Source organism: Perognathus longimembris, chromosome 12 (genome assembly GCF_023159225.1).
Source record: "Perognathus longimembris pacificus isolate PPM17 chromosome 12, ASM2315922v1, whole genome shotgun sequence".
Lineage (NCBI taxonomy): Eukaryota > Metazoa > Chordata > Mammalia > Rodentia > Heteromyidae > Perognathus > Perognathus longimembris.
The window spans coordinates 28,475,361-28,540,682 of NC_063172.1; the positions used below are offsets into that span (position 1 = coordinate 28,475,361).

Genomic DNA, 65,322 nt, shown 5'->3' on the forward strand with positions numbered 1-65,322 from the left:
AGAGATGGAGACAGCAGTGAGTACCTGTGGCAGATGGAGAGATGCACTGGTCAAGCCCACTCCCAGGGAAGACTCCCTCCCCTCCCCCAACAGCTCTGAGGAGAGATGTTCACAAGCACACAGAATTGATTCCCTCAACAGTGCAAAGCCACATCACCCAAAGTGACACCCTGCTGAGGCAGCCTGCAGCTGTGACTTCCTGAGGTAAGGGTGTAAAGTCTTGGCCAGTTCTGCCTGATATGGATCACCAGATTGGCCTATCACTCCAGAAGTTTCTGTGGGGTTAGCCAGGACTTTGTTGAACCCACTGTTTGATTTCTTCCTCTGCCACAACTGCTTCCCCCTTCTTGGCCTAACAGGTGGTGATTTCTAAAAAGCCTCTTCACCCTTAAAAGTGCAACATCTATCTCATTGTCTTGTCTTCTTTCAGAGAACTCAGCCTGGGAGTGGTGGGCATGGGTTTCTGGCACAAGCAATCTGTGCATCATTGCAGGTTGTGAGAGGTGTTCACAGAAAATTCATCGCATGCAAGACTTCTCTGCTATCTCAGCTCCTTCCCTTCCCCATAACAATATTTGCATAGCCATGTCAAGCATTTGCTTCAGTGCCATTTGACCAGAATGGGCCTCCCACGGAAGCTCTTCCAAGTATAGCTCAGACACCAGCTCCTCTGGGAAGCAACTGCAGAGGTCCTCAGAGAGTAAGAATCAACATAGAATGGAGCCTTGAGGCTTGTCTGGTCTGAGTTCAAATTCCAGCTTTAGAGAGTGGAGCTATGGTTCAAGTAGTAGAGAGCTATTACCCAGGCCCTGCGTTCAAGCCTCAGGATCATCAAGAAAAACAAATCAAACTCCAGCTCTTTGATATAGCTCTGTGACAGGCAAAGAATTATGTAACTATATCTCATCTATTTTTTTTTTTAATGCCAGGAGTAGAGCTTGAACTCAGGGCCTCATACTTTTGCTTAGTATTTTTGCCAAAGCTAGTGTTCTGCTACATGAGCCACAGCTCCACTTCAGGCTTTTAGTTAGGTAATTGGAGATAAGAGTCTCAGAAGTTTTCTGCTTGGGCTGGTTTCAAACCATAATCCTCAGATCTCAGCTTCTTAAGTAGCTAGGATTACAGGTGTGAGCCACTGGCACTTGCTGGTCTTTAATATGGAGATACTAACATCTACCTCACTAGTGGGTGAATGAAATAAAATCCATAGATGACCAGGTCTAGCACTTCTCCAATTTTAATGAGCATAGAGAGGTCCTGAAGATCATAGTAAAGTGCAGATTCAGAATCAGTAAGTGGGGTCTGAGATACTACATTTCTAACCAGTTCCCAGGAGATGCAGCTGCTGGTAATCCACAGACCACCCAGCAAGGCCTTAAGCCCAGAATCTGAAGCAAGGTAGGCACTCAATGACATTCCCTTCATCCCACCCCATCCTTCACTCTGTTTTCTTACCACCCACAACATTTGACCCTTACTACTTGCATGATGCTCCCTTAGCACACTTTCCTTAGTTGCTATGTCTGTGCTTCCCATGAGACTCTGAAGGACAGAAAACACATTTCTTCCCCTCAGTTTCACTAGGACCCAGCAGAGAGCCAGGTCTACAAAGGGAGCTCAATAATTGATGAACTAAGCCTATAAACCCTTCCATTGTTGGAATGAGCACATGTGGTAATTGGGGAGAGTATGGAAGTATGTATTGGGTAAAGTTACATTCTCTATCCTTCTACTTTGCAGTAGCTGCATCAGCGATGCAGAATCTAACAAGCCAGAGTGCTTCTCTCACCCAGTTTGATAGCAGGCATGCTGTTTGAGTTCCGTGAGACTGTTTGGTATTGTGAGACTCAGGCGTATGGGAAACATATAGCCCTCTCAGCTGGGACATTGAAATTTTTCCTTTTGAGATAGGGATCCCGGTGGTGCCTGGGTAGGCCTTGAACTACTCAGCCCAAATGATCCAGGCTACAGGCTGGGAGTAGTTGGGAGTAACTACACTTCACCAAGCCTATAAAGATATGGTGTGTGTGTGTGTGTGTGTGTGTGTGTGTGTGTGTGTGTGTGTGTGTGTGTGTGAATACTAGGACTTGAATTCAAAGTCTAGGCACTCACTGTCCCTTCCATTTTGTTTTGGTGTGGCGGGGGGGGGGGGGTTGTGTGGAGGTGGGGTAGTTAATTGGAGATAAGTCTCTCAGACTTTCTAGCCTGGGCTGGCTTTAAACCTCAATCCACACATCTCAGCCTCCTGAGTAGCTAAGATTACAGATGTGAGCCACTTGCACCTAGCCTAAATATCCTTTTCCCCACATTTTATTGGTGCCTGACCTCTTTGACTCTTCTAGTCTTAGAATAGTTACCACAACAAGTCTTCTATGTTTTTATATAAGGTAAACCAGTGTCTAAGACTGCTCAGTACCAACCAAACCTGAGAGATTAAGACAGAATTAGCTGTCCATTCTGCATTAGTCACTAGAGATAAATTATGTGTCATCCAACAAATTACTGGTAGTCTAGGGCTAGGAAATGAAGTTAATCAAAGATTACTTTTCAATTTATTGCACAAAAGTTTATGTAAACCATGCCAAAATACAATAGCAGTCTCGTATTAAAAGCAGTGTTTTACAAACAATTCCTCATTCCTGTCAATCTCAAAGTTCTCTGAGTCCACCCTACCTGCAAGACAGTCTCTCCTCCCCAGAGAGCGCCTCGGCACCATCAGCAGGATAGCACATGGGCTGGTATTTGGCCCCCCAATGGAACTAGCTAAATGCCAGTCACAAACTTTTTAGCAACAGGTCACCATTGTTTGTCAAAATGGGGCTATAAAAAAGAAGAATGACACAGTCCTGGACCTGCCCTCTGTAGTTGATAGTACAAGCCAACCAGACCAGGACACATCTGGAAGATTGCAGACATGTTGTATGAGTCTGTAAATAGAAAAGAAGGAAAGACAGGGAAAGAAAAGGAAGAAAGAAGGCAGGCACTGGTGCTCATACCTGTAATCCTAGCTACTCAGGAGGCTGAGATCTGAGGATCTTGGTTCAAAGTCAACCCAGACAGGAAAGTCTGTAAGACTCTTATTTCCAATTCACCATCGGAAAAGTGGATGTGGTGCTGTAGCTCAAAGTGGTAGAGCTCTAAGCTTGAGTAAAAGATTTCAGGGACAGCACCCAGGCCCCAAGTACAAGCTATGACTGACAAAAGAAAGGGAGAAAGAAAGAGAGAAAGAAAGAAAGAAAGAGAGAAAGAAAGAAAGAAGAAAGAAAGAAAGAAAGAAAGAAAGAAAGAAAGAAAGAAGAGAGAGAGAGAGAAGAAAGAAAGAAAGAAAGAAAGAAAGAAAGAAAGAAAGAAAGAAAGAAAGAGAAAAGAGGGAAGGAAGGAAGGAAGGAAGGAAGGAAGGAAGGAAAAAAGGGAAGGGAAGAGAGGGAGGGAGGGAGAGGAGCAGAGGAGGAGAGGAGGAGAGGAGGAGAGGAGGGAAGAGGAAGGGAAGGGAGAGGAGGGGAGGGGAGGAAATATGCAGCCTGCTTAGCTGGGTAAGGAAAGGAAAAGAAAGGTTGGGAAGGAAAGGGAAAGGGGAAAAACAGAATTTTTTTTCTTAAAAGGAAGAGAAAAAAAGGAGAAAAAGAAAGAAAAAAGGAAGAGCTGAGTTCACATCTAATAAACAAAATGGATAAACAGTAAGAGTTGACATAGTGTTAATGACAATTCCAATCCCACAGGTAAGTACTATTATTATCTTCAGTCTATAAAAATACACAGGATGTTTCGAACTTGTCCATATTCACACAGCTGATAATGGGTCATGCCAGGATGTGCTCCCAAGCACATGTACTCATGCCAACAGTGACACTAGGGAGTCACCCCTTTTGTGTTAGTTTGAACACATGGATGTTCAAATCCATTATATAAAATTGTGTAGTCTTTGTGTGTAATCCCTTCCCACACTTTAAATCATACTTATAGTACCGAATACAATGTAAATGCTATGTCAATAGTTGTACTGTATTGTTTAGGGAATCCTGGCAAAACAAAAGCTTGTGTATGTTTAGTGGAAATGCAATGTTTTTTCTAAACATTCCATTGCCACCTAACATTGGTTGAATCTAAAGATATGGAAGACATACTTACTGACAGGAAGCTAAGGTTCAGACAGACATGTGAGTCAAGGCTCCATCACAATAGTCATGTGCCCTTGCAAAAACTCCTTGACCCTCTGAACCAGGGTTTCCTCATTATACAAGCGTGCACATCATCTCCTTTGAGTAGCCGTCCTAATGACTCAAGGACATGGATATGAGAAGACTAAAAGAACATGGCAGGAAGATTGGTCATTGGTAATTGGTTATGATTATGAATAGCTAATACTAAATAAGCTATAAAAGTACATATGTAACAAACTTCTTATAAACCTAATGAGGCCCCTGTAAGAATCTAAGTTTTGTGCCATGACAACAATTCTCACAGCACTGGACAAGTGTGGATAAAGCTCTTGCCCATGTCCTGTGTGACTTCAGGCTACAAGTCACATGTGCTAGTCTCTCTTCTGCTGTGTCATTCCAATCTAAATTAAGTACTGCAGATTAACCTCTGACCTCTGGGCCCTTAGATAGGCACTAAGAATAGAAGTTACCCTTCTCTTCCATGTGTGGTGTGTACATCCTGAAGTGCTGAAAGCAAAGAGAACACGGTGGGACAGTGGGAATGAGTTGCCAATCCTAAGTGTTTGGGCTACTGAGCTGGAGATGATAGGATTCTTAAGAGGACCAGAGAGAGACAGAGAGAGGGAGGCCAGGGCATTTAGCCTCCACATGGAAAGTTGCACCTGAGGGTTACATTTTTATCTGTGGTCTTATTCTCACTGATTTTAACTGGTCCAGTCAGGAGTTCTGCTCCCAGGGCATCTCCAGAATTTAAGATAACAGAGCTATATTGAGTCCAGAGAGATGTCCAGGTTCTGGAGAACAAGAATAGATGGTACAGAGTCAAGGTAGAAAGGCAAGGCCATGATGAAGGTAGGGAGGTGACTAGGGGAAGGGCACCATAAGCAGGTATGGTGAGAGTGGCCCAGAAAGTTCAGACCAGTTTTGGATATGAAACACGCGTGTTCCACTTGATGACAGGGCTCCAGCTCTGCCATTATGGGTGTCCACCTGTTTCCATGGAGCTTTGCCAAACTGGAAGCTGTTGTTGCTAGCTTAGAGGGATGAATGGATAACGCACTTGGAACTTGTTCCTGGAAGGTTTAGATAACAAAAGGCTTATGTCTGAGATAAGTCAGGATCTTCATCTGTTCTTTTTATCTGTAACAGAAGATAATGCCGAGCAGGTAAATACAAAAGCCTGTGGGCCTGACCTCTTCTTGGATGTGATAGGTGAGGTGGTAGATGCAGGCTTGAGGCAAAGGAGGAAGCTTGGGGCTGTGAAGGCAAGTCAAGGGAAGACCCTACTCAATGCTGAGGCCTCTGTGGACAAGGGGAATTCTGAATAAGCATTTTCCAACTGAGCAAGGGTGTGGACGGGAGGGGACAGGCTTAATGTGAAGAATAGGTTCTTAGAATCTAGCAAAAATCTGACAGGGAAGTTTCTTGGAGATGAAGAAAAAGTGCCTACAAACTAAAAAACAGGTAATAGTTTACAAAATGATTTGTCTAATAATGAGGCAACTTGAATGGAAATTTTTTTTTTTTTTTTTTTTTTTTTTTTTTTGGCCAGTCCTGGGCCTTGGACTCAGGGCCTGAGCACTGTCCCTGGCTTCTTCCCGCTCAAGGCTAGCACTCTGCCACTTGAGCCACAGCGCCGCTTCTGGCCGTTTTCTGTATATGTGGTGCTGGGGAATCGAACCTAGGGCCTCGTGTATCCGAGGCAGGCACTCTTGCCACTAGGCTATATCCCCAGCCCTGAATGGAAATTTTTAATTTTTCTCAAGATTACATACTAAGAATGTCCAGAGCTGGGTGTGGGTGGCTCCTGCTTAGAATCCTAGCTACTCAGGGGGCTGAGATCTGAGGATTGTGGTTTGAAGCCATCCTGGCAGAAAAGCCAATGAGACTCTTATCTCCAATAAACTACACAGAAAAAGCTGGAAGTAGCACTGTGGCTCAAGTGGTAGAGCACAAATAGGCTCAGAGACAGCACCCAGGCCCTGAGTTCAAGCCCCAGGACTAGAGTGGAAAAAAAAAAGAAAGAAAAGAAGGTCCAGGAATAAGGACATGATAGAGCAGCTTCCGAGTAAGTATAAGACACTGAGTTTAAATCCCAATACCACTAAAGAAAACAGACAACAACTGTCCAAAATGAGTTGAAAATATATGTATGTATCATTCATAAAAGTATTATAACTATAGCAGAGTAATTTTAATTTAGTGGGTTTTAGAAGATACTTTGTCGAGTTAATAATATTATATTGTCTCTGGGAGAGAGCAAGGGAAGGAGTGACATTGTCCAAAAAGAAATGCACTCTTTACCTGACTTATGTAACTGTAACCCTTCTGTATATCACCTTTATAACAATAATACAAAATTTTAAAAGCATTTTTAATTTAAATCTGTTTCTCTTAAAAAGATAGTGATTATAAGTAAATAAGCCCAAAGGTTAGAAGTTACCTGAGAAATATAAGCTCCAGAAGAGTTTATACTATTAAATTATTCTCTTTTTTTTCCAGTTATACTTGAAAGCAGGGCCTCTTGCTTTTGCTCAGCTTGCTTGCTCACGGCTTGGGATCTATCACTTGAGCCACACCTCCAGGCCAGCATTTTGCTGGCTAATTGGGACAGAGTCTAGCAGACTTTTCTATCCGAGGCTGGCTTTAAACTGGATCCTTCCAGTTTCAGCTTTCTGAATAGGGATGCTTAACTTGTCAGCATCTTCCTTAATTGTACTTTTTATATGGTCAGTATCTACACATTATTTTTAATGTAAAATGTTTAAGTTTTCATCAGGAATACAATAACAATAGAAAATAGAGTCCATAGACGCCTAGTTTCAAACCTAGAAACAATCTCTAGTTCCTTTCTCTCTTACTTCTCCTAGTTTATCTTTAAGCTCTATTGTCTCCACCTTCAAACCACCTCCAGTTCAGTCTCTCTTCTTCCATCTCTGCCCTGATATAAGCCTTTCACTCAGATTATACTAGAATAACTTCCTAACAGATCTTGCTGATTCCATTCTCTGCCTTATATAATCTCTTCTCCATATCCTACCTAAATAGAGATTTTTGACACATAAAGAGGGTCACTTTGGTCCCCTGTCTTAGAACTTCTAGTGGCCTTTATAATGAAATCTAAACTGTTTACCTACCTGGAGCCCATCTCTTTTACCTTGTGTGACACCTCTACCTTTCACTTGTCACCAGCCACACTGTCCTTTTTGTTCCTCAAAAGTGCCATGCTCTGCTCCATCATTCTTTACTCAGAGCTGGCATGCTCTCCTCCCGCAGCCTTAGAATGCTTGTCCTCAGAGCCTGTAACTGCCTGTTGCTTCTCTTTTGAGCCTCGGCACAAGTACCTCGTCTCTGCAGAGGCCTTTGCTGATCTTCTTATCTGAAGCAGCTTACCAGCTCTCTAGTTCAGCCCCTGGGTTTTTATTTCATTTTTTTGGCATGTGATATTTTCTAAATCGCACTGTGCACTGCTTGCATCACAAAGTAAAGAGGGAACAAGAGGCTGATGCTAAATTCACTAGACACTAAGTAGGAGAATCCATCCCTCCTCCCTTGTTGGCCGAAAAGGATGCATTTGGTCACCCCAGGAATTGTTGTCTGTTAAGAAGGCTGTAGCCAGGTGCTGGTAGCTCACAGCTGCAGTCCTAGCTACTCAGGAGCCTGAGATCTGAGGATTGCAGTTTGAAGCCAGCATGTGTGTGTGTGTGTGTGTGTGCACATGCATGCACGCGCGCGCACACACACGTGAAGAGATGCTACCTTGTCCTACTTATTCAATCCTATATTTCTAGAATCTAGATGAGCCCAGCATGAAGAGGCAACCTGGTATTTGAGATTACAGAAAGGGTGACTGATGGAATTTCAGGTCCAGACTCACCAGGAAAATGAAAGCTTAAATCCTTTTCTATTGCCAACTCAAAGGCTTCAAGAAGGTGGGAGATTTGGAAAGGGTATCAGTTCTCCCAAACAGGCTCCCGCTTACTGCCAGCCATCTTTCTACTCTGTCCACTTTCTTAAAGGTCTCTCACCATAGTATCCAGACATGCTCACTCTTTCCTACTTTCACATTTCTCATTCCCTCTGCCCTCAATCCTTTAATCCCTTGATCTTTTGCTCATCTAGAGCCCAGGAACCTGCTTTTCTCCTTCCAGCAGCAATTCTCAGAACCACTCATGGCTCTAGGGCAAAAGACTGCATTTCTTCTTTGTGCCACCTTTCCCTACTTTTTCCCCCTGGAAAAGCCACCACAGTGAGGGGTGAGGTATAATAGCAGATGTCCTGTGGGGAGCTCACCAACCCAGGGACTTTAAGCAATTTGGGCCTGAGAGCCCAGACAGCAGTGTCTGATTGTCCATCTAGTAACTATACACAGGAGAATTTCTGTGGGCAAAGTCCTATTTGTTGGTAGTGTTTTCTGAGGACTTTGCATTTCACAAGGAGATTTAATTCATCAAAGAGAGTTAAGATTTCCACTGCATTTGATCCTTATCTACGAAGATGTAGGGGATTGACCATGGTCTATTGACCTGGTCGACATTATTCAGAAACATAGTGATAAGTATGGTGACTATTGCAATATGGTCTTTGGAAAGAGAGGCTGGGCTTGAGCCCAAAGATTACTCTAAACCCAGCTTGGAAAGGTGGGAATTCATAGCGAAGAACATTGTAGGGTCAGTGGCTGCAAAGCATCAGAGGTAAGGGGTAAATTGATCTAACAGGATTCTAACTGAAAATGGACCAGGAGATCAGGTATCACCTGGGGAGTGGCATCTAATGAGGAATTTGATCAGACATTGAGAAGGTTGTGTAGATATCCTCGTAGCTCAGAATCCTGAGTAGCTAAGATTTCAGGCTAGGACATGTTGTCTAACTTATTGGAGCTCTTTCCTCTATTACAAAACTAGATTACTGTGTAACTCATAGAGTTGTTGTAAGGAATAGATGTAATATGTGCTAAAGGCTCTCATCAAGTAGTCATTCTGTTATGTCCCCACAGGTTTGTGTGTGTGTTGAAGATTTGGTTCCAAATGGTGAATCCAATCATTGAGTCTCTCTCTCTCTCTCTCTTTCTGTCTGACACTGGAATTCAAACTTGGTACCTGGCAATATTGCTTATTAGCTAGTGCTGTACCAACTTAGCCACCTCTCCAGCCCCCATACTTTTTCCCTTACTGTTCTGCCTTACCACATCCCCAAAACAATGTAGTAAAACAGCAATGGACTAAAACTTCTGAAACTATAAGCCCAAATCAGCCCTTCCTCCTCCAAACTGTTTTTCTCTGCATTTGTCACAGCAAGAAAAATCGGACTCACTCCTTAGTTTGTTAAATGACTTTTGGATATGTTGAAAATGTGGATGACCAAAAGCAATACTTACAAAACCATTTGGTGTAAACCTAATCAAGAAGAAAACAGAGAGAAAGAAAGACTCCTAGAAACAGCTGTGCCTACACATGCATCTCAGGCTGGATATGCATTTCAACAAGCATCTTGGTTTTGATGGAGGACAATACTAGGGTTTGAACTCAGGCCTTGTGCTTGCTAGGCCGACACCCTACCACTTGCACCATGCTCTAGACCCTTCTTGATTCGATTTTTGTTGTTATTTTGTTTGTTTGTTTTTTCAGATAAAGTCTCATGAGTTTGCTCTAGCCAGCTTGGATGTCAATCTGTTCTCAGCCTTCAGAATGCTCAATGAAAGCATGGTCCAGGGCTGGGAATGTGGCCTAGTGGTAGAGTGCTTGCCTACCATGCATGAAGCCCTGGGTTCAATTCCTCAGCACCACACAATACAGAAAAAGCCAGAAGTGGCGCTATGGCTCAAGTGGCAGAGTGCTAGTCTTGAGCAAAAAAGAAGCCAGGGACAGTGCTCAGGCCCTGAGTCCAAGCCCCAGGACTGGCAAAAAAAAAAAAAAAAAAAAAAAAAAAAAGAAAGCATGGTCCACACTTCTCTCTCCTCCACTTCTTAGGCCACTGTTTCCCATCAAAGCCCTAAAGCCACCATTACCAGGGTTGCCAGGGACTCCCTTTGGGCAGAAGCCAAAGGACATTAGGTCCTAGTATTCTCCTTGAATCCAGAGGTTCTCACAGCTCTTCCACTATGCCTCTCTTCTCTGGTACTAACACTTTTGTTTCTCTCTGTGAGTTCATCCTCTGTCTACTTCTTAGGAGATTCTGTCCGGAGAGTTTTCTTTGGACCATTGGACTTCTGTCTTGCTTGGACAGTCAGATTTTTAACTATGTACAGATAATTTACACACTTTTTTTTGGTCTAGCACTGACTTTCCCTCTGCACATGCAGTAACTGAATACTGAACACTTTCAAGATGTTAGATACTCATGGAAATTCCATAGACATCTAAAATTAACCTTTACAAAAATAACCTCATTATTTTTATTTCACTTAACTCCCTCACCCCAGACTATATGAAACAATCCGGGGGAAATTCATCCCTCTAGTCTGTCTGTGAGTTGTGGCACCTCCACATACTCAGACACCCAATCTAAACCCAGAGTGTTCTCTTAGATGTCTCTGTCTTCCTTATAATTTTTTTCAATGTCCAAATACTAAATTTGTTTCCTAAATTTGTCTTCTCCGTTGTCAAGTATTTCCCCTAGACTACTATCTCCTAACTGTACCTGGATTTGTTCCTTCTTAAAACCATATTATACCTTAGAGCTAGATGGATAATTCAAATTTTCTCTGTTATTCTCCTGACTAAGAAACTTGAAGGGCCCTGGCTTAACCACAAACCACCTACCTAGCTCACCTTGATTTGACCTTTATGTTTTTCTCAGCCATCTTCCATTTTCCAAGTTGTACCAAGTTGTTCCCACAATCCACCATGCTGATTCCCAGCTCCTTGTTTCAGAGTATGTTGGGAATCCCTGTCTACCCTTCTTGGTTAGAAACTCTTTCCTTTAAAGATATAATTATTCAAGATAAACTCTTTAAGATATAATCACATCTTATCATCTCCGAGAATTCTCTGAACCACTAGGGCAAGTTGTGGTTGCCCGTCATCCCGTGCAGTGATTACACAGCCTGGAAAATAACTGAGAAGATGAGCAATGAGTTGATAAGAAGATGGAAGAGGAAGGAAAAGTTTGGACTTGATCTTCAACTGGCAAGGGTTGTTTATTGAGATGCAACAGCAAGGGGCAAACAACCTTCCCACAGGATTGGAGGTTGTGCGAGGAGATGGGGTTGGACTTGGTCTTTTATGAGGTCTGAGCAAGGAGACAGATGTTATTAGAAAGGCTATTAGGGCTGGGGGAGGTGGGGACTTTCTACTGGGCCCACAATGGGATGTTGTTGGCCAGTCTTCGGTCAAATTGCCCTGCCTGCACATCAAGCCCCTCAGCACATACCTGAGGTTTTGCCTGACACATCTGTTGCTTGGGATAAAACAGTGGGGCTCAATCCTTCATATTACATCTTTGGCTATATAAAAAGATTGGGCCAAAGGGGAGAAGTAAGTCCTTCATCCATCTTTTAAGATATTAACAGTTCAGCGTCCAGTACAGTAGACTGACAGATTCAGGTTGATTTCATTAGCATAGTAAGAACAAGTCCGTTTCTTAGTGACAGACTCAAATTAACTACTTTCTTCAAAAATATATAAAGTGAGACAAATGCTGGAGGGGGTGCGGGGAAAGAGGAACCCTACTCCATTGTTGGTGGGAGTGCAAATTAGTACAACCACTTTGGAGAACAGTATGGAGGTTTCTCAAAAAGCTCAATATAGACCTACCCTATGACCCAGCCATACCACTTCTAGGCATCTATCCTGAACAAAAGGTCCCAAGATATCAAAAAGACATTTGTACTTCCATGTTTATCACTGCACAATTCACAATAGCCAAAATATGGAATCAACCCAGATGCCCCTCCACAGATGAATGGATCCAAAAAATATGGTACCTATACACAATGGAATACTACATAGCGATTAGGAATGGTGAAATATTGTTATTCGCAGGGAAATGGTCAGAACTTGAACAAATAATGTTGAGCGAGACAAGCCTAGAACACAGAAAACAAAGGGGCATGATCTCCCTGATATATGACTGTTAAGATGGGATGTTGGGGAGACAGTAGAGACCAGATCTGTGAAACCATAAACTTCTTGTCAAATGGTATTTCCCACAGGATTGGGTCAGCGACCCAACATTATGTAACTAAAACCAAACAACTACTCAACATATAAAGGTCAAAAATTGACCTCTCAGTGGAATACAATAGCTCAAAAGCTATGTATGTACGTTCATATAAGACTATTGCCGACATATTGTCTAATGTTGACATTACATTTAAAGCCCTAAGCAAATTTTCTTTGGTGTAGGCCACGTGGCTACTGTATATGTTCTTGGTACATTGTGTATTGTATATATATCTACCTGACCTAGGGAAGGGAAAGAAAAACAGGGTGTAAGATATCACAAGAAATGTACACACTGCCCTACTATGTAACAGTACCCTTTTTGCACACCTTGTCAAAAAATTTTTGTTTAATTAATAAATAACTTACAAAAATAGATGAAGTTAGAATATGGACAGTTTAATTTCAGTAAAAACTATAACTTTGCTAAAGACTGCTACTTAGATATGAGAGACTAATGTATTCTTATCTTACCTATAGACTCCCTATATAAGTGAGAGGAAACCAGAATAATGGATTCTAGGTAAATCAAACAACTAGTTGAATCAGGATTAAGCCCTCTATCTCCACACTAGTAAAGAACTTGTCGGGGCTGGGGATATGGTCTAGTGGCAAGAGTGCTTGCCTCTTATACATGAAGCCCTGGGTTCGATTCCCCAGCACCACATATACAGAAAATGGCCAGAGGTGGCGCTGTGGCTCAGGTGGCAGAGTGCTTGCTAGCCTTGAGCAAAAAGAAGCCAGGGACAGTGCTCAGGCCCTGAGTCCAAGGCCCAGGACTGGCAAAAAAAAAAAAAAGAACTTGTCAATGGAGTGAAACATCAGAACACTGCTCATTAGTATTTTCCCTAGGTAAAGCCTATGTATTACTGCCAATGGTCATTTCTTTGTTTATTTGTTTTGTTTTTGTTGCCAGTCCTGGGGCTTGGACTCAGGGCCTGAGCACTGTCTCTGGCTTCTTTTTGCTCAAGGCTAGCACTCTACCTCTTGAGCCACAGTGCCACTTCTGGTTTTTTTCTACATATGTGGTGCTGAGGAATTGAACCCAGAGCTTCATGTATACAAGGGGAGCACTTTACCACTAGGCCATATTCCCAGACCTGCCAATGGTCATTTCTATGATGCACTTTTTATGTTACCGACCAATCCTCTCTTCTGGCCTTGGTGTTGGCTCATTAATCTTTATAGTTATTCAAAGACATATTAGCAAAATTCATCCTTTTGACTCCTTTGCTCTTGTGAATAGATTTCATAATTTAGGAAGCAAACTTTGGAGCCTGCAGTACAGCTCAGTGTTAAGAGAACCTGGGGTTCAATACCTAGCACCCCTAATGCCTAAAAAAAGCTGAACCTTATTTTCAAATTTTTGTTGGGGGCCTTTGCAATAACCAAGTAGGAACTAGAGACTTCTATTCATCTTTATCAGAAGCAGTGGGTAGGGTTTGCAGGGAAGATGTAGTAAAGGGTAGAGAGATCTTAGAGGAGTTTAAGCCAAATTGAAAGGTTTAAGAAGGATAAAAGGCTGCAGCCTTTCAAATTGTTTTTAGGCTTAGTTGTTAAAATTGCGATGGAAAAGCTCTAGAGGAAGTAAAGGAATGTTAGTGATCAGAGGTTTGGATCTACAGACAGGAAAGGCAAAGGATACCACTGTTTTCCCACTCCAGCTCTGGCCCATCAACTATCCAACCCATCACAGTAGACATAAGAGTAGTTCCTAGAACAGCATCAGCACCAGCACCTAGAATCTTGGTAGAAATGCATGGTCCCGGGTCTGCTTCTGTCCTGATGTATCAAAAAATCTAGATGTGTTTTCACAAGTCCTTAGCATGAGTGATCCCAAGTTCAATCTGATTCCCAGTGAGTGACCTTGGGCATAGTGCATGACCCTCTAAGCAGTGCACACCCAGGCTGGTGAACTCCTAGATGAATTCCCCCTGAGGTTTCAAAGTGGCTTTACCCTAGTCAGCCTCGTGGACCTTCTTTTACCTAAATCTGAGTTCTTCTAGTCAAGCACATAGGAAAGTATTTAATAGTAGTTAAAGAACAAAACTGAATGACTTACTCCAAATATGCTTGAGTTAATTTTGCTCCTTAGATCTCTGATTTGGCAGTATCCAAGCCCTTATTCATATCTTTGTCTCCATTCTCCTGAAAGGTTTCTGTCTCCTGGCCTCACCTACTTAATAATCAAAACTGCTCAGAGCTCTCAAACCATCCTGTTATGCAGTCTCTTTTTCCTTCTTCAAATTCAGTTACTCAGAAATTTACCCACTCTGTCCCAAGTATGGCTGATATGATGTACAGATATTGATTCCAGTTGAGGTTCTCTGTATATTATGTTCCCAATGGACTTTGATTCTTCTCATCCTCCCTGAATCTCCACCCTGGTTATCTGACTTCATTCCTTTTGTGAATGTTTCCTCTTTTATCTCTCCTCCGACCCCAGTTTTCTCCCCAGTACAGTCAGGACTACAATCTGAGTTTTATCAGGTCCTCAGAATTAAAGTCTTCATTCCCGGTCATTTGAGATTGGCTCTACTCCTGAGTCTCTCCTAGGGCTGACCAACTGCATTATGCCTGGGTTAACATGCATCAGTGTGTTATGGACAGATAGAGGAGTATTGCAGAGAAAATTGTCAGACACAAACAGGCACCATACTGTCATCAGGGAACTGGCACATATCCCTCCCTACAGAGTTCTCCAACTTGCTTTTCCTAAGAGCCCAACTATTCTTCCTCCTGAAACACTTGGTCCTCCCTCTTTCCACTCGGACAGTCCCCTGGAACTCAAACTTGTGCAGCCACTACTCCTGATGAATTCCTGCCACTCTATCAGTATTCCCTCTTGTCAATCAAAATGGCCCAAAAAAGAGCTTTGCTAAGTTCTTCTGCTGAAGACAGTACTTTAAGAGAAGCTAAGTTGGGGCTGGAGATGTGGTTCAGGTGGTAGAGCGCCAGCCAATGAGTGAACGTTTCAGATACTGAGTTTGAATTAAGAAAAAGAGAAAGAAGCCAAGTTAACTGATTTTAATAACACACACACACACACACACACACACACACACACACACACACACACACACACACTTGGTCCAGTTGTTTTCAGGTTTAGATTTTTTTATTTGTTTTTTGAGAGGGTCTCTCTCTATGTGGGCTAGGCTTTCCTGAAAATTGCCATCCTCTTGACTCTGGTTCCTGAATGCTAGGATTACAGAAGTGCATGACCACACTCAGTTTATTTTACTTAATTTTTTTCTCTTTATTGTCTTTAATTAGTTGTATAAAGGAGTTGTCCTTTAACAAAGAAGTTTATGGATATACTATATCTTTTTTTTTAATTAAATTTTATTGACAAGGTGTTGTACAAAGGGGGTACAGTTACATAATAAGGCAGTGAATACATTTCTTGTGATATCTTACACCCTCATTTTTCTTTCCCTTCCCTAGATCAGGTAGGCATATATACAATATCCAGTGTACCAAAATCATATACAGTAACCACGTAGGGTACACCACAGGAAATTCACCTAGAACTTTAAAGATAACATCAACAGTAGAATCCTCCTGTGTCCTTCTCTTGGAGTTGTTTTTGCTTATCCTCATCTTATATGATCATGTGTACATAGCTGTTGAGCTATTGTGATCCACTGATAGGTTTATTCTAGACCTTTTTATGTTTAGTAGTTGATTGGTTTTAGATACATAATGAAAACATTATGGAACATAATGTAAACATGTGGAAATACCATTTGAAAAGAAGTTTGTTGTTTTGCAGAACTGTCTCTACTGTCCTCCCTTGATTACCCTTTCAACATTCTCACCCATCCCTCCCCAGCCAACCCTTTTGCTCATTCTTCTTAATTTTGTAGGATATACATTGGGTTATTGATTGTGCTTCTCCCACTCTTCTCTTCATTTGTGTATTCCTTTCCCCTTGGCCCTACATATTTCAGTTAATACGTTTGTATATACTTGAATGCCACACAATGTAGTTACTTAAAAGTTTATAAGCTCAATCTAGCCTCTACATATAAAGGAAACATATGCATCCATGTCTCTCTGGGCCTGACTTACTTCAGTTAATGTAATTTTTCCAGGCCTTCCCACTTCTTTACAAATGGTAGAATATCTGTCATTTGTTCTAATAGATGAGTAAAATTCCATTGTGTATATATAGCACATTTGTCCATTAAGGGATGTTGGGGCTGACTCCATACATTGGTTATGGTGAATAGTGCTGAAATAAACATGGTTGTGCTGGTGGATTTACTGTATCCTCATTTACCAAGCTCCAAATTCTATTACAGAGTCATGATACTGAAAACAGCTTGGTACTGGCACAAAACAGACCTGAAGACCAATGGAACAGAATAGAAAACCCAGAAAGAAATCTACAGACTTACAGCCATTTAATATTTAATTAGGAAGCCAAAAACATAGCCTGGAAGAAAGACAGCCTCTTCAACAAATGGTGCTGGCAAAACTGGATAACCACATGTAAAATAAACCTGCAACTACATCTTTATATATCCCTTTGTACCAGCATCAATTCAAAATGAATCAAAGACTTCAATGTAAGACCTGAAACCATGAAACTATTACAGGAAAGATCAGGGAAAACACTGGGACTCCCAAGCACAGGTAGAAACTTTATGAGTAAAGATTCAGTATATTGGAAACCGTGTTTACTGGTATTGGAAGTAGGAAATTCAAAGGGAATACCAAATTCGAGAGACACAGGGTAAAAAAAGAGAAATAACTACAAAAGCAATACTTGCAAAACTGTTTGGTGTAAGTGAACTGAACACCTGGGGGGGGGGAGGGAAAGGGGGGGAGGGAGGGGGGCATGAGGGACAAGGCAACAAACAGTATAAGAAATGTATCCAATGCCTAACGTATGATACTGTAACCTCTCTGTACGTCAGTTTGATAATAAAAATTTGAGAAAAAAAAAAAGAATAGCAAATCAAAGAAAAACTTGACAAATGGGACTGAATCAAACTAAAAAGTTTTGCACAGCAAAGGACATATTTTACTTAATCTTAAGAAAATATTACTCTCTTCCCAGTAACTGATAACAAAAGATAGAATATATTCGGGCTATCAGAGGTCATCAAACAGAGCTTGCATAGATCAGGCCCTTGGCAGGAGGTAAGAGGCTCCAGAGGCTTCTAGAATATGGTGGAATCCTGACAAAAGGAAGGAACTAGCGCTGAAAGAGGTGTTAGGAAAGGATGTAGAACTGAAGTTCAGCCAATTCTACTCATGGAGAGAAGGATGAACTCTTTTCTTTGGAAACACCAAGAGAGAGAAGGTAAGAACTATAGACATTGAGGCTCAGGGACCCTTTGGCCACAGGGAAAAGAAACCCAAACATTTCTTGGGAAGATGTTCTCAGATTTTTGTGGGATAACATAATGGTTTTCTTAGTGGATATGCATCTCTTATTCCTTGGAAGATTTAGAATTAGAGGTATAATAAAGGAAATCAAATCTCATGATATTTTTTAAATTAAAAAATCTATATATTTGATACATAGTTGATATTTTAAGTGCTTCTAGGGTTTGATATTTTAAATACTTCTCTTCACTAGCATTTACAAGAAAAACTTTTAATGTTTAATAAGGCATCTAGAAATTAACTTTGATCTGAGGACTGTGGTCTGAGCCACTCCAAATAGACAAATCTGAGAGGTCCTTGTCTCCAATTAGCCAGCAAAAAGCCAAAAGTAGAGATGTAGCTCACATGGAAGAGAAGAAAGCCAAGTGGAGAGTGTGAGGTCCTGAGTTCAAGCCGCAGTTACCAGCACACTATGGTCCATAGTTAATTGCCAAGAAAAGAGTATTTGAGGCAGTGTTCAAAGGGTGCAGAGTTTGGAAAAGAGAGTCAGAGATTAATATAAAATGACATAACATAAACTCTCACCTTCTTACTAAGTTTGTTTCCCTAGCCACCTCCAAGTCTGCAACTGAACATCCTTGCACCATCTTCAACTTTGGATTTCAAAGAGTTAGCTCATCATTTCATTATCCCTACCTCTCCACTCTTGGTTTTAGGCCAGAGGCTTCCCTTCAGAAACAATGTGCATACTGTACCACAATCACTCAACCCATCAGGTTGGGACCCTTACAGTCATGTTTCACTCTTTCTTCTTCTTCTCCCCTGATTTAAGTCCATTGTCCAGTTCTGATTGTATAGCGGCTTGATAGTTGCTTTTGTCAAGGAACACTGACTCTTTACTTAGGTCCACAAATTAACAGAAAGCAAGATATAAGCTAGGCACTCTAGCCTCCATTTTGTACGTATGTCCTTTACACTGAATTATTCCCTCTTGCAATCACTTGACAACCACCTAGAAATCCAGACGGGACTAGACCACCTGCCAGGCATCAATGATTTGTTTTTCCTCACCAGACTGCTCCCCTCAAGTGATAAAGTGATAACAGCTTCATCAGTACCTTCTCTAATATAGAATAATCATGAGAACAAATCTGTGTTTATTCACATGTCCTCTTCACCTAATTCTTTGCCTACTTAAACCTATAGCTCATGTCTACATCCTGAAGATGGCTGAAGAGGAACTGAAGTAACTGTCTTTCTATGGTTGCCTATGCCACGTAATAAATCTTTCTCTGCCCTCACTATGTCTCCTTATTTGGCATTTAAGGATGAGTGGCCAGCTGAGACCTAGAATGCTAGGAGCTTGTACCCAAGGCCTAAAAGTCCAGATTCCTGATAGCCTCTCTATGTTAGGACCACTTTCTCCCAAGTTCCTGGGTCACTACTATTGTGTATGACCAGATTGCCTTCTACCAGACACACTGTGGAATATTACTGTAGTAGTTACTTGTCAGCCTCACCTGCTATACTTCATTGATCTTTGTTTCCAAATCTAACATTAAATTTGTTTGAACCTCTACTGACTTCCTAATGTGTGTCAAATAAACCTAAGCTTTCCCTGCTATCCATGGCTAGGAGTCCGCCTACTAATGTTAGCATTCTCCTTTTTCATTATTTCTTGGTGATAACATTCTATTTTTGTCAGGCCCCATTCTCCATCTGACACTATGTTTGTAAATCATCTTTTCATAGCCCAGTTCCTCTGGACAGTTCAATTCCTTTTGCTTTCGGCCCTTATATCTGATTTCTTCCTTCTCCCAAATACTGTCAAATACTTACTCCTTCTTAAGCTTCAGTACAAATTTAATTTGCCAATATACAATTCACAGTCTCTTGGCATTTGTATACATTTCTGTAACTAATATTATTGTGTATACATTATTCTGTAATATCCTGGGTTTTGCATGTGTATTGTTTCCTTAAAGAGATTATATGAACTTTTTAGAAAAGAGTTTTAGCCACCTTGCCAAACTCAATGGTCATGAGTCAAATGAGGTAGCTTATTTGGAAGTACTTGGTAAGCTACAAGGCTTTGTTCATATACAATATGAGGGCAGCTATGGTATACCTGCACACCAAGAATTTGGACTTGGGAGCTGGACCTGGAAGAGTTTTCATTTATTTATGTTGTTTTAAACAAAATTTAATCTCTCTGGAGCTCCAGGAACATCACCAATAAAATGGTCATCATGCTTTACAGAATAGAGGGGTTAGGAAGATCCAACAAACTGGCATCAATAAACACTCTTTATAAACTTCAAGGCATCCATAAATATATTTTCTTCAGCAATGATGAGGTAAGCATTTGACACATAAATGCTGACACAGATACCAATTCATGGTGGCTTTGTGACTCAAAAAGATTACAAGATGCAGAGCACATTCCATTAGGGCTCATAAAGCATCACTTCCAAAATGGCAAATCAGAGCAGAGACAAGTAACTCCAGTGACTCATGCATACTGAATACCTCACACTCAAGAAGTAAACAGAACTCCAGATGTGAATGAAATGGAAAACCTCATAGAAATCATTCAATTAGAAGGGATTATTTGAAGACATTTGTCCAAGTTATCTCAAGTTTTAGGCCCTATATTTGAAATACATTGCTCATTGAACACTTTTTATTGTAACAAATGTTAATTATTCACCAACTGTCTCCTCAAGCATTGTTTTCGGGTCTGGAGATACACTAGTGAAGATGATTCAAACTCCAGTTCTAGGAGATCTTATATTCCAATAGGAGAGTGATACGTGTAAGTACTTACAGGTTACACTAAGTACTATGGGAAAGTGGCAGCACTGTGGAGATGGATGGTATTGGGTAGAGGAGCTCTACAGATGGCATATGCAAGGAAAGTATCAAGCATTTAAGCTGGGGGTGGAGAATGAAGTAAACAGACTCAGATATTATGTTAGCATAGTATCTTATAATATCTTAAGTCATTTCACAAAAATTAGATTTGACTAAAATATAAGTTTAATTATTTTGAAATTTGGGCCTCCTTATGAATGGGGTACATACAGTATGAGCTGTCATAGGTCATTACCTCTTTCTGCCATCACTTGCTTATGAAATTAGTCTTTTTTTTGGTGGGGGGGGGGCACATCAGGAGGATGTTTTGTCAAGGCTTCTTGCTTGCTAGTCTGGCACTCTGCTCTGAGCCATGCCTCCAGCCCTCATTTTTGCTTGCTATTTTCGAGTCTAGTGAGTTTTTTGGCTCTGGCTAACCTCAAACCATAGTCTTCCATATCTCAGCTTCCTGAGTACCTAGGGTTACCAGAGTGAGCCAACTAGTACACAGCTCTGTCACTTTCATGTTTTAAATAAATACAGATGTATTACCTATTCAAAACGGGAGAGAGGGGCTGGGAATATGGCCTAGTGGCAAGAGTGCTTGTCTCCTATACATTAAGCCCTAGGTTCGATTCCTCATCACCACATATATACAAAATGGCCAGAAGTGGCGCTGTGGCTCAAGTGGCAGAGTGCTAGCCTTGAGCAAAAGGAAGCCAGAGACAGTGCTTAGGCCCTGAGTTCAAGGCCCAGCACTGGCAAAAAAACAAAACAAACAAACAAAAAAAAAAAACGGGAGAGAAAGAATTTGCATCACTAGGTATACTGGAAGTCATTCTAAAGTCTACTGTTCAATACAGTAGACCCTAGTTCTATGTGTCTATTTTACTTTATATTTTAGGTAAAGTAAAATTTTCTTTCCTTTTTTGGGGGGAAGGGGAGAACAAGACTTGAACTTAGTACTGCTTTCACTCATTGGCTAGTACTCTACCAACTGAGCCATGTCTCCAACCTCAGTTAATGAAAAATTGAGTTCATTGATCTCTTTAGCCATGTTCCTTAGTGCTCAATAGCCATACTCCTGTGTGGCTACTATATTGGACAATACATATGGAGAACTTTCCATCATTACACAAAGTTGTATCAAACAGCCTGATATAGACTTAGGCAAAATACCATTGGGATTAGGAACTAACTTTGAAAACTTAGCTAACCAATGCATAGATGCTCAGGATACTCATAGAAACTCAGGAGTACAATAATTCAAATATATTACAACATTAGAATAACATTTTCATTTGCAATAAAAACTCCCAGTATTAGATTTCTATGGCCAGGCAGGGATATTTTGGATGGGTGGCTATACAAATAATTTTGTCACTACCAAAAATCACACATAAGCAGTGATAGCCTATTGTTTAAAAAAAATGGTTAATGTAAATTTAGATTAAGTAAAGCAAACATATTTGATATTGACTGAATTTGGTCTTCTGCTCTGATATCTGAGTCAACAGCACTGACATGATGAAAGGGAAATGAGATTTAATTATATTCAAATTCTTTAGTGTCATTTGTCAACTTATCTCATTTTTTGCTATCATTATGGACTTAGCATTTTATAAATTAATGCATCTCAATCAAACACAGTTATCATTTTCCTACTAATATTCTGACTGACAGAATTTAGTCAATAGGCATCCCTTTACACTGCAGTCTGTATTCTTTTATCCAGCCCTGTTGTTCTTTTTTTTTTTTTTTAAATCATCCTTGCTTTTTGGCCCAACAAGACTCATCTATACCTTCTCAGACTCAGATAAGAAATCAGTCATATTTCTAAGGCATGTTGGTTAATGTAAGTCAAAAGTATCTGGGCATGGTGGTACACACCTGTAATCCCAGGTCACCTGGGATGTATAAAAAGACACTGTGTCAATGCTGGTACATCCACATTCAGTGCTATGCTATCCACAATAGCCAAGTTGTGAAAACTGCCCAGCAAATGAATGGATAAAAAAAAAAGTGGTACATACACACAATGGGATTTTACTCATCCATTAGAAAGAATAATATTATGTCATTTACTAGGAACTGGATGGACCTAGAACAAAATTTGGTAAGCCAAGCTTAGAGACATGAATGGTGCCTGTTTTCTCTCACATGTAAAAGCTAAATCTAAAATTGATAATTTAATGATAATTTATATAGTATCCTCCTCTAGTCAGGCTAAAGGAGGATACTCTTAGAAAAGGAACCCAAAGGCATAACTCCTCTGAACACTTAAAATGCTATTTATCAAAACAAATTCCAGGAAATTAAAACATGGGGTTTGTTGTTGGTGGTGGTATGTTTTTCCTTTTTTTTTTTTTTTGGTGGGGATAAGAAGAGTCACAGAAATGGAGGAAGGGTAAATAAATGCAGTCATGGTATTCAATATGTACTATGGAAAATGAACTATGCAACTATGGGTAGGGATGAGAGTGGGAAATTGGGTGGGAGCAAAGAAAGGGGTGACATTGTCCAAAAAGAATTGTGCCCATTACTTGGCTTCTGAAATGGTAACCCCTCCCAGTACAATGCCTTAATAACAACAATAAAATTATGTGAGAAAAGACACTGTCCCAAAATACTGAAAGTAAAAAGTGGTATTAAGCACCAAAATTTATAGAAGGCTCATGATGCTGAAGGAATACTGTCCCTTGGCCATCAGATAGAATGGATCTAGAAAACATGTATTTTACCAAATGTTATTAGTTTATATTAGTATTTCCAACGTATTTCTCACATTTCTGAATGACTATTTCAATGTTCGTTTGTAGTTAATTTTACTGGGATTTGGTAGGCAACCCCAGTACTTGGTAGGCAGATATTCTACCACTTGAGTCATGCATCCATTCCCAATTTTCTTTTTCTTCAAAATTCGAATTGTTTTTCCCTTTCTTTATAATTCAATGGAACATTCAATTATTACTCTAAATTAAAAGTTAGGTTTTTAATAGTACAATAATATTTGTTTTTACTGACAATACAAAAAGTATAAATACTAACACAAATATTATTATCAACAGCAAAATTTCTGAATGACAGTCATATTTTTCTGCTTTTTCTTGGAGTGAATCACTAAGGATATCCATGCCAATTATTTTTCTACTCACAGTAAGTCTTCATTTTGTGTATTTATGTACACTTACAAATGTGTGGTTTAGTCTGGTCTTAGCTTTGTGGACATTCTGAGGTCTTGGATGATAGTGGCTTTCAGCTTTTTTTTTTTTTTTTTTTTTTTTGGTCATGGGGCTTGAACTTGGGACCTGGGTGCTGTCCCTGAGCTCTTTTTGCTCAAGGCTAGCACTCTACCATTTTGAGCCACAGTGCCACTTCCGGCTTTTCTGGTGGTTAATTGGAGATATGAGTGTCCCAGACTGTCCTGCCCAGGCTGGCTTTGATCTGAAATCCTCAAATCTCAACCTCTTGAGTAGCTGGGATTACAGGCATGAGCTACTGATGCCCAGCTCAGCTTCTCATTTTTATCTCCTCAGAAATTAGTATTTATTTTTTCAAATGCAAATTATCTTGTTAAAATTAAATGGCAGATATGTTTGCATTATCTTTTAAATTAGATTTTCATATGGAATGAAATTTAGATATTCCAAAATTTTTAGCAAACAGGAATGGTATCCCTAAGTAGGTATCCTAAAGTAACAGTAACTCTATGAAAGGAGGTATAAAATCCAGACTATATACTTCCAAGAAAGTATATACTGCCAAGTAACTATATACTTCCAAGAAGGAGACACACCAGATAAGTACCTCTACATGTAATTCTGTCACTGTAATAATGCAACGTACACTTGAAGGACATAGGTACAGAAGGTATCCACCATTTAGCATGGATATATTTTCTTATAGTATATGAATGAACCAAAAAAACCTAAAAGATGTCTAGGTAGAATTTGTTCATACTTTCTTGGTTTTCTAGAAGAAGAAGAAAAAATAAGGCAATGAAGCATAGCTACAAGAGCTGCCTAATAAATTCCACAGAACTGAAACTGACTTCATTTACTCTTTCTGGCAGGTAGATACAGGAAGTTACACTCAGATGTCCCTTCACATGAGCTGTCTTGATACTCTACCAGGAACAAATTCAGGGAAGGCAGGACTAAGTGTGCTTGGAACTGAGTACATCTATGCCTTCACCTGCCTTGGGCCTCATTTGGCTCCCCTGAGCTGTTTTTTTTCAGTAGGAGAGTTGTTTAATGGTAGCTTTTATTAAACCAGGGCAACTCAGTTCATGTCTTCTCTTGTGCTCCCAACCACGAACACTCCAATGCTGATCTAAGTGTACCTGCCTATATACCCAGAGGACCTTGTTCTCAACTACACTGTAATTGTTGGCAATAACGTCTGTTACTTGTTAAACTATGGCATCCTCCATACAAAAACCATATAATAATGTGCCATTGTAGAGAGCTACTGAAAGTGAACCTCTTCAGTTGGGAATTATAGTCTCTCACTATGTCAAATAGGCCTCTTGATGTTAGATTTGAAACAGGTCAACTCTGATTTATATTATATAATGAAATGTCTGTCCTGTGTGTGTATCCTAGAGAACTCTATCACAAAAATCATCTATAAAGCTCTAAAGATGTTCCAGTAGTGAACTTTTTTTTTTAGAGAAACTAATTATCAAAGATAGCAAGCAGACAGGACAAAAGGAAGGAAGAAAGAAGGGAGGGAGGGTGGGTGGAAAAAAGGGAGGGTAGGAGGAAGGAAGAGTGGGTGAGAAGGAGGGAGGGAAGGAAGGAGGCAGGGTGGGTAGGAAGAAGAGAGGGAAGGAGAGAGGCAGGGTAGGTGGGAAGGCGGGAGGGAAGGAGGAAGGCAGGGTGGGTGGGAAGAAGGGAGGAAAGGAGGGAGGCAGGGTGGGGTGGGTGGGAAGAAGGGAGGGAAGGAGAGAGGGCAGGCAGGCAGGCCAGGTGTGGCAGCACCAGCTTGTAATCCCATCACCACTCAGGTTAAGGCTAGAGGCTGTGGATCCAGGACATCCTGAGCTACTTAAGTTCTGTATTAAAAAATAATAATAATTATAGCCCATCTGCAGCCAGCCGCCACCATGATCATCCCAGTGTGCTGCTTCACCTGTGGTAAGATCGTGGGCAACAAGTGGGAGGCCTACCTACAGTCTGCTGCAAGCCGAGAACACCGAGGGGGATGCCCTGGACGCCCTGGGCCTGAAGCGCTACTGCTGCTGCCGCATGCTGCTAGCACGCGTGGACCTGATTGAGAAACTGCTCAACTATGCTCCTCTGGAGAAGTGACCAAGGGATCGAGGGATCCTGGCCTCCTCCTCTGCTGACTGTGGGCAGACTGCGCTGAGTTCAAGTTAAGATCCTGCGGGTCGAGAGCAAGGCCTGCCTGCAATACCATGACAACACAGCTCCCATTCTGGAAAAAAAAAAAAAAAAAACACACACCCATTAAAGGTCTTTAGAAAGGAAGCTGTATAGTGGCAGAAATCTTATCAGTTTCAACATTTTGTAACTAATGCCTCAAATACATGACTCTAGGTATCAGTAAATATTTGATTTGTAATGGATTAATTATATTACCTAATACATTTTATATAAAGAGCAACATAATTATTTTTCTAATTTTACTATAGGAAAAAGCATTTGTCTTCCCAAATAAACCCAGTGTGCTTCTTTTCCTCAGACAGTAAGAATGTGTTTTCTTTGCCTTCCCTTCCAGGAAGATGAAAGTGATACTGTTCCAAGAATATCTTAATTGGTTTCCTTTTTTCTCATCTTTCAAATCCAGTACCGTTATCCTATGACCTGAATTACATTATGGAAAAAAAAAACACCATCTGGGCACTGGTGGCTTACATCTGTAATCTTAGCTATTTGGGAGGCTGAGATCTGAGCCTCACAGTCCAAAGACAGCTTGGGCAGAAAAGTCTATTGACTGTTATCCTCAATTAACTACCAGAAAGCCAGAAGTGGAGTTGGGGCTCAAGTGGTATAGAGCTATGCTTGAGCAAAAAGCACAAGGGACAACACCCAGGTACTCAGTACAAGTCCCAGGACTGGCACTAAAACAACACACACACACACACACACACACACACACACACACACACACACACACAGAACAACAACAACAAAAAAAAAACTACCATGACAGAGGATTTGGTCCTGTGTTCCTTTTTCATTCTGGCACCAAACTATTTCTCCCATTTTTCAAACCCGATCTGTTTTATCTTATTTTTGTCCTCCTTTCCCAATTGTGTTAACCCTTTCTGTCCACTATATTCTAGCAGATAGCACATTTTGCTATCTCTCAACACAAACACCTCCTCTGCATTACAATCTCTTTTATTCTCATTAGTCCCAATATTAGTCCCCTTCTCAATTCCCGCATCAAAGATTTCATCCTATTAAATTTACACTTGTCTTATTTGCATCAAAGTGATTCTACTTCTTAGTTATCATTGTCCCTGTGGTAGTCTTCTGCCTATATTAGGGGTGTGTAAGGAAGCTATAAAATTACCATGCATAATATTGTCTATACTCAGTAATGATTAGCTCTTAAATTTCTATTTACATGAAATATTCTTGTATTAATTCACCTAAGAGTATTCTCACACTGACCACCACTTCACATAGCAAGAAATAAGTTAGGTTTTTGATGTGTACCAACTATTTAATACTGTTTCAAGGGCATTGCAACTGTTGTTCTCCAAATTGGTTTGTGACACAATTGTATCTTTTGTATGTATCACATATATGTCTCCATTCAATATATCTGCCAAATCAATTGATGTGTGCTTATATTTAGAGAAATGAGGGGTAATCAAGGATAGACTCATACAATTACAATTATACAATCATGAAATAGTCAATAATAATAATAATGCTAGCACAGTGGTAGTAGTATCCTGGTTATATTAAATAATATCATAAAGAGTACCCTGGTTTAACACAGATGGCAATGACCTTAGAAGAGTACTTCGTAAGAAACCTTAGTAATTTTACATTTCTCTGAGTTTCTTATTCTTTTACAAGAAAACTATTAATTTTTCCTTTCTCCCAACATTGTTTTTGTGTTTATGAATCTGGGCTTAGGGGCCTAAGTGGGTCTCTGTTTCAGGATTTACATCTGCTTGTCACCCATTTTCTTAGAACTAAGATCTGGTTATATCAATTGACATAAAATTCAAGAACAGAACCCAATTTCATATGCTTTTATGAATCTCTTTATTCTAGATTGGTATGAGGAACATATGTAATGCATATGGAAGAATACATAAAATTTGAATGAAGCTCGTGATCCTTCTGATATTGGTATGACAATTTATAAATTTTATAACCTAAGGGAAAAAATCAGGTAGTTGATCTTCTCAAATGCTAATTTGGATCTTAGATATCATATATTTCTATTTCAAGGATCAACAAAATGTATAACTTTCAGTTGGGAGGGAGCCACTACATTCATTTATTATCCATCTCAAGTGTATCTCTCAGCACTAACCTGAAGATCTTACTCAACCAGCTAACTCTGTCTTACAATTACACAAGATACTATAGAGTCATCTGCATATATTCTAACAATATTCTTTTTTTTCTCCCGCCAGTCCTGGGGCTTTAACTCAGGGTCTGGGCACTGTTCCTGAGCTTCTTTGCTCCAGGCTAGCACTCTATCTACCATTTGAGCCACAGCACTACTTCTGACCTTTTCTGTATGTGGTTCTGAGGAATCGAATCCAGGGCTTCGTGCATGCTAAGCAAGCAGTCTACCACTAAGCCACATTCCCAGCCCTCTAATGATATTCTGAAATTTATTTGTAAATCAAGTTCAAGTGAATAAGTTCTCTGGGGAACCTTAGAAATTATCCATTAAATAAAAACAAGTTAATTGAATGATGGTGCACGTATAAAGACACCACTTTATCTCACAATTTGCAACTAAAACTAGATAATACAGACAAGCCAGATAAATATTATAAGACCAAAAAGAAATGATGGGAGAAAAAATTGATAGCATATCAAAAAGGCAAAAGGAATCAGCAAATGTTTCATGTACTGTCTTTTACTTATAACCTTTATTAATTCTAGCATTAAGAAATCACAGTTGTCAGAAGGAAGTTGTTTACTCCTGAAAGGAGTGAAAGAATAGGCTGATTGTCATTGTACAGGTGCTTTAGTTTTATGTCTAGAAGGTCCTTTTGTCCAGTAGCTCTTACTTGTCTCTCCTTGATGTACTAAGAGACTGCTATCTCTAGTCTTCGCACCAGAAATGAGAGTCCAACCAGTATGTTGTGTTCCCAGTGGAACTGGATGTGTCTCAAGAGATAGAGTACTAGTCATGAGCAAAAAGACCAAGCAAAAAGCATGATGTCCTGAGTTTAAGCCCCAGTAACAGCACAAAAATAAAGTGTTTCCTGAAATAACTAGTAGCATTGGCAGGAAATGCTAGAGAAGCCCAAGGGTTGGGGAGCACACAACTCTAGTTCCACATGTGAACAACAGGTTTAAGACTTTCCTGTGAGTCCATTTTGCATGAAGTGTTTAGCCTTGAGATTAGGTAAAGTAACAAAAAAACCAACAACTTCCAATTTTCCAGGCTTCATGCTAGGTGGTAGGGATATAGATATACATGCCAGCTCTCCTTTGGAGTTTACAATTTATTTTGAGAGACAGCTCATGAGCATCCTATTTTAATATAATGGAGTAAATATTGTCTCTGCTTGCCTGAGCACTTAAAAGTATACCCTCTCTAGGCTTAACCTTTATGTTAAGAAATGCTTCCTATCAAAGTGTGGAATGGCTCAAACTTGTAATCCTAGCTACTCAGGAAAATGAGATCTAAGGAAAGTAGTTTGAAGCCAGCCCAGGCAAGAAAGTCTTTGAGACTATCTCCAATTAACCATCAAAAAGCTAGAAGCAGCCAGAATTGCCAGTGGCTCACACCTCTAATCCTAGCTACTTTGCCTGCCCAGGTAGAAAAGGTAGAAAAGTCCATTAGATTCTTAATTGCCAATGAACTACTCAGAAAAAGCTGGTCATAGCCCCATGGCCCAAGTGGTAGAGTGCTAGCCTTGAGCACAAAGAGGCTAAGGGACACTGCCCAGGCCTAGAATTCAAGACCCAGAAATGCCCCCCCACACACACACACAAAAGCTGGAAGAAAAGCTGTAGCTCAAGTGGTAGAACTCTTCTAGCCTTGAGCAAAAAGCTAAGGGAGAGTGCTATGCCTTGGGTTCCAGACCCCATTTGAGTACAGAAAAAAGTATTCTCTACAAAAGATAGTGGAGATTGGAAGTAGAGGTGACTAGGCTAAAGGCCAAAGAAAAGAAAGTACACAGCCTGATCTGGCAGTCAGGGAAGTTACTAAAAAAAATATTTTATGAGAAAGAATTAGGGTAGACCAGAAACCAAAATAATGTGTTTAACAGGGAAGAAAACACACATTTTCAAATAGTGAGAAACTCCACTAAGAAATTCCACTGATTTTGTCAACAGATGTGTAATCACTGACAACTGTTGATAGGGCAGTTTGAGTGAAGATAAAAAGGAAATTACACTGTAGTAGATTGAGGAATCAAAGATGGCAAAGTAGAAATTTAAAAAACTGAACAGTGAATACTGTAAAAGGAGTTGGTTTCCATTTTGATCAGAACAGTTCTAAGGGAAGTGAGAAATTGGTGATTCATGGATCATGAGAACCAACCTCAGGTTCTTGGTTCCAGTTCCAAAGGCCTCTCCTGTTTTCCTGAAATGGGCTCTGACCCCTCTGCCTATTGGAGTAGTTTCCTTTTCTCAAGGATAGACTCTGCTGGCTGCCCTAAAATATGACAATGGCATCTACAAATGTCAAGAACCACAATGGCTTAGAAGGTCTGATAATTAGCTCCATCTCCAAAGTATCAATCTATAAACAACACATGTATGCTTCCAGTAACTAGAATGTCTCTATCATCCAGGACATCCATTTCCTGGGTCAAGCTGCCCTGGAAGCTGAATTATTAATTGGATTTATCAGTTGGAAGTTTGTTTGTATAAAAGGGATTGGATTTGTAACAAAGAAGTCTTTTCAGTTATTTAATCCAGGCTCTGGTGAAACCTGATGGTAAGACAGCAGCAGTGACTAAAATAACCCATCCTCTAACAGTTGCTTGCCAAACTCTTGCTCTCTGACCAAAATTATCAGGCTCCAAGGAGACATGCTTTTCACCTTTTGAAAAATGTTTTAGTGAAAGGCACCCTCTGTTAGACAACAGAGTATATGAAAAGCAATCAATGTATGGTTGTAATTGTTTTTATGTAATTGTTTTGATGTAATCTTTCCAAATTATTGCAACTTCCTCTTCTTCCACCTTTTCTTTACTATGTTGGCCCTTCTTTTAAGCATTTGGTTTTCCAAATCACCTATGTTCAGCAATTTAATAAAAATATCAAAAATTAAATTGTGTTTTCTTTAAAGTACAATAATGGAACTTTCACCCTCTTATTTGGAAGGGAACCAATTTAAAATCTAATAGAAAATTGTCACAGTCTGATAAAATGTTAAGATTGGGTGCTCCTGGTGTTGATCTTAATAATTACAGGATTACCAAAGACCTCATCATGAGCCTCCTGAGGGCAGGAATTAGTCTTTGTCATGAGTCCTTCTTCCAGATACAGTATGATCCACTTGGTAGGTCATGCATAAATATATTAACGGATTGAATTTTAATCAGAATTCTAATAGATGGTCACTTATTGTTTAATAATAAATGTCTTTCTAATGAACAGTCCTTGCCTGATAAAGAACACGAAGCAACATTTTTCAAAAATAGTACCCTCTTCCTACAGCATAGGAGAAAAATAGTACTTGTGTAGGTTTGTTGGTTTAAATTCTCATTAAATGAGGACATATAATGAGACAATGTAACAGGGATGCCTTGAAGTTCACCGAATTAGAATTGGGCAATCATTTGAGACTGCTTCCTTAATAGTAAAATAAAATTATTACTACCTGCCCCCATCTCTCACACGATTGCTGCTAACCCATGGGATGTTTAAGGCTTTAAAAACTGTAAAAAGTACATTACTGCTTTACAGTGGAATTTATATGTTAACTTAATGTCAATTCTTACAGCCGGCACTTTTATGGCTATCGGCCTCATTAAAGCCCACATTTCTACTAAAGCCCACAACATACAACAAAAAAAATGATTTAAACTAAGATTGTGTTCTCCTAATTGTGTCTGGAGGCCATCAACGAGTGACTGGGAAACTCTGTCCTTCTCAGCGGGGGTCGATGTGTCCCCCCCAAGCCCTGTCTTCCCGCACCAAGGCGTGTGAGAGAGGAAAATGTCCCAACTTAACATCTTAGGGTGCTCCACCCACCCACTTAACATCTTAGGGTGCCACACCCACCCAACACTTTCAAGCAGTAAGTGACCCAAGACAGCGTCTCCCCCGTCCCTTCCAGCGACCCCCAAATCCCAGTCACTTGGACCCAGCGACTCCCCTCCCCCATCCTCCCGGGAGCGCGGCGGACGGCAGGGAGGTCCGCGCCCCGGACGGTTGCGGGGGAGGGGGGTGTCCCCGAGCGGGTGGCGGGACCTGCAGCCGGTTAGGGTCCGCGGGCGGCGCGGCCGTTGGGAAGGGAAGGTGGGAGGGGAAGACTCCAGCTCCCGGCAGCCATCGCTCCCACAGCCGACGCGCGTGGCGGCGCTGCCCGCTGGGACTCGTAGTGCGGTTCGGGTAGGAGAAAGGGGCAGCCACGGCGGCTCCCTCCACGCATCTTTCGGAAACCGCGGCCGCAGGGGGAGGGGGTGTCCATGCCAGCACCCCCTCCCCCAGGGGTCCGGCGTCCCTCAGGGCGAGAACTAGCGGATTAGGGAGAGCCCCACCGCGGATCCAGCACGTGGGGGGGATGGGGGTTGGCACTGTGGAACCCGGAAGCCGTGTGCGCCGCCCACCGCCGCGGTGACGGGTTAACGCTCGTCCGGGTGGAGGTGGGGGCGGGACTCGCCCGAGGACAGCCCGCGAGCCGCCGTCAGCCCTCCGCCGCCGCCACCACCACCACCACCGCCGCCACCGCTGCCGCGCCGCGCTGCGCTGAGCTGCGCAACGCGGACCCCGCCCCCGGCCGTGGCGCGTGCGCAGAAGTCCCGCCCCTCCCTAGTCCCACCCCCCACACCCGCAACTGCGGCCGCCACCACCTCTCCCTTCCTCTCTGCTCTTTCCTCCTCCTGCTTTCTCTTCCCTCCGCCTCCTCCGGCGCTGACGCTCGCGTAGGGCCCTGGCGTCAGACGCGCGGGGCGGGGCGAGTGCGGCGGGGGGTATAAGTAGAGGGTGCAGGAGGCGGTGCTTCCCCTTCTCCCCGGCGGTTAGTGCTGAGAGTGCGGAGTGTGTGCTCCGGGCTCGGAACACACATTTATTATTAAAAAATCCAAAAAAAATCTAAAAAAATCCTTTAAAAAACCCAAAAAAAAATTTACAAAAAATCCGCGTCTCCCCCGCCGGAGACTTTTATTTTTTTTCCTTCCTCCTCTTTTATAAAATAACCCGGTGAAGCAGCCGAGACCGACCCGCCCGCCCGCGGCCCCGCAGCAGCTCCAAGAAGAAACCCAGAGACCAAGGCCTTCCCGCCCGTCCGCCCGCCCGGCACCGCCAGCCTCTCTCCCAGCCAGCAGCCGGCCACCCCGCGGCAGCAGCGAAAGCGACCCGGCTCTGCGGCCGTTGAGTAGTCGTCGATTCCGGTTGATTTTTGTCCCTCTGCGCTCGCCCCCGCTCCCCTCCCCCCGGCTCCGGCCCCGGGCCCCAGCACTCGCTCTCCTCTCACGGAAAGGTCGCGGCCTGTGGCCCTGCGGGCAGCCGTGCCGAGATGAACCCCAGCGCCCCCAGCTACCCCATGGCCTCGCTCTACGTGGGGGATCTACACCCCGACGTGACCGAGGCGATGCTCTACGAGAAGTTCAGCCCGGCCGGGCCCATCCTCTCCATCCGGGTCTGCAGGGACATGATCACCCGCCGCTCCTTGGGCTACGCGTATGTGAACTTCCAGCAGCCGGCGGACGGTGAGAGGCAGGCCCGGAGGCCGGCGAGCGAGCGGGAGGGCGGCCATAAGGCGCGGGCGGCACGGAAGGGCCGCTAGGCCGGCGGGCCCGGGGCGGGGGGGCGGCAGGGCATGTCAGCGCCCCCCCCCACACCCGGCCGGGACCGGCAGGGAGAGGATCGGGCTCTGGGACCTCCGGCCGGGTCGCCAGAAACTGCGATCTCTGGGGCCAGCGGGGACCGCGCAGCCGGCAGTCGCATGCTGCCCAGCCACTTCCTCCTTTGCGACCATTTTCTCGTCCTCAGTCGCTCTCAAACTTTAGGGGTGACGACGCGTGGGGAGGGTGGGTGAGATTCGCTCCTTCCACTGCGCTCCCGCCAGAAGCTGCGGCGTTGCGGGGCGCCGAGGCCCCCTGCCCGGGTAGTAGGTGGCGGCACTCCCCACCGTCCAGGGCTCTCTGGCCGGCGCCCCGGCCTCGGGAGGAAGTGCGATGCGGTGCTCGGAAAACACCACGTGTTGAACCCTGTAACCTCACAGGCCCGAGGCCTGCTCCTGCGAAATGGCCCGATCCTCCTGGGTCAGGGAGCCACAAGGCCTTCGGATAAAGTTTTAGGGTGCCGTGTGGTGTGGGGAGACCTCGGTCCCGCGACCCCATTTTTTAGTAACGCATCATGCTGGCTGACGGACTCGGGAAGGCAGACTAGACCAATGACACGTGCGTGCCGGGGTTTTCCCCCGCGTGAGCCTTTGCTCTGCCGGCGCCAGCAGGGTGATGGGAGGAAGGGATGTGGATGAAGACCCCCTTTGAAGGCGAGTGTGCTCGGGCAACTTAGACCATATAGTAAAGACCTTTTAAAGATGAAGTTAGAACTTAGTGTGATGATGCTGACAGTTCAGTCTATTATGTATGTATGTATGTATTACACGTACAGACACTTTTTAAAAGTCACGCCTGTGGTTTTCAGAGGTTTTTCTTTAAAAAAATACGTTAGCTAATTTTGGCCCTAACTGTTCCTTAGTGTAGCTACTTTGGACTGTGCCATTATATACTTAATCTGTACATTCAGGTGACTAAAGGTTCTCTTATTTTAAAAGTGGTTCAGAATATCCATGAAATCTTGAATGATTTCAGTACAAGAGCACATTTACATTTTCGTTTGAAACAGTTCCACAGAAAACAAGATTCGAGAAACAGGTCTATGGCCTGATGAGTTGCCAGGATCAATTGACTTAGGAAGACAGCTTCAGTTTTCACTTTTTGCCCTTCAAGTATTCTAAAATATGAGTTGACCAATTTTTCGGTGACTAAAGTTGATATTAAGATTTTAGTTGGGCAGGATATGCTGAGCAGTACTAACCAAAAGTTACAAAACTACACTGCAGGTTTTTTGCCCTGTAAACATTCACTTCAGATATCATTTCTTAACAATTCTCAACTCTGGGCAGTGTCACTTGGTAGAACTAGGAAAGATGACTTTAGGTGAAGTAATCACAACCTGAAGAGTTGGTAGGAATTGTAGAGGCTGTAAAGTGGTAACTTTTGAAGGTTTTATTCTAAATAAGTTTAACATCTTTAAGTCTGTCCCCTTAAGCAGTCTTTTAATTCCTTAGAATCAGAAAGGTTGAACTTCATGTTGCCATGGTTACAGTACACTAAATATTGCCATTTTATGCCAGTAAGAAATACTACAACTTTTCAAAATAACTTTTTTTTCCTTTACTTGGTTTATATTTAGTAGGCAATCTACTTTTTGCTGGTTTAATTTTTCATTTTATTTTTTGCTGGTACTGGCCTTGAACTCAGCCTGGGCCTCCCCCTGAGCATTTTTGCCCAAGGTTAGTGCTTTACCACAGCTCTGGCTTTTTTGGTTCCTAATTGGAGATGAGAGTTTCAAGGACTCCTGCCCATGCTGGCTTTTGATCCTCAGATCTTATAGACTCTTTAAGTAGCAATCCTTAACTGCATGAGCCACTGGCTGCTGCCATGAAAAATATTTTTAATTTATTTCTACATCATTGGATTTGGAATAGCTTTCAGAAGTGAACAGTATTCAGGTTAATAGGAAAAGGTGACTCATTCAAAAGAAACTCAAGCATAGTCAGCTTAAAAAACACCAGGGGAGCTGAGTAGGTGTGGCCACTGTGGTGGTTAATTGATAGTAAGCTGACACCTGATTATCACTATATTCTAGAAACTGGAATTTTCATTTATAAAAAGAATTGGCTAGAAATTTTGTCTTGTTGATAACTTTACCAGTTGCATTAGTGTGGAATATGTTGAAATTGTTTCAGGAATTGAAATAGATGGCTTTTCCCTTTTGAGACATATAAAAGTATTACTTTTTTCAGTTTTAGTAACTTGTTAAACCAGTGATCTAAGCTAATATTAGTTTGTCAGAGCATTAAAAGTGAACTTACTGGTACACCTAGTTTTTTAGTTCAGTGTTTACTTCACAGCTAAATATGTCCATTCTTAACATTAACTTTATTATGTGATATTAGGAAGTTATACCATGAAAATTTCCCCTAATAATTCACGAACTTTGTTAGTGAAGTGAACTAGTTTTTATATGATGTTAGCAGTGATAAACAATGAAGTGACCTTGGTCAAATGGCCAGGAAGCTGCTTTCAGCTTGCCAATAATCTGTTAGTCTTTTGTTATTGCTCATTAAACAGGCTGTATGTGAAGGAACTTGGGGTGTCTGTAGACTAGAACACAAAGATACTTTTAACTTTGGCAATTAAGGGAGACATACTGTTTGAGAAAATACAAGCAATATGCATCCTTATGGGGCTTCATTATAGAGTAAGTTGTCAGTTAAGATTTCGAAGTAGTATTCACCCAAACTCTGAAAAATGTCTTTTTTTTTTTTCTTTAAACAGCGGAGCGTGCTTTGGACACCATGAATTTTGATGTTATAAAGGGCAAGCCAGTACGCATCATGTGGTCTCAGCGTGATCCATCACTTCGTAAAAGTGGAGTGGGCAACATATTCATTAAAAATTTGGACAAATCCATTGATAATAAAGCACTGTATGATACATTTTCTGCTTTTGGTAACATCCTTTCATGTAAGGTAAGCAAAAATGTGGCAGGTATATATTTGTATTGTTTAGCTGCTTTTAGTTTAGTCTTTAAAATGACAACTATGCAGTAAGTGCCTATCTTTTTTTTCCCAAATATTCAGGGCCAGGTAGTTAATAAATTGGTGCCAGCCACTGGAAGAATGCTAAATCTATAGCAAATAATGAGTGGGTATGTTTGTCTTCTCCTTTAGGTGGTTTGTGATGAAAATGGTTCCAAGGGCTATGGATTTGTACATTTTGAGACACAAGAAGCAGCTGAAAGAGCTATTGAAAAAATGAATGGGATGCTTCTAAATGATCGCAAAGTGTAAGTATAATTCCAAATCCATTCATTATAAATTATTATACTTGTGTTCCTAATGGATACAGCTAGAAAATTAATAAGCCACAATGGATAGGCTTCATAATTATATTTTCTCCATATTCATTTTTACATACATATTAAACTTAATCTAATTCAAATTAAACATTGTTCAACATTCAGAGCAAAGAAGAAAACAAGGTTAAGCAGGGCTATAGACAACCTTTTTCAAAGTAAATGAATCAAAGAACCACGGATAAACTTTGCTAAGCAAAATTAAATTCACCCATTATATTTTTCATGAATCTGGGTGAATTCGACTTTTACATGTTATGATAAATGTGCTGGCTAAAACCTAATGTTCCAAATTCAGAGACTACACCTACATGGCTGTACTGGTGGTAGTGCTGCAATTTATTTATTGAGAGGACATAAAAATGAAACAGATTTCCTGAGATAACATACTTTGTTCGTCATGGGGCTTGAACTCCCTAAGCTCTTCAGCTCAAGTCTGGCTCTCTACCACATGAGCCATAGTGCCACTTCCAGTTTTCTGGTGGTTAATTGGAGATAAGAGCCTCAGACGTTCCTGCCCGGGATGGCTTTGAACCGCAATCCTCAGATCTCAGCCTCCCGAGTATCTAAGATTACAGGCAGGAGCCACTGGTACCTGCTTGACCAAAATTATCAGTGGATTTCTCTTTACTAGGCAAATTTCACACCTGGTCATTTTATACAGATTAGATTTAGTTTTTTTTATAAGGTACCTGTGTTATTCTTCATACTGTTCCCATAAATCACTATATCATGTATTAGAATTCTGTCATTTTTGTGATGAAGCAAAGGCTTTAAATATGTAAGAAGAGTCATACTAGTGTACAAGAAAATTAGTAACTTCAGTAATGGATAATCTTGCATGGCAGACATGGTATACATAAATCTGTTATCCTACTAACATGAGCATGTGGGAGATTGAAGTAGGATCTCAGATTGGGTCAGCCTGTAGCTAGGCTGCATAGCCAGAGTATCTCAGATAGTTCATCTTCAAAATAAGGGAAATGATGCAGATCATTCAGTTTGAGCTCCTAACCTGAAACTCTTGAGTACCACCAGTGATTAAAGTAGATTAAGGAGCATGTTTCAGATTAAGACTGTGTGTGCAACCAATGTAATCTCTGTTCAAGCATTTTGGGTAGGAATTATTTCACCTGTAATTCACAGTTGAAATGCTTACTACCATTTTTAAAAACAAAACAAAACACCCAACACTTGGAAAATACACTCATAAAAACTGATTTATTGCATAATGATGGTGGTGATCTTGAAAATAGTTTTGACTGTAATCTTAAAATCATCTATATTCTTTTTGAAGGGTGAATTTTTTGCAACAAAGTTGCAGCATTATAAGAGCAAAACGTATCTGCAGCAAAATATACTCCCATTGAGAGGATTTACAAAACTAATAGCATGAAGGGTGGAAAAAGAAAGCAAAACCATAGTTATCTTAATGTTTCTGAACAGATAGAGATATAAGTCAATTATGATATGTGTGGGATTGTGGAAGACACATCAATTTCCTTTGTATATTGCAGTGTTCTATGACATTACTGTTATATTAGGGGGGAATTAAGTTTTTTTTCAAGTTATGATGTTAATACTGTAGTTATGCCAAGCCTTTTATATGCTGGAGTACAGAAGAATAAGGAAGTTTGAATTCCTGTTTTAGGAAATGGCAAGTAAAGTGAAAGCCACAGCAGTGATGAAACTTATATTTAGTAAAAAATACTCTTGCACTGTGATTGTGCTTAAGAGGTTTACTATTTATCTGGTTGGTATTTTCATATCTTAAAGGAAAGCCCTATTTCTATTTTACTGTATTCTTTTAAATGTACTAAAAATTTCTCAATTATGAAATCATATCACTTCAACCAATATGAACCTTATAGGATATAGCCTAATGTTATGGTCCTTACATATTTCTATTTATTAGATTTGTTGGACGATTTAAGTCTCGTAAGGAACGAGAAGCAGAACTTGGAGCTAGGGCAAAAGAATTCACCAATGTTTACATCAAGAATTTTGGAGAAGACATGGATGATGAGCGCCTTAAGGAACTCTTTGGCAAGTTTGGTAATGTGTCTGAATTAAATTTCTACAATTGAAGTTCTGAATTAATTGCTCATAGTTTAATTTTGGCTAGTACTTCATACTTTAAAAAAAGATGAGATGAGAATTACATGATACTTAATGCTTGAATTAAGCTAAACTGCAAAGTATCATGTAAATAGAACCCCTCATACTAGGGCATGAAAATTTGTTTTGCTACATTAAGATACTCATAGATCCCATTTCATCAGAAGCATGAATCTGACTCAGCAAGGTAGCCAACTTCATGGTAATTGTCCAGTCTTACTAGCATCATATTAGGCAATTTAAAATCAGGACTTTGAAAGAAGCCAAAGATCCTGATTTTCCAGTGCTAGTTCCTTGGAATGATCTTTTTTAAAAATCCATGGGCTTTAAAATGTTTTTCCCTTTTTTTCCAAAGTAACTTTTATTAAACCTGAATGAAGCTAACCTCTAGAGGTGAAAGATTAACAGATCAAAAGTAAACTACATTTATTGGGGATTTTGCCTTACCTTGCCCTTCCTTTGCTTTTCCTCTAACAAAAGTGGCTTTTTCTTTTGTGAGAACTTTAAATAATTGAATTTTTTTCACTATGATATTATGCCATTTTGAACCTTAAAGCAAGCAAAACAAAAAACAACCACAATTTGCACAAAGATAATGTTAGGAAAATGAGCGAGGTCATGTTTCGGTGTTCTAATGCCAAATTCTCTTGACTGCAGCCTTCTAAAGTTGTATTTTGTTAACTCATTAATCCTACATGCTGAGTTGATCACACCAGTATGTGATTCTGTCTGATACTTTATTTCCGTTACTTATGGTAGTGTTTTGAAATATTGCATTAGGCATATTAAAAAAATTATCTGCCCACATACCTTCTACATTTTCTTTAGTGTAACCATTTTTCTGCCACTTGGATGAGATAAATGTTTTACCTCCTCTTTGAGGGTGGTTTTTATTTTGCAGGAGGTCCAGCCTCCAGTCCCTATTCAAAAGCAATATAGGCCAAGGAAGGCTTTAGAGATTATTTTTTAATTCTTACATCAAGAAAATCCAACTGTTGGTTACAAAAACAACTCTTAAAAGCTAAGAATAAAACTTCCGTATAGCATTTTAAAATGGTAGAGAGTCTCCTAGGGAGTATGAAGTGTTTGCTTTCTTAGTGTAAAAGAACCTTGAAAGAGAAAAAGCCTAAAGCCTGGGAGGCTTGCAGAATTCTCTGGAGGCTTGGAATTGTTTCATACCATTTACTCCTCCCTGCCCCCCCCCCAGCTTTGTTTTTATATGTTGAAATGTGCAAACTAAATGTCTGGAATAACTGAATTTAAATATGTTTTAGGACCTGCCTTAAGTGTGAAAGTAATGACTGATGAAAGTGGGAAATCCAAAGGATTTGGATTTGTAAGCTTTGAAAGGCATGAAGATGCACAGAAAGTAAGCCTTAAATAAAAGCAATTCGATGTGGTGCAGTCTTTATTCTTCAATAAGGGGGAGGGGCAGAAAATTGAACTGAGATTTATTTATATATGTACCAGTGGATATTGGACATACTGATCTATTTCACTAGTTTATATTTTATGTATTAGATTTAAAGTATAAAATGGGATCCTATGTTGTTACCAGATTCATGGATTTTGAAATGACTTTTAGCTCTTGTAATTTAACAAAGTTTCCTTACTGTTGAAGAAATTAACTTATATTTATTATTGCAAGTTACTAATGAAATTTTTGTGATTTCTATAAAGGCTGTGGATGAGATGAACGGAAAGGAGCTCAATGGAAAACAAATTTACGTTGGTCGAGCTCAGAAAAAAGTGGAGCGACAGACAGAACTGAAGCGCAAATTTGAGCAGATGAAGCAAGATAGGATCACCAGATACCAGGTTCCTTTTTAATTGAACAAGTAAATTAGGCAGGGATGTGGAGACCTATTTTACATTTTTTTCAGTTACTGCCAGGTAACTGAGGATTTGAAAGTGGGAAAGAAGAAACATAGGAGGTATACTCAGGTACCACTGATTTTCTTTTTTCCTTTTCAATAGCTTTTCTTTATTCTTCTTAGGGTGTTAACCTTTATGTGAAAAATCTTGATGATGGTATTGATGATGAACGTCTCCGGAAAGAGTTTTCTCCATTTGGTACAATCACTAGTGCAAAGGTAAAAGCATGATTTTGTATGGTTTTTGTTAGTGTTTTCGTTTGGACAGGTTTTGAACTTGCTAAGAATGTGCTCTACCACCACTTCAGCCACATTTCTAGCCTTTTTGGCTTGAACTTTTTCAAATACAGATTTGTGTCCAGGCCAAGCCAGCCTCAAAGCACAGTCTTAATTATTATTACTCTTCCCACATAATGGAGTTGATGTACATGTTCCACCATGCCCAACTTTTATTCGTTGAGATGAGGTCTGTCTTTAATAGTTTTCTCTTCCAGAGTACCAATTCTATTCAGTTATTTTTCAGAAGTCAAAATTTTGCCTCTTTTGAAGTAGATATTGCAGCCTAATGGTTTGCTTTTGTGCAAATGTTTTAACTCTTTTAATCTTACCTACAGTAGGCTGCATTCGTGTTTTAAAAAATTTAGGCAGTGCTTGCCTCCTATACATGAGGCCCTGGGATCAATTCCCCAGCACCACATATACAGAAAATGGCCAGAAGTGGCGCTGTGGCTCAAGTGGCAGAGTGCTAGCCTTGAGCAAAAAGAAGCCAGGGACAGTGCTCAGGCCCTGAGTCCAAGCCCCAGGACTGGCAAAAAAAGAAAAAAAAATTTTAGTTGGAGGCACCTTATTGGAGAGCTATAGTTTTTATTACTATAATCCGAATTTGGTTTTTTGTTGTTATGGTTATTGTTTTCTTTGTTTGTTCTGCCAGTCCTGGGGCTTGAACTCTGGCCTGGCCACTGTCCCTGAGTTTCTTTTGCTCAAGGTTAGCACCCTTACTCAGTCACAGCGCCCCTTCTGGCTTTTCTGTTTATGTGGTACTGAGGAATGGAACCCAGGGTTTTTAATGCATGCTAAGCAAGCATTCTACTATTAAGCCACATTCCCAGCTCAATTTCTCTCATCGTGAATCTAGATTTCTAGAGTTTGGATTGCTGGTAGTGGTATATTTAAAATGAAAGTTAACAATTAAAATTGTCCCAAAAGGGTTAGACAAATCTCCATTGGTCTTAAGGGATTTGTCAATTGAGAAGGTGATATCCCATCTCTAATTTTTTTAATGTAATGATGTATTACTATTGCATTTTCTCTGCATATTTTTGTATGTATTGGTTTAGGAGAGCATTTGATCTTTTGTTTTATTTTGCAAATATTTTTTCTGACATTACCACAAATGAGTACTGCAAATCTAGGATTGAGTTAAATACATAAAATATTGATGCTGAAGGAATCTTGAGCCTTTACTTGTAGCTCTCTTGTTTGGCTAAGAAAATGTACGCTTGTATTTTGACCTTAGTACTTGAACATAAGGGAAGAATTGATGAACTCAAGAGGTTGGTACAAAAATGAGTCTTAAGAATTTAGTAGTTGATTCTGGGGCTTTGGCTACAAATGGAGTAATGCCCTCCCCTTTAAAAAAATATTTAAGTAGTTGTACAGAGGAGTTGCTTTTCAGCAGAGCAGATTGTGAATACAGTGCCTCTAGATAAATGTCACCCCTTTTAACAACAGTCTCACCGACATGCCCTCTCTTTGTTACTGTTTCTTCCTTGCATTTATTTTTCTTTTAATAGGTTATGATGGAAGGTGGTCGAAGCAAAGGGTTTGGGTTTGTATGTTTCTCCTCTCCAGAAGAAGCCACTAAAGCAGTTACAGAAATGAATGGTAGAATTGTGGCCACAAAGCCACTCTATGTAGCTTTAGCTCAGCGCAAAGAAGAGCGCCAAGCTCACCTCACTAACCAGTATATGCAGAGAATGGCAAGTGTACGAGCTGTGCCCAACCCTGTAATCAACCCCTACCAGCCAGCACCTCCTTCAGGTTACTTCATGGCAGCTATCCCACAGGTACATTTATTTTTCTGTATTGCTGATATATTTTATGCATTACAAGTGAGTTAGGATAGATTGGAAAACAATGCTTCAGGGTTAGGAGGGTTTGGTAATTGTTTTGTGGAGATTAGAGCATATAACTAGTTGTTAGGTTTTGTTGTTGTTGTTTTATTTTTTAATCTAAGGCTAACAGATTTTCTATTTGCTTTCTTTCTTCAGACTCAGAACCGTGCTGCATACTATCCTCCTAGCCAAATTGCTCAACTAAGACCAAGTCCTCGCTGGACTGCTCAGGGTGCCAGACCTCATCGTAAGCCTTTGAATTAAAATTGTAAATTAGATAGAAAGTGTGCATACAGAAAATGAGCTGCTTATTTCCATGCTGTGTTAGTTGTTAGTCTTCTAAATTTGTGGTTTTGAATTGTGGTGTTTTTGGTTTCTGAGCTAGAATATATACTTGTCTGGCTTTAAACTTCTGCCTTACCCTCCCCAGTGCTGGGACCCCAGGTGTGCATCAATTACCACACTCTCCTTGTTTTGCTTCAAGTGTTTTTTCCATTTTTAATGAGGTAGTCGTGTCTGTCTTGGTTTGATTTTGATTTATGAAGATTTTGGCAGTGAATCTAACCCTTTGTATTGCTTTCGGCAGTAGTTTTTAAAAGATACTGCATTCAGTCACTCACACAGTTTAGGTCTTAGGTTCATGGCTTTTTTGTTTGTGGCACTAAGGTTTGAATCCCTCCTTGTATTTGCAACTCAAGCACTATTGCTTGACCAAAGTAGTGCCCAGCCTTTTCATCATTTTTGTTTTGTTCAATTCTTTTTCAGCTAGCATCTTAAGAGTTTTGCCTGGGGCCAGCCTCAGTCATTCTGTTCACATCTGGAGGCTTGCTACCACCATGCCTGCCTTGTATTGGTATGGGAGCTCAATAAGTTTTCCCCTGGTCTGGCCTGGGCAAACCACTGTACTCAACCAGGGTCCCATTTTAGGACTGGAACTCTGCTGGATTATGGGAGCACTTGAGATTTCATTGTTTCATATCTCAGCTATTAAGTATTGTCATTGTATGAGTTAGTGTTTTTATTTAGTAAGGCTTTTAGCTGATTAATGTGAGAAAGCAGCAGGCTTGAAATGCAGCTTTAAGTTTTATGTTTGGTTCCTTTTAACCTGCTGTGCAAATGTGAGCTCTGGAAAAGGAAGGAGTATGATGTTTTCACTCAGACTCTGGTTAATGTTCGTATCTTTAAATATAGCATTCCAAAATATGCCCGGTGCTATCCGCCCAGCCGCTCCTAGACCACCATTTAGTACTATGAGACCAGCTTCTTCACAGGTTCCACGAGTCATGTCCACACAGCGTGTTGGTGAGTCTTTTACCCTTTCTGCATATATGATCTTCAGTTTGAAATAGCCCGATAAGCATTTTTAAATGTCTTTTTTTTTAAGCTAACACATCAACACAAACAATGGGTCCACGTCCTGCAGCTGCTGCTGCAGCAGCCACTCCTGCTGTCCGCACCGTTCCCCAGTATAAATATGCTGCAGGAGTCCGCAATCCTCAGCAACATCTTAATGCACAGCCACAAGTTACCATGCAACAGGTAGTGTGCTCATTTCTTTATAAAAACGGTAGCTTGGGGCTGGGAATATGGCCTAGTGGTAAAGTGCTCGCCTCATATACATGAAGCCCTGTGTGCAATTCCTCAGCACCACATACATAGAAAAGGCTGGAAGTGGTGCTGTGGCTCAAGTGGCAGAGTGCTGGCCTTGAGCAAAAAGAAGCCAGGGACAGTGCTCAGGCCCTGAGTTCAAGCCCCAGGACTGGCAAAAAAAAAAAAACCCAAAAGCTTGAAATTTAAAGGGTATTTCTTGTTATAGGAGCTTGATATTATCTGCAACAATTTGGTAGTTGATAAGCATGTGTAAAAATGTTTCATTTCTTACATACTCTAAGAAATTAGACATTGAGCAGTCCCTATCCTTGTGTAATGTCTTGAGGATTTTGTTGTTCAGCATAGGTATATAGGAAAATGTTAGAAAATAATTGATAATATCAGAATGATTAATACTCTGGGTGTAAAACATGGAATCTATTAAATGTGGTTATACATACTTGAACATGTATTAATAGATACCTTATTCTGTATGTGTACTTCTCAGCTTGAAATCATCTTTGGGTGGTATTTTTTATTAGATCTTTGATTGTCCACTGGTGGCTATTTGCATATGATACTACTTTTCCTGTTTTATATCTAGCCTGCTGTTCATGTACAAGGTCAGGAACCTTTGACTGCTTCCATGTTGGCATCTGCCCCCCCTCAAGAGCAAAAGCAAATGTTGGGTAGGTATCTTTTTTACCACCTTGTCAGCTACAGAGGCTAGAAAGTACAAAGATCATTTAGACTCTGAACCTAAATGTGATAGGCTAGGGCACAGCCCAGAAAAACCAGTTAGAAAATGTGTTGATGGTAGATTAAGGTAGTAGTGGGCATTACTTTATGGGCTTTGCTCCATGTTTTGAACAAGGAAGTTGAAGATAACTTTTGACTTTGTTTGGGGTAAAGATTTACCAATTAACTGATATTGACAAACTGCCAGGATATAATTTCATTGTAGCAGATTTTTCCCATTAAAAGTGAGGAAAACAATGGTAGGATTATGGGCTAACACAAATACTATACTAGATGAAAAAGTAAAAACCTTTGTTTAATATGGTTAAGTGCTATGCATAATTTTTTGCTTGAAGGAGTTTTTTAATGTCTTGTTCATAGGTGAAAGGCTATTTCCTCTTATCCAAGCCATGCACCCTACTCTTGCTGGTAAAATCACTGGCATGTTGTTGGAGATAGATAATTCAGAATTACTTCATATGCTTGAGTCTCCAGAGTCTCTGCGTTCTAAGGTAGTATAAGTTTGTTACTTGTCTACTTGCCTCTTAATCTGTTTCTTATGCTTGCCTTTTTTATTGTGTTTCTTTTTTTGTGATGATGGGGATTGAACCCAAGGGCTGTGAGTATATCAGACAAGCTTTCTGTGTTCTTTCTGCATTACATCCCTAGTCAACCAGTTTTTATATCCTGAGTTTATCTCAAGCCAATAAGCTTCTTACAGGAGTTTGTCTATAAAGCACTTATAATGCTATGTACAAAGCACTAGGAGCTTTATAAAGATTATAAGTAAATTTTCACAACAAGTTGTACTTAGACCCAGTTTTGTAGATAGGAATCTGAAGCATCACTTGTAGATGGCAGAGACCTGTATTGAAATCTATTGAGTTTGGCTTTGCACCTTGATGGAAGGATGAGAGTTCGTCTTGGGTGGAAATTGGAACTTTGTCATTGAAAACAATTTTTGATCACTCCTTTTCTAAGCTGGTTTGTTACTTGCCTCCTATAGGTTGATGAAGCTGTAGCTGTACTACAAGCCCACCAAGCTAAAGAGGCTGCCCAGAAAGCAGTCAACAGTGCCACTGGTGTTCCAACTGTTTAAAAAGTGAGTTTCCTTCTTTGGATCATCGCTTTCAACTTGCTTCTCCATCTTTTTAAGTTTGCTCAAGATGCTTTGAAACATAAGAAAGCAATAATTCAATTTGAAAGTAATTTAAATACATCGCTACTACAGAGTGGTAGACATAAGGATAAACCACTTACTACCTTTGTATTGACTAGCATATTTAAATAACAGCACTTTCAGATTTTATATAATAGTTCTTTTTTGTGGGCATTGGCTTAAAGTATACTGCCTTTCTTGGTTGAATAGCAGCTTCCTCAGTTGCCCTTAGGCCCCTGCCTCACTGTCTTTATTCCAAGAAACAAGATAATATAGCTGTACAGTCAGGTAGAGACAGGAATCAGAATCAGGAATGAATTTTAGAGGACAAGGTAGGAAATAAAATGGGTTTTGTGGGCCATGTATCAGTTGGGCTTATTCTGCCCTGATGTCACAGTGCAGAAGCAGCCATAGATACATATGAAGAAATAAGTGTTAACCAGATGCTCGTGGCTCACTCCTATAATCCTAGCTACTTCAAGGGCTGAGATCTGAAGATCCCATTTCCAAGCCAGCACAGGTAGAAAAGTTTGAGATTCTCTATCACTAATTTACCAGCAAAAAAATGGAGGGTGGAGCAATTGTTCACTAGAAGATGAAAACATGAGGTCCCGAGCTAAGCCCCCAGTATTACCATATAAAGAAAAAAGTCAAAGAAGTATGGCCCTGTTGGAGTAAAACTTGCCAAAAATATTAAGCAAACTGCTAAGGATCTTAATCTTCAATTGATAAGTGCCCGTATTGATCTTAACTCTTTTCCTCTTCTTTTTTTTTTTTTTTACATCTACAGATTGATCAGGGACCATGAAAAGAAACTCGTGCTTCACCGAAGAAAAATATCTAAACATCGAAAAACTTAAATATTATGAAAAAAACATTGCAAAATATAAAATAAATAAAAAAAGGAAAGGAAACTTTGAACCTTATGTACCGAGCAAATGCCAGGTCTAGCAAACAGTGCTAGTCCTAGATTACTTGATTTAAAAACAACAAAAAAACCTACAAAAAAATAGTAAAATATAAAAACAAATTAATGTTTTATAGACCCTGGGAAAAAGAATTTTCAGCAAAGTACAAAAATTTAAAGCATTCCTTTCTTTAATTTTGTAATTCTTTACTGTGGAATAGCTCAGGATGTCAGTTCTAAGTAACAGAATTGATAACTGTGCGAGGAAACGTAATTTGGATTATAAAATTCTTGCTTTAATAAAATTCCTTAAACAGTGCATGGTTATGCTTTTATTTTTTAAATGCTTTTGGTAATGGGCATGTCCAAAGATGTAATATCTTAACATTCCGTGTAGGTGCCTTATGCCATTCTGTTTGAAGTTAAGCCAGTATTGACTGTTGAGGTGTATGTGTGTACACCATGGGCCAGTACCAGGGCGTGACCTCTGCCTCCTGGGTTTTTTTGTTGTATGGTTTTGCTGATTCATTGGAGATAGAGGCTTGAGTTTTCTTCCCTGGCTAGGTTGGAATGGTCTTCAGAACACAGTGTGCTGAGTAATAGATTTATGGGCATGAGCACTGAAGGTTATATCACAGAAGATGTGGAGCTTCAGCCCTTACTTGGCTGTGATTTTTTTTTTTGGGGGGGGGGGGCAGTCCTGGAGCTTAGACTCAGGGCCTGAGCACTGTCCCTGGCTTCTTTTTGCTCATTATGTAGTGTTGAGGAATTAACCCAGGGCTTTGTGTATGCTAGGCAAGCATCTTACCCCTAAGCCACATTCCCAGCCTATTGGCTGCAATTTTTTTTAAAGCAGTAGTTTTTAAATATTAGAGAAAAAGCTGCAGATAATTAATGTCAGAAAGCCAGCAGTAGTTAACCAAAGGGGGCTGATAATGTGGTTTGGGCGTTTTTTGTTGAGGTACTCTGCAGTTAACCTAAATTGCAGACCTCTGCCTTACTGAAATGTCATTAGTTGAATAGTTGGTCATAATTGAACATTAGTGCCCAAATATTGTTACAAGTAAAGATGTAAAGGTTCTATCTTGAGAATAGATTTAGATTAAGCTTCAAGCCCAGAACATTTGCATGGGATTAATATCCTAAACATAATATAGAAAATAATGGTGTGATTCTAAATTCCAAACCATCTCATACACTATTAGCCTAGAACCTCTCTTGCATGATCATCTCCTGTTGATGCTAGAATTTGTGTTTGGGATCCACTTCAAGTAAAGCCTTGACAAGACCATTGATAGCCCTTCCTGTATGGTAAAGCCTTGTCATGCTCTGTACCTTAGGATAGCTTTTTTTTTTTCAGTTCATGTTTTATACTCTGTTCTGTGTCTGAAATCTGTACCCAGTAGGTTTTCTGGTTATTTTCTGTTTGCTCCTATCATAGACATAACTGGACACAATGGGTTAAAACAATTTCTTTGGCTCCCTGAAAGATTTTCTTGATAATGTAAGTTTTACGGTTTTTAAAAAGGGCAAAGTTTAGTTTGAGCCACTTAGAATTCTTTTTTTTCTTTTTGCCAGTCCTGGAGCTTGAATTGGGGGCCTGAGCACTTCCTTGGCTTCTTTTTGCTCAAGGCTCAAGCACTCTGCCACTTGAGCCCACAGCACCACTTATCACACTAAATGTATCCCTCTCATGATCTTAATGCCATGTTTACATTTTATAGTGGCTGGCAAGAGTAGTACAGAAGTGCTATCTGTTGCTATGCACAGGAAAGATGTGATGTGCTTTTATGGAGGAAATGCTGGTAAGCTTCCTGGACGAAGGCTAGTGCTATTGAAGATAAGTGTGGATATATATGCTAAGACTCATCAATTGTCAGGCTTGAGCGATTCTTAACATTTCCCGTCAGGGCACTGACTCAGCCTGCTCAATCTGAGTTCATAAAAACTACTATGAATAATAGTTGCCTGGTGATAGCTGTTAATACCTAGTTCATAGTCTACAATGGTTTCTTTTGTGCTAGAGAATTTCCAAGGATTTGAGGGTGAAAAGCAGAATAAGACAACTGACATTTATTGGACCATTACATGCCTTATAAAGTATATGTAATGTGACATAACTTGCAAGTTACTAGCCAAGTGACTTACAGATACTAGATATAGAAGGGCTAATTAGAAACAATCTAGAATGTTCTTTTCTTCTTAGACTTGTAATGACAAAAGTAAGCATAAAGTGTATTTATAGTAGACCATTAATTACTCCTTTCCCTCCAGGTTAAACTAAGACCACAAATTACAGATACTATGGAGAGTACTTTGAACTTTTATTCTTTTGATAAAGATCAATTTCCTCAAGTTATTTGCTTGCAGGAAGTCTATATGACTTTTGAAGAGGTTCTGATACATTTAGTGAGTACTAAACTAGGTCTCATTGAAGCAAAATGAAACCATAAATTTTACTTAGGTAAGAAGCAGCATGGGTACAGTTGGTTAGTATGCTGGCAACAGCAGTTTCACAGAAGTCTTGACTCCCTTTTACTCCCCCTGTTGTAAATAAAGCCTGGTTCGGTTTTCTCAGATGTTGCTGTCTTTTCAACAAAATTGCATGTGCTTATGCAACCATGTGGCTGAGTTACAGCATGGCCTGATTTTAGGGTGGGTGTTACCCTTTATTGGATCATCATTGTAGCAAATTTGGGGTAACATTATACAAAGGTAGATAAAACATGAACTAACTCAATCTTCAAGGAAGGAGAAGGATGCTTGTACTTTTCAGGAAGACCACAGAGCATATCCATTGATAAAGTATATGTGCATAAATGAACAGATGATTGGTTATAAGGTTTTGTTACTAGACTTACCTCCATGGAAAAAATATGTAGTATATGGAACCTTTTTATTATCCTGATTTTCAAGTTTTCAACTGAATGTGTCAGCCTTATACTCAACTCTTCTTAGCCCCTGAATTTAAATCAATATAATTTTGTCCCTTGACCAAAAGCTAGATTTTGTGCTAAATACACATCCTTTTTTGTTTTTGTTGCCAATCCTGGCACTTGAACTCAGGGCCTAAGCACTGTCCCCGGCTTCTTTTTACTCAAGGCTAGGCCTCTTGCGCCACCACGCCACTTCTGGCTTTTTCTTTATATGTGATACTTGGGGAACCCAGGGCTTCATGTATACGAGGAAAGGACTTTACCACTAGGCCATATTCCCAGCCCTCCTTTTAATTTTTGTTTTATTTTGTTTTGTTTTTTACCAGTCCGGGGCTTGAACTCAGGGCCTGAGCACTGTCCTTGGCTTTTTGCTCAAAGCTAGCACTCTACCATTTGAGCCACGGCATCACTTCCAGCTTTTTCTGTTTATGTGGCGCTGAGGAATCGAACCCAGGGCTTCATGTATACAAGGCGAGCACTTTACCACTAAGCCATATTCCCAGCCATCCTTTTAATTTTTAACCTAACTTTGTACTTGTAAATAATCTGTAAATGGTGACAATTGTGAACTCTAGGTGGTGACCATCAATGAAAATTGTCTAAGCTCTTGTGGAATGTTTAGACAGTGGTCCCTCGGGCTCCTGTGTAGAGCCATAGTTCTTAAGGTGGCAGATGTGTAGTTTGAAAAGTTATACAAATGACTATATTAGGCCACATACATGTTGAGCAAGGTTCTCTTTGGTTAGTGCTGAGGATTGAACCCAGCCTTGAACATGCTAGGGTGAGCTCTATTTTATTCAAGCTACTCCCAACCCTGAAGTGAGCTCTGCATTCTCCATGAGCCTGTCTTATTGCAATTGTCCTATAAGATCGGTTCAGTAATGTACTGTACAGATGAGGTAGTTGAAGCTTCAAGAAGTGATTGCCCATAGCCAATACTAAGTGGACAAGGACGGGTTTGAACTGGCCTGTAGGACTCCAGAGTTCCTCCCCTTAGGCTTTCTGTAAGTTACACCAAGGTAATTTACCTAGGAGGTATGAAAGAGTAGTCTCAAAAACTCAGGCCACTTTTAGCATGAGGGACAGGGAGACAGCAGTTTTTATGTTTCTCAGAGCATGCACTAATAAGGTAAAGCGATGCTTTTCTGTTGCATACTCTGAGGCAGTCAAGAGGATAAAAGGGTCCTTGCTTAGAAGAAAACATTTTAACCAGGTTGGGCGTGAAATTCTAAGAGTATTTTTCTTCATCTGAGTGTCTTGAGCTACCTGGGAACAAACTTACTGATACTATCATTCTGGATTCTTTTAAAACTTTTTAGTTTTCAGTTTTTATAAAGATCCATGGAGGGCTGGGAATATGGCCTAGTGGCAAGAGTGCTAGCCTCGTATACATGAGGCCCTGGGTTCAATTCCCCAGTACCACATATACAGAAAACGGCCAGAAGTGGCGCTGTGGCTCAAGTGGCAGAGTGCTAGCCTTGAGTAAAACGAAGCCAGGGACAGTGCTCAGGCCCTGAGGCAAGCTCCAGGAATGGAAAAAAAAAAAAAGATCCATGGAGTGGCCCTGTGTTGCACTTCTGTGCCAAATAGAAAGATGTCCTTTTCTCCACAGCTATTTAAAAATGTCGAATGACATGCTAATTGCTGCTGCTGAAGAATAAAGTCCCAACAAATGGGGAATGTTTTCAGCCTGGTCTAGAACTCCTAGCTCTCTGACTCCAGGGGCTGTGCTATTGACTTTTAGCTTAAATCTATTATTTCTCTTCCTTCTTATACAGACTGGTTTTATTTTGGTATTTATTAATTAAAACTAACTTTAGAGTTTTGAGTATTTGAACTTAACCTCTCATCTTACTGCAGTTAAAGATAATATGTATTTTGTAGTGTGTGAGTATAAACCTAGATCCTGTCCTAGTTTTCCCTTAGACAGTGTACTTGTGGAAAGGATATTCTTTATCATGTAAACATAGCTAGCAGAAGACAGCACTATAAACAAGCTACACTTGGGAGTATTTCCTCTTAATATCTTTGAAGCACGGCAATTTGAGAACATCAGCCTTTCTATTGGGGTTAGGTTTCGGTTTTAAGAACTTTTTTGTTGTTGTTGTTGTTGTTTTTTGCCAGTCCTGGGCCTTGGACTCAGAGTCTGAGCACTGTCCCTGGCTTCTTTTTGCTCAAGGCTAGCACTCTGCCACTTGAGCCACAGCACCACTTCTGGCTGTTTTTTATATATGTGGTGCTGGGGAATCAAACCATGGCTTCATGTATGCGAGTCAAGCACTCTTGCCACTAGGCCATATTCCCAGCTAGGTTTTTTGCTTTGGTTTTTTTGTTTTGGTCAGCACCACATATATAGAAAAGAGCCAGAAGTGGCACTGTGGCTCAAGTGGTAGAGTGTTAGCCTTGAGCAAAAAGAAGTCAGGGACAGTGCTTAGGCCCTGAGTTCAAGCCCCAGGACTGGCAAAAAAGTTCCTTTTTGCCTTCTCCAGTCATGCCTCAGAGGTAAACAGTCTATTGTACTTTAGACTTCATAATAAATAAATTCATAAAATATGGGTTTATGTGCATACCTTCTTTGTCCTGTTCTGTCTGATTCACCCACATCTTGTATAGGAGCAGTTAACATTTACAATGTAGTATGTCATGTATGAATATATCATGACATCCATTCTATTGTGGCAGGAAACTTGAGGATTTAGTTACCAGTTAAAAAAAAATACCAAGCTTGTGACTAGGTGTTAAGAGCAGGATATTATGTGCTGTGGTGATAATTGCTGTGTTACAGCCACTAGAAGCTACAGCTTTCTCTTTTTTTCCTCTATTTTTATTTTTTTTCTTATTTATTGTCAAAGTGATGTACAGAGAAGTTACAGTTTCATACGTTAGGCCTTGGGTACATTTCTTGTACTGTTTGTTACCTCCTCCCTCATCCCCCCTTCCCCCCTCCTCCTTTCCCTCTTCCCCCGTGAGTTGTTCAGTTGGTTTACACCAAATGGTTTTGCAAGTATACAGCTTTATTGCATTGAAACAAGGTCCCAGATTCCAGAGACAATATAATGCTGATCACTGCAGGGCAGTTAATATTTGCAATATTGATTTGTGAAGGGAAAACCTGCAGAATCAAGGTTAGGCACTAACTGTGGCTCATGCCTGTAATCCTAGCTTCCTGGGAGATAGACATAGATCAGGAAGATCATGAATTGAAGCTAACACAGGCAAAAAGTTCCTAAGACCCTCATCTCAACCAACATAGTTGGGTGCTGTGCACCAGCCATCCCAACTACCCAGAAAGCATAGATTCAGGCATAAATACAACCTCCCATTAGGAAACTACAGGCTGAGGTGTGACTCAAGTGATACAGTACCTGCTCAGCCCCGAGTCCAAGTCCCAGCAGTACCCCCGCTCCCCCCAATGTAAATCAGAGCCAATCTTCAAATGTAAACAATTGAAAAAAATTGAAATATATACGTTACCCTGTGACTTTAAAACCTACAAACTTCCTTTTTTTTCCCCTCACCTTCTCTCAAGTGTTGGGAAGGACATTTGCTATTTGAAGATTGCTGTGACGACTCAGCCCTAAAGTTAGGATCTTAGATCTCAGAGCCATGTTTGCTTTTTCCATTCTCCCCACATGTGTGTGTTTTGTGGTACTGAAAATTGAACCCAGTGCCTCATGTATGCTAGTCAAGTGCAGTACCATTGAGATATTCTCAGAGCCCTTTTGATTATTGTTTATTTTTAAAATTGTATAATGGTCCTGCTAAGTTGTCCAGGCCGGTTTTCACCTTAGGATCCTCCTCTTAGCTGGACTCACACATGTGCACATCCAGTCCTGTCCAATCGGGGAGGAACCATTGTAGAATATCTTATTTCACCTTACCATTTAACACAAAGCTTTGTATTTCCTAGGAGCAGAGAATGCTACATAAATCTAGGAAAATTACTGGTTCCAAAATTTAACTGACACAAAGCTTGAGGCTTCAGTCTGAATATTTTTCAATTCTAATCATGTCCTTCATGCCATTTTCTTCCTTCCAGCCCAAGGATTATGTTCTACATTTTGTTATCTTCCCTTGTTTTGTTTTGTTGCCAGTCCTGGGGCTCAAACTCAGGGCCTGAGCACTGTTCCTTAGCTCCATCCCTCAAGGCTGGCATTCTACCATTTGAGCCATAACTCCACTTCTGGCTTTTTGGTGGTTAGTGGGAGATAAGCATCTCATGTACTTTTCTGCCCAGATTGGCTTTGAAATCTCAGTCTCCTGAGTGGCTAAGATTAGAAGTGTGAGCCACTGGTACCTGGCTACTATTCTATCTTTTAAAACAAATTTTCAGGGTTGGGAATGTGGCTTAGAGGTAGAGTGCTTGCCTAGCATACCCAGAGCCCTGGGTTCAATTCCTCAGCACCACATAAACAGAAAAAGCTGGCAGTGGCACTGTGGCTCAAGTGGTAAAGTGCTAGCTGAGCAAAAAGAAGCCAGGAACAGTGCTCAGGCCCTGAGTCCAAGGCAAGCAAAAAACAAAAACAAACAAACAAACAAAACTAATTTGTAGTCTGTAGAGAAATACTTTAAAGACAATGCAAATAAGCTAGCTGCTGATGGTGCATACCTATAATTTCAGCTACTAGGAGGCTGAGTGAGATCTGAAGATTGAAGTTCAAAGCCAGCTCAGGAAGAAAAGTCCATGAGACTCCTGTCTACAATAAACCACCAAAAAGCCAGAACTGGAGATGTTGCTCAAGTGGTAGAGCATAAGTCTTGAGGGAAAAAGTTAAGGGACAGTGCCCAGACCCTGAGTTTAAATTCCAGTGCAGCATACACACACACACACACACACACACACACACACACACACACACACACACACACACACCCCTATGCAATTACTTGGCTCCTTATCAAGCTTTAGCATTCTTCAATTCCTACCTAAAATAGCTTTTATTAGGCTACTTGAGAATAGTATTGTTTCCAATATCATAACTCATTTCAGTTATAAAGCAAAGCATCTTCTCTCCTTACTGGCGACAATCAGGATAAACTCATAATTTCCTATTTTTGTTTTATTAGTGAGGCTTGAACTCAGTCCTCTGTGCTTGCTAGGGAAGTGTCCTGCCGCTTGAGCCTTGCTTTCAGTTCCTTTTGCCTTGGTTGTTTTTGAGGTAGAGTCTTACTTTATACCAGAAAGGCTGTGATCCTCCAACTTCTGCTTCCTGTGTCTTTGGGAGTGACCGGTGGACACCATTGCACCCAGCCATTGTGCTTCCCCGGTAGCTAAGCTTATAGGTGCACATCACTGCCTTCAGCTGGTCATTGAGATGGAGTCTCGGGAATTTTTATCCCCAATCTCCATCTCGCAAGCAGCTAGGATAGTAGGCTTGAGCTGTAGCAGATGAATTCCTGTTTTATGCTCAGGGTTATAATTCATTGTGATAATCCACTATATCCTTTGATGCGCACATTTTCTCAGACTTGGCCTGTGGGGTCCCCTGGGTCTTATGCACATGCAATAGTCCCAATCCTCCATCATTCTTTCCCATTTCTTGGCTCAACAAGTTGCTCAAGGTTTACCATGCACCTTCCTTACACCTTTATCCTACTGCCTTGATTTTTGAAAATTGAGTTTTATTTTTTTTCCTCTAGTGTCTCTTAGGTGTACTTTCATGTTCATTGGGTGCAAAGTGAGATCATTTCACTGTTTTCTTATCTTGATTCTTTTGTCTGTGATGGCCAAATACTATAAGTGGAGAAAGTAGAAGTCTCGTCATGCTTCCAACCAAATGGCATCCTCAAAATGCCTCCAGTATTTCACTGTTCAGTAGGATTCTGGCTTCAGTTAGGATAGTGGACATGAACATCTCCACCACTACACATGTGTACATATGTCACACAGAATACACGTGCACATATACATGTGTACATAGTCTAAGCAAAATCAATACCATACATTGGGGCTGGGAATATGACCTAGTGGCAAGAGTGCTTGCTTCCTATACATGAAGCCCTGGGTTTGATTCCCCAGCACCACATATATAGAAAATGGCCAGAAGTGGCACTGTGGCTCAGGTGGCAGAGTGCTAGCCTTGAGCAAAAAGAAGCCAGGGACAGTGCTCAGGCCCTGAGTCCAAGGCCCAGGACTTTCCAAAAATAAATAAATAAATGCATACATACATACATACATACCATACATTGAGTATATCCATTGTAAATTGCATCATTAGAATTATACACAGTCCTTCTTTGGTTCATTTGAATTTTTATTGTATGAACCAATTAAATATATTTTTAATTAGTGAATGAAACCTGTTTACATTTATTGGTATGACTGCTGTGTTTGGTGTCATGTCTACCAAACTCATTTGTTAGAATTAGTGGCATTTGTTTGCTCCATGTGGTACATCTTTGATATTTAAATTGTTTTCCTTTTGATGTATAGGATTTCATTTTGTTCTAATTATGTTATCTTTCTTCTTAAACACTTTATTCTCTTGCTAATTTTTTTTTCCAGTCCTGGGGCTTGGACTCAGGGCCTGGCTTCTTTTTGCTCAAGGCTAGCACTCTACCACTTGAGCCACAGCGCCACTTCCAGTTTTTGTGTTTATGTGGTGCTAAGGAATCAAACCCAGGATTTCATGCATGCTAGGCAAGCATTATACCACTAACCCACATTCCTAAACCTCTCTTGCCAATTTTAATGCTATCTTAATGACTTCTATATAGTAACTAATAGTAAATTGTCTTAATCTACTTCCCCTTCCTCTTTTCTTATCTATTCTCTTAATTTTTATTTTTGTCCTTTTTACTTGCAAAATTTGCAAATATACACAAAAGTAGAGAAAATTATATAATAAATTCTATTCCAGGGCTGGGAATATGGCCTAGTGGCAAGAGAGCTCGCCTCATATACATGAAGCCCTGGGTTCGATTCTCCAGCACCACATATATAGAAAACGGCCAGAAGTGGTGCTGTGGCTCAAGTGGTAGAGTGCTAGCCTTGAGCAAAAAGAAGCCAGGGACAGTGCTCAGGCCCTGAGTCCAAGCCCCAGGAGTGGCCAAAAAAAAAAAATTCTATTCCAGAAACTATCAACACTTAGATAATTTTAATTTTCATTTATATATGCCCCCCAACTCACATGTACTTAGATTATTGCTTTTGTTTGTATGTGCTGGTACTGGGATTTGAAGTCAGAGCCTTGGGGTCTCACTTGGCTTTTCACTCTAGGCTGGCTCTCTACCACTTGAACCACACCTCTACTTCCAGTTTTTTTTTTGTTTTTGTTTTTGTTTTTTTGGCCAGTCCTGGGCCGTGAACTCAGGGCCTGAGCACTGTCCCTGGCTTCTTTTTTGCTCAAGGCTAGCACTCTGCCACTTGAGCCACAGCGCCACTTCTGGCCATTTTCTGTATATGTGGTGCTGAGGAATCGAACCCAGGGCCTCATGTATATGAGGCAAGCACTCTTGCCACTAGGCCATATTCCCAGCTCTACTTCCAGTTTTTGATGGTTAACTGGAGATAAAAATCTCACAGACTCTTCTGCCTATTCTGACTTCAAACATCCAGATCTCAGCCACCAATTCGTGTCAATACCTAGATTAATTTGAGAAGATTTCCAACATTTCTTTTTCTTCTTCTGTATTTTAGAATAGTCTATGGAAAGGAAGGACTCTTAAAACTACTGCAACAATGCCATTATCCTAGCTAAGAGAAACCGACAATCATATAATATCCAGTATTCTCATTTTCCCAATATTTCTTTACATGTTCCTTTTCTGAATCACTATTTGAATAAGTTCTACTTACTACTACTGGTCCTTTATAATTTATAATTCCTATCACTTTTTTTTCTTACTTTTGGGGACTTCATATATATTGTTTTATACAGTACCCATTCAACATTTGCCCTTTTTTCCCTCCAGTAGTGGGGATTGAACTCAGGACCTCACCTTTACTAGGAAAGCTCTCTAACAGAGATTACCTCCCCAGCCCATTTTATTTTAAGACAAGATCTTGCCAACTTGTTCAGGAACTCACCTGGAACTTGCCTTTCTTCTGTTTTAGCCTCTCAAACTTACCTGGGATTACAAATGTGAGCCACTAGACTTACTTCCAACTTTTAAATTTGCATTTGTCCATGGGGCCAGTGGCTTATACCTATAATTTTAACTCCTCAGAAGGTTGAGATCTAAAGATCATGGTTCTAAGCCAGCCAGAGCAGGTAGTCCATAAGACTCTAACCACCCAAGAGCCAGAAGTGGAGCTATAGCTCAGGTAGAGCACTAGCCTTGGGCACAGGAGCTCAGAGATAGCGCCTAGGCTCTCAGTTTAAGCCCCAGGACTAACACACACACACACACACACACACACACACACACACACACACACACACACCATTGTTTGTCTCATTATTGATATGTACAAGTTTGTTATAGGTTCTGGATATAAGCTGTTAGTCATACATATGTGTGTCCTCGATATTTTCTTCCATTATGTGACTTGCTTGTACATCCTCTAAATTGAATCTTTTAATGAGTGGATTTTCATTTTATGAAGTCCATTGTGTAGACCTTTCTTTCTTATATGGGTGATGCTATTTATGTCCTCTCTTGTTACTCAGTAACAATGATACGGTTCATATCAGCAAGCCCCTATATGATTGCAGGAGGCAGGTTGTAGAGGCCCCCAAGCCACACAGCTTCAGGAGCTAACCCATTTACAGCTCGATGGCAAAGTGCCTCCGTGTTTTATCCTTCACCTTCTTTCAAAAACTAAAAGTCCCTCTTAGAAATCAATTCAGAAGGGGCTGGAAATATGGCCTAGTGGTAGAGTACTTGCGTTGCATACATGAAGCCCTGGGTTCGATTCCTCAGCACCACAATCACAGAAAAAGCCAGAAGTGGTGTTGTGGCTCAAGTGGTAGAGTGCTAGTCTTGAGCAAAAAGAAGCCAGGGACAGTGCCCAGGTCCTGAATCCAAGCCCCAGGACTGGCTAAATAAATAAATTCAGAAGCTGGGCACCAATGGCTCATGCCTATAATCCTACCTACTGAGGAAGCTGAGAGCTATGGATCACGGTTCAAAGCCAGCCCAGGCAGGAAAGTTGGTGAGACTCTTATCTCCAATTAACCACCAGAAAACCAAAAGTGATTCTGTGGCACTATGGCTCAAAGTGGTAGAGTGCTAACCTTGAGCTGAAGAGCTCAGGGACAGTGCCCAGGCCCAGAGTCTAAGCCATGTGAGAATAGGTTGTCAACCTTATGCCCTGTGCCCTGTGACTACTCCACTACCAAACCATTACTATCATCTAGTTCTCACACTCCATTTAATTTCTTCAGTTGTTTCATTGTCATCTTTTACAGTAGAAGACCTAGTTCAAAATCAGGCATTGCATGGGCCTTTTCAGTTGGGAGCAAATTCTTCAATCTATCCTTGATTTTTCGAATCTTCATATTTTAAAAATATTAGGAAACAGTTTTTCTGTGAACTATCTCTTGACTCGGGCTTACATGGCATTTCCTTATTATAGATTGGGATTATTTGTGCTTTTGATGGGAGGATGGCAGATGTGGCATTGCATCTTCCACATCATCCTGTCATCAGCCTCGTGATTTTAGTTTGAGCATTTGATGAAGTTGGTACCCACCAGTGTAAAGTTGTTGGTGTTCTCTTTGTAATTAACAGTTTGACATGATGTGAAAATTAGTTCTTGATCAAACATTGAATTATTCATTGACTTGTATCTGTAAGAGTCATGCTTTCTATTTTACTCCATGAGCTATAATCAGGATTCACTTTAGTGCTCACATTGTCAATGGTATTACTAGTGGCAATGTCCTCAAGTTTTATGTCCTTTTAATATGTTTTCATCTTTTCCTGGCTTTCTGGCCACAAAGATGCTCCAGTCCTTTTCCTTCTTCATTCTTGGAATCAGCCATTTCCCCCCCCCGCCCCAAGAATCCCTGGTTTATTTAGTGGAAAATGACAGTTAGAAGCCAAGATCTGCAAGCCAGGTATGCTTATATATATAATAGGTTATCTGTACTTATGCTCTCTTAAAATTCACATAGTTTGGGATTCTAGAAAATATATCCCAAGACTTACTGATTTAGAGTTTGCAGTTTTAACCAAATTCCTAGGTGATTCACAGGGACACTGAAGTTTACGACATGATTCTCACTAGCAGAGTAGGCCTCACATCCAAGCAGATTTTAGAGCACCAGGCACTGCAGCTACATTTTTTGTTTTGTTTTGGGTTCTTTTTGCCATTCATGGAGCTTGAACTCAGAGCCTGAGCACTGTCCTGGCTTCTTTTTGCTCAAGGCTAGCACTCTACCACTTGAGCCACATTGCCACTTCTTGCTTTTACCATATGTGTGGTGCTGAGGAATGGAACCCAGGGCTTCATGTATATGAGGCAAGCACTTTACCACTAGGCCATATCCCTAGCCCCTGCAGCTACATTTTAACCATCAAAATGGTGGAAGAGAGTAAAAGTGTCCACTTCTCTTTCTGTGACTTGTCCCTATTGTCTTCCCCAGAAGTCTCTCTGAGCAATTATGCAAATTTCTCATTGTTTAGTACTTAGTCACATGGCTAATGCAAGTGAGGCAGGGAAATGCAGTCTATACTACACATTTTCCTTTCGCCCAGTGTTCTGTTCCTAAGCATGAAGAGGATGATACCTACTGGATAGGTTGTAAGTCTCTACACTTCTGGCCTGACCTGGTAATAGCCATTGTGTCCTCTCTGAAGGTTGGGAAATTGTCAGTAGCATCAGCCCACAAAAGCAACCAGTCATCCATACGTATATGGATAGCAGGGAGATGCCTCTGAGTCAACCAAGAATTAAAGGCAAACCTCCTAACCAAGCTACTCTTTTATACAGACTCTGCTACCTACCACACTTGCCTGGCTCCAGACTGGAGCTAGACTCAAATTCAAGGAACAGAGTAGATAGTTTGATGTCATCGTTTAACCCAGTTGCTCAGCCAGCAAACTCAAAACAGATAGTGCAGGTTCAAATCCCAGCACTCTTGCTTACCAGCTGTAGAGATCTCAAAAAAGTGTTAGAGTGGGGATCAGGAGAGAGCTAGATCCCACATTGTTGTAGTTAAGGAAAATAGCTATTATACAAAGCATAATGGAATACCTGACCCACAGCAAGACATCTATAAACATCAGGCATTATTTCTGAACAGAGCTTCTACCACAAACAAAAGAATAACTACCTAGAGGCATCTGCCAGGCCTGGGCAGGGACTTGGGCTCTGAGACCTGTTCCACAGGAAGTAAAGCAACCACCAACTGGGAAGTGCGATCAGTTTGCATAATACTTTAAGCCCAGTGAATCCACCAGTTTAAAGAGGATGACAATCTGCTCCATTTACTTTTCAATAACCTATGACCAACTCACAGATTTTCCAGATTTGTCGTGGGACCCTGTCTCTTCTTTCCCCGAGCTTGGTTTCTCTTCTTGACTACTTAGATTATTTCAAACATGTTTTTAAAAAATTCTTAAAACAGAATCAAGCCAGCAAGCAGATGTGCTGGATATCGCATTTGCCTTCATACCATCTTCGCTACAGCCATCGCTGTCCCTTTGTGAGGATTACTTAGCCAAACCTTGGCAAATCCACACCTGAAAGTGGGTATGCAGAAGGCAACACTACCATTTTCTTATTCAAACATCTGGGCAATTTGGCTTCTACTTTGTCGTGAATCCAACCGGTTTGGCTCAATACCGTAGGGGATCTTGAAAGACCAGTTCTTGTTATTTTAACCTCCTCCCTGGTTTATCATTTTGGATTATAATCATACCATATTATCCAATGAGTTCCAAGTATCACTGAAAAGCACTATCTAGAATGAACATCATTTATGTTTAAAATCATATCACCAACAACACGATAGGGAAACATTTAAAGAAAGCCAGAGTGTGTGACTATGTGTGTCTTCGTGGATATTTTACAAAAGTTGGGCTACCTGTGCTGTACTATTTTAATTCCTTCTGCCAACTTCCCAGGTTAGCTGATACTATTGACTAGTTCCTTTGCCTTTTTAGCTTCTGATTTAACTGGAAACAGGATGTCACCTGAGGAGCCAGGCTGAGAAGAATAACTGTACCCACACAGATGTGTGCCCATGACAGAGAACTTGACAATATGAAACCTCACCTATGCAAACTAGTGATAAATGTGGCCCATGCTTCTGGCTTCTGGTGGAAGCCAAGAACTGGCCCTTGCATGTTATTTCTACAATGAGATAAGGTCATTTCAGCCAGCTTTCTGTCTTTCCCTCTTTTCCTGGTGAAAGTATTCCCTTTTCTTCAGGAATTTTCTCTTCAACTCCAGGGGAATCTAGAAAATGTGATTAGATCCAGTGCCTGGTTGTGTACCAGGGTGACCTAGCCAGGCCAGGCCTGGTTCTGTATCCCTTTGGCCAAGCTGGAAAGATGGAGGTCATCCCTGACAACAGCCTTTCTTTTACCTGCCTCAAGCCAAGCTTCAAGGTCTGTCAGTCCTAGTTTTCTGTTCTGCCTTGTTTCCCATGACCCCTGTCCCAGTTATTATTGCCTCTCTGCTGAACAATTGGGTAACCTAACTGAAGGCCACTTCCATCCACTTTTTCAAAGGACAAAAATAATGTGTCCCATCACTCACCTCCCCTTTCTATCCTTGCTTCCCATGGCTTTGGGATACATTCCTTAATGAGGCCCCCCAGTCATATGGACTGCTCCCTATCATTTCTCCTGGTCTAGAACCTCTGCTGTTTTCCACAACAGGCCTTCTTGCAGCCCCAAGTTCTAGGATGCTGCTTTGTACATATTAATCCCTCCATCAAAAATAGTATCCCAAAACTCTTTACCTAAGTAACTTATCCTTTTGGTCTTCACTCAAACGTCATTTCCTTAGATTGAAGAATTACTTCAATACGTCTGATTTCTTTTTTGTTTGTTTGTTTTTTGTTGGTCATGGGCTTGAACTCAGGGACTGGGTGCTGTCTCTGAGTTTTTCTGCTCTACCACATAGAGCCACAGCTCCACTTCTGGTATTCTGGTAGTTAACTGGAGATTAGAATCTCATGGACTTTTCTTCCCAGGCTGGCTTCAAAGCATGATCCCCAGATCTTAGCCTCCTAAGTAGCTAGGTCTATAGGCGTGAGCTACCAGCACCCAGCAATTCCTCTGATTTCTCATTGCATTAATCTCTCTTTCCCTCAGGCTTTAACACAGGGCAAGTTTGTACTTGTGAGCCAATTCATTTATGTTTTGCTTGTAATATATGTTGGATGACTGACAATAAACTGGTTCAAGCAATCAGTACCCAACACAGACCAGGCCAAATGGAGCTTTCCCCTAGAATTTCCCAAATGGAAGGCAGAGCAAAGTTGTGCTTTTTCTCCAGGCTCATGAAATACCAGAAGCTTGCTCCAGAGTAGAGAGTCCAAGAAATCATTTGATCTGGCCCTGCTTATGCAACCCTAGCCTGGAATCAATAATCACTAAATCTAGAATAGATTGGTTTACCCAGTACCTTTTGGATCTTTATAATATTTTTGAGGGCCATACACAATTATCAACTTTAAAATGAGCCTGCTACATGTGCTCAAACATCTCTTTGGGGAGTCAGGTGATTATAGCTGGTATTGTTGTTACTGCTACCTCTAACTGCTTTTTCAGGTTTATATCTGGTCAGTCTAGAATACAGTCTACTCTGCAATGGTAAGTTTTGTTTTACTTTGTTTTGTTCTTGTGCCAATCCTAGGGCTTGAACTCAGGGCCTGAGCACTGTCCCTGATCTTCTTTTGCTCAAGGCTAGTCCACAGCCCTACTTCCAGATTTCTGGTAGTTCACTGGAGAGAAGATTCTCATAGACTTTCCTGTCCAGGTTGGCTTCAAACTGTGATCCTCACATCTCAACTCCTGTGTAGCTCGGATTATAATTGTGAGCCACCGGTGCCCACTTGGAATGGTACATTTTGAAAAGAATTGCTCACAGCAGTAAGTTCTTTCAAATATGCATGTATATTTCAATGTATGTCTCCGTAAGGCAGGAAATTCATCATTAATTAAATGTCTGGTCAAATATAGCAAGCTCATTTTAAAGTTGATAATTTTGTATGGCCTGCAAATGATGTTATAAATAATCCAAATGACCCTTGGAAGAAACAGTTTCCCACCCCTGTAGTGTATAGATGACCATCATCCTGTCTTATGGTGCTTACTTCTGCAAAATGAGCCCTGAAGACTGGAGATCCCTGACACACGTATGTGGAAGCTTATGAAAGTTGGAGTTTTGTTGCTTGCCACAAAGGATCGTCAGTTATGGGAATTTAACCTCAGCGTGGAGATCCAGGACTAGCAAGGCCTTGGGTTAGGACATGTTCAAAGCTGGCCTACAACTGTGTTTCATACAGCTAACTTTGTCTACTGTAATGAGATTATACTACTGCCATTTCTATCTGTCATGGGACAGCTTACGTGTTTGTTCACTAGCTCAGTATTTCATTTGACTGCTGAGTATATTATCTATGCAACAAACAGCTACACATCTAGCCAGCCAACCATTTATACAACAAACATAGACTGTATACCTACTGTGTGCTCTAGAGATGCTACAAAAACATGGAATGAAAGATTCGGCCCTTTGGATAGTTTGCAGAACATTGTGGGAGAATGTGCCGTAGACATAAATAAGAATGTCCAAAAATGGCTGTCCGAGAGCTGCTCTTCAGAAAGACTGCCCACCCGAGAGGCAAGACAGCACACAGCACACTTTTTTTTTTAAGTGCTGGTTCTGTGGCTTGAACTTAGGGCCTGGGCACTGTCCCTGAGCTTTTTTGCTCAAGGCTAGGGCTCTATCACTTGAACCACT

The 65,322-nt window shown here is 40.8% G+C and overlaps 1 protein-coding gene and 1 pseudogene across 1 annotated transcript; both read left to right on the plus strand.

Moving 5' to 3' along the window:
- Positions 1 to 25,622: 25,622 nt before the first annotated feature.
- Positions 25,623 to 25,850, plus strand: LOC125360822 (annotated as a pseudogene).
- Positions 25,851 to 32,861: 7,011 nt separating this feature from the next.
- Pabpc1 (poly(A) binding protein cytoplasmic 1) lies at positions 32,862 to 47,839 on the plus strand. The gene is made up of 15 exons (XM_048358695.1): positions 32,862 to 33,578; positions 36,441 to 36,634; positions 36,836 to 36,951; positions 38,936 to 39,075; positions 40,413 to 40,507; positions 40,819 to 40,956; positions 41,136 to 41,231; positions 42,806 to 43,078; positions 43,283 to 43,373; positions 44,318 to 44,428; positions 44,511 to 44,665; positions 45,321 to 45,405; positions 45,836 to 45,966; positions 46,461 to 46,556; positions 47,404 to 47,839. Exons 1-14 carry the CDS (start codon positions 33,386 to 33,388, stop codon positions 46,551 to 46,553), a joined length of 1,911 nt encoding a protein of 636 aa, XP_048214652.1. The 5' UTR covers positions 32,862 to 33,385; the 3' UTR covers positions 46,554 to 46,556; positions 47,404 to 47,839.
- The last annotated feature ends 17,483 nt before the right edge of the window (positions 47,840 to 65,322 follow it).

Coding starts and splice junctions, on each gene's coding strand:
- Pabpc1 (XM_048358695.1), top strand. CDS start 33,386: ATGAACCCCAGCGCCCCCAGCTACCCCATGGCCTCGCTCTACGTGGGG. Junction 43,079..43,282: donor TCATGGCAGCTATCCCACAG/GTACATTTATTT, acceptor TTCTTTCTTCAG/ACTCAGAACCGTGCTGCATA. Junction 45,406..45,835: donor AGAGCAAAAGCAAATGTTGG/GTAGGTATCTTT, acceptor TCTTGTTCATAG/GTGAAAGGCTATTTCCTCTT.